Raw genomic sequence first — 72,089 nt, forward strand, 5'->3', positions numbered from 1 at the left:
TTCATGGAAAGGTTTGAATGGTATGATCATCCCATAACTTGTCAAATGAAATGGGTGATCTCATAGTTCTTGATCTATGAAGATACATTATTAGGTGCTCTATTTTCCACATCTAAGTTGACCTTCAACCTCTACTGTCACATTACTCCTTGAATTGTCATAGAGATCCCCACTGAATAGAAAATGCAAGCCTTTGTTGAATCCATGCAATCACCTTGACTCTAATAAATTGGATGTCATACTCTAATGTTGGTGGTATTTGTGATAGTGGTTCCCTAATTACTTTATTTGGTCGCCTAATTGGGAAAGTTGAATGCTAATTGATTTTATTCTATCAATCCTATACTTGAGTATTGATCAACTAACAAAGGAAATCAACACCAATTGATGTAACTGATGTAACCACCTATCATCTCGCTTCACCCAACCAATGATGATGTAGACCTGTGCTTTGATAAAAATTTCCAAAACATAAGCCATTGGTTCATCAATGAGTTGGATTAACACCAAGCCCTATTATTTCCATCCATGTAGAATATGATACCATAAATCAAGCAGAATATTTCAAGGGCATGGATTAATCTATCAATTCAATGGACTTTAGCCTAATCTCAGAGATCTCCAACAATGGATCTCCAAATCCTCAATGATGGACATCTGGGAAGAGGCATTCTTCTACCCATTTGCAAAATGTTTCTTCATAGTGGAGTTTGATGTAACAGAAGATAAGGATCTTATTCTAAACTTTTTTTATTGGTTCTAGGGAACCATGAGCATCTATATGAAACCATGGTTCCAAAATTTCGCTTATATTTCATAAATCCTTTCTATGGCTCCAAAATGGGTAAAAATCCAAAACCTTCTCCTCTAGTTTTGGGGTTTTGAATCTTTCAAGTTTCATTTTCAAAGAAAAGACATGAAAAAAAAGACATATCACCACATATGCTTGCATCTATGTTGAAATATAATTCAATAAAGTGTTCCTAGTAGAAACCAAGTTAGTGGCTAAAAATTATCCATGGACTCAACCCCTTGACCATAAGTAGGGGGATTTCAAGTATTCAACTTGCTTTAAAATTAGTCATATAGTAATGCATTGTCTAAAAAGAATTAAAGAAGGCTAGCACATAAGCAATCAAATGGTGAGTGGGAGTGTAACACCCTTTCTAACATTACAGTGTTATTAACTGATAAGTGGGTATATGTACTAAATTTTGTGCATTTATTTTGTATTTCTGGGCACCCACCAATTCCTTGAATTCATATATATATATATATATATATATATATATATATATATATATATGAATTCAAGGAATTGGTGGGTTCCTAGACATACTTAAAAGGAGGTCCATTAATACAAGTGTAAAACATGTAATTATTATGTATGTGTATGTGTGTGAGTGCATATGCACATGCTTAAGATCACTTCATCCTATTGATTTCCACATCCGATGGGTGTATACACTTGACATTTCGGTAAACCTAGAAGAAAATAAGCTAGAAATACAATTAAAAGTAATTTTCTTCTTTTCCCTACAAAAATATTTACCCCTGGGGATGAAATTATCATCATGAATTTTATTAGTTATTTTAAAGTTGATTTTATTAGTACATTTTTTGTTTTGAGTCTGATTTTTACCTCAAAATTCCACTCCTCGCTCCCCTGTGTGTGTGTGTGTGTCTATACATACATACATACATACATATGTATGTATGTATGTAGGTATAATTTCTCATTGACTCAATGATAACTTGTTTACATTAGCAACAATTTATAGTTCATTGTTCATTATGTTAAGGATATCAAGAATATAATGATTTTTGAAATCGATAACTGTAGAGTCTCCAAAATGTATTCAAAATATCATCCACTTTCACCTTTATCGCCACCATTTCACTCACATGTCGCAACTCCATGACCATACAAACATTCATTAGCCTCCACTTTCATAATTATATAGGTTCCATTTGTCTTTTCCAAAAGTTAATGATTTCTAGTATTATAAGTGAATTAAATGGTTAAAACTTAGAAAAATGACATATACTTGCTAATACTTAAAAGTGGCTTGAGTTTCATGACATGTGTAGGTCATTTGGAAGCTTCCAGGGCACCCTTATGTGGCCTCCAATGCTCAAATTCGAATTCCCTTCAAGATATGGAAGAAGATTTGGATAAACGTCAAAGAAGATATGTGTCTCATCATTACGTATTTGAGTTGTAACTCTATGATATTTTCTAGGGATCTAGGGAGAGAATAACGGACCTCCATTAATGAGGCAACTTCTTATGTTTTTGTATAAATATGAGAGGCTCCTCCTTTCAAAGGCATGTGTAAAGTTGGGGAAATGCTCATGTTTTGAGTATAGAATTTGGATTTGGCACCATGCTCATGAGTGATGTTCACTTTGATTTGGTTATGCTTGCATTTGGAGCCACTCAAATTTCCATCTCTCATGCTTTTTGATTGGCCACTTACAATGTGTGAGATTTATTTTTTTTAGATTTATTGTTCTTCATAGATTAAGATTTATTGTTTTCATAGATTAAGATTTATTTATTTTATATCTTTTCCTGTGTGAGAGGTTAAGAGTGATTGTTTTTATTTGCTTTCTACCTAGAAGTTAAGAGCAATTTTTTATTATTTACTTTCATATATTTTCATGTGTGAGAGGTTAAGAGTGATTGTTTTTATTTGCTCTCTACCTAGAGGTTAAGAGCGATTGTTTTTATTTGCGTTCTACCTAGAAGTTAAGAGAAATTATTTTTATTTGCTTTCATATATTTTCCTGTGTGAGAGGTTAAGAATGATTTTTTTTGCTTTCATTTCTGAAAGAGTGGTGTGCTTTTCAATTCCTGCAAGATTTAAAGATTAAGATTTCAATTCCGCGCACTGTACTATAATTTCTTTTGGATTGATTGTTGAATTAGAATAGGTGAATTTGGTTTGTCGTTATTTGGTTTAATAGTTAGGTTGATCTAAATTGGAAGTTAATTTCTAGCATATACAGTGCACACACACTTCGCAACTTTTACAAAACCCTCGGGTTGACAATTAAATGATAGGTAACTAATTTGCCTCAACAATAACCCGAGATATATTTTAATAAACTTATATCTTAAAATCTTAGGTCATATATTGTTACTATTCTAAATTTAAAATTCTAATCTTGTTTTAAGGAATCTTAATCCTCCTTTGATTAATCTATTGATTCAATGGACTTTCACTTATTCTCATTGATCTCCACCAATAGATCTCCAAACCCTCACTGATGGGCATCTAGGAAGAATATTTATTCTACCCATATGCAAAAGGTTTCCTCGCAATGGAGTTTGATTTAACAAAAAATGAAGATCTCATTTTGAACGTTGGTCATTGGTTCTAGGAAAACATAGGCCTCTATATGAAACTATGGCTCACAACATTTGATTAAGTTTCATAGACTCTAGCTATAGCTTCAGTATAGGTAAGATTCCCAAATCTTCCCCTCTAGTTTTGGGGTTTGAATCCCTATGAGACATTGAAAATGCATTAGGTGAGTTACATTTTTGAAGCAAAAAAATGAAAAAAAATATATATATCACTACAAATGCTTGCATCTACATTTAAATGGATTTCAATAAAGTGTTCCTAGTAGAAATCACGTTAGTGGCCAAAAATTATCCATGGATTCAACCCCTCGCCTAAAAGCAAGTGGCTTCCAAGTGCATATCTTCATTTGAAATTGGTTATATGGCAATTCATCATCCCAAAGAAGTAAAGAAGACAAGCCCCTAAATAATGACATGATGTGTGGAAGCAACAATAGATCATTGCCTCATTGGTAAAGAACCTCCAAAAGTAAATCCATAAGATCCAAAATCACCCTTAACATGATAGGGTGGAGAAAAATAGTAATGCGAATCACTCTAGGTAAACTAACAACCAAACACTCTAGAGGATTGAAACAAAACAAGATAGACCACAAGATGGCCTAGCTACCCCACCTAGAAGTCCACTAGTGGCAAGGCAAGAAGAGGGACATCCAAGATGGACCACATAGCCATCGACATCCCAATAGTCAAGGGAAGTAACACCATCAAATGAAAGGAAGAAGTGAGCAAGATACAATCATATCTCATACTTGTGGTTTTCCCTCGGTCATTGGGTTACAAGAGCAAAGGAATAGGATGAGAAAAAGATAATATTAAGTGCCCTGTAAGACCTCGAAGAAGATGAAATTGGAAGCAACCCAAGATTATAATAACGTGATCCACAAGAACCAAGAATACCCTTTCAAAATCAACAAGAGGATTGATACATGTCTCCAAGATAAAGAATGCTAAACCTCTTTTGAGGACATTAACATGCAAGATTAAGCACTACGACCAAAATTTATTTTGGTGTGTATTGTTGTTGTACCTTGCCTTGTAATTTGCACATCAAAATTTACATATGTAATCCCAAGAATGAAAAAACTCAAGCAAATTAAGAACCACTACATGGAAATCCCATTTTCCCTTTACTTTCCCCATACAAAGGGACTCACTATGTTACCTTTCCCTCTCTATACCCTCCCATTGGATAGGTCAAAATACAAATTTTTCACTCAATATATAACCTATTTCTTTAAAAGCAATAAGAATAGTGGATGAACTAAAACAAAGATTAGTTCCAATTGTGTTATGTTGAACTAAAAGTTGAATTGTCATAATGAATTTGACATGTTTCAACGAGTAATATTTAATGTTATATAGTGAATTGTGAAAGAAGAATCATTGTGTGTTTTTCATGTACATGTATTATTAAAGTTTGGAAACTTAACATGTAATGTCAAGAAAAATATTGAAACACTTTATTTTATGATGGTTTATTTCAAACATCTTTGCTTGCTTTTTCTTTTAGTCCCTGGTTACCTTGGATTGTCAAATTTGTATGATATTGGAACTTACAATTAGAGTCACTTGCATTTTTCTTCATTGTTAGGAGATTTTCCAAACAATAGGAGACATTCTTGCAGTTATAGCTAGAATGGTAACACAATCTAAAAATTAAATGTTTGTTGAACATGGTGATGGTTTGAAACTTTGGAAATTACCAATGACAACTTTGTCGATAGAAAGGGAAGTTGGAATAGGTGGAACATAAAATTGCAAAGCATACTAGTGGATATGAAGCAATTTTACAATGGGAACCTATGAATACAATCATCGTCAACTCATGATTACATCTAAGAATGGAATTCTTCTAGTTATGGATCTTCCTAAAGTTACTATGAGAGCACACATAAAACAATTCAAGTCTCTCAAGGAGCAATTGGTATCCTTTGAATTAACCATTTAGGAAAGATGTAGCAATGACTTTTCTAATTGGGTTTTTGACTTCATGTAAAGGGATCCTAGTTGCCTTAGGAGCCTAATTTAAGCTAAGTGTTGTAGAAGGTGAGTCCTCTCATTTCAAGAACTTCAATGGAATATTTTGATGTTACAATGAGGCCTAGAGTGACCTTGTTTTCTATCAGTGATATGAGACAATTTAAGAAAAATGTAGAAACTTCTTTGTAACATCAAAGGGAACCAAAATAGAGTCAAGGTACCAAGCAGAAGAAGGGAAAATGTTGGTAATGAAAAGGGAATTTCAACAAGGATTTTCCTAATCAGTTTGTGAATAAAATCAAAGAATAATATGAATGCCAATCACATATATTGGTATTATTTAATTGAAAGTTAAAAAAAAAAAAACTCTTTCTCAAAGTATAGGACTTATACAGTGGTGGACTACATGGAGATAGTACACTTAGATGTTTGCATATCCATGCAACTTTTTATGGGGAGCTGCCATGTATTTTGTTACATTCATTGATGACTTTTCTAAAAAAGGTTCCATGTTTTCTTTGAAACAAAGAGAGGATTATTTAAAAATTTTAAGAAGCTTAAGGCATTTGTGGAGACACAATGAGGAACGTTATTGAAAGATTGCATTGTGAAAATGACTAGAGAATATATTTTCTAAGACATTCAAAGACTATTGCACAAAAGTATGTTAATGGAAATTTTAATACTTTGAATAATGCATTGTTTTGAGGATTTTGCCATTTTGGACTATGTACAATATTTATCATTTGAAACTCTGCTTTTACTTTTTCATATTTATTAGAGATGAGAGAATATTGGTATGTATCATGTTTAATTATTAAAACTTATAACAAATGACTTCTTTTTTTTGGAAAAACAGAGTATATTTTGGATTACTTTTAAGAAATTTCAAAGCTTTTTAATGTCTTTTAGTATTAGTTTTACTTTTCGATATTAATAAAATAATGAAATGTCATTGGTATATATCATATTTAATTGATAAGGCTTATTAGTAACGTTTCTAGGGAAATTTGAATATTATTTTGAATATGCTTTAAGAAATATTAAAATTGTAAAATATATTTTTCCATTCCCTTGAAAATCAAGGAGAATCTTTACATTCCTCCTAGAGTTCATATCCCCATCCTCTGTTACATTTATGTCTTCCTTTCAAAAGAGCGTTGTTTGCAACAATACATTGATATTTTAAGTGAAAGACAGACCATAGATTTGACGAGATCATGGCTATTATTTAAACAAAACAAGTGGATGTACCTATTGTTAATAGGAAAGTTCAATTGAATTTCAAAGATTAGCTTATTGTGAATGATTTTAAATGATGTTATTAAGGAAATTATTGGCATGTTTGAATTACTTGTGAAACTTAACATTGAACAAATCAAAACATATGAATCATTATTTGTGTTAGTGCCACATACTAATGTATAAGTATTGAATGCAAAACAATACGACATATATAACTATATTTAGATAAATAATTTTAGATATTTCTAATTTATATACTCTATAAATGCATAAAAATAACCAACTTTCACTCTACAACTAGTTTTTGTTAAGACCTATCTATGTGTAATACAACTAACAACCAGAACATCCCTATAAACAATTCATTAAAAAACATATATAATTATATGTTTAGATTGATTGCTTTAAATACTTATAAACTATATTTATTTAAAGTTCCTTTTAATAATGTAAAATGATTAATTTCACTCGAGTAATTTGTTAAGAACTTTTTATATACAGTACAATTAAAAACCATAATAGTAACATCCCTACAAATAAATCATTAAAATAATAATAATACAAATAAATCATTATTATTATTATTATTAAAACAAACAACACATATAATTGTATTTGAATTAAAATTTTAAAATCTTTTAAAATATATTCTAATTTATATAATCTAAAAATTATTTAAAAGAAAAAAACTAGAATTTATCCTTCAATAGTTATTTAAGAACTTTTGATATAATAATAAAACTAACCATACTACCATTCTCATAAAATATCCCATATTTCATCACTTTACAAAAACATATATATGCTAAAATGCCCTCTCAAATCTTATTCACTCTAAACCTTGATAATACATCGTATTGGAATTCAAAATTTCAAACCAGGAATTAGAACACATACTAAACATCTCCATTAATGAGGATGGAAAGTTATGAATAGCAATGGAAATAAACATTAAACTTATCATAATTTAATATATAGATAAAATGCACATTATAGGTATATCAGCTTCAACATCAACTTCTTGAAAATCTCAAACTATTTACATGGTATGACAGTCGTAACCATTTCAATTTTCTTCATTGGCATTACGACCTGAGAAATATTTATTTGTTACGTTGAGATTTAAGATATTGAATCCGCTCCTCCGTACTCTTTATGGCTTCCCCAAAGATGTGGATCAGCTGAAAAATAGTACACATTTCAATAATATAAAACAATACTTACGAAAGCTGACATCAGTATGCAATCAGAAGCAAATGAGGAGGTGTCTACTTACTTGTTGAAAATTTTCAGGTTTCATGATGTATGGAGGGGACATCATGATGGTATCACCAGCAACGCGCACCAACATTCCCCGCTCTGCACATTGAGCTCCAAAGTATGCTCCTATGCCTGCACAAAGGGCAGAAGACAATATGGGTTAAGCCTGGAGATCTTTAAAAGTAAGGGTCTCCTAAATTTTAAACCAGAATTGCACTGAACTGGCACACCTGCACAAAGGGCAGAAGACACTATGGAGTGCCTGGAGGTCTTTAAAAATAAGGGTCTCCTAAATTTTAAACCAGAATTGCACTGAACTGGTACTTGTTTAGGCCCTGTATTTGAATGCACACGGAAATTTTCACATTGCACAACTGTTTTGAGAAATAGGCATTTCCTTTGTTAAAATTGGAAGCTTCAGTTATTTTTCATATCACATTACTAGCTCCTGCACCAGTTATAGCGAAACAAGGTTTGAAATACCACTCGCTGTGTGACTTTGGCTGTGATCCTATCTATATCCACAGGAAATTGATCACAAAGCCACCTAATTATAATCCAATTGTCAACTACTTCCAGGAAAGTTTTCAAACGGATAGACTAATGTTTAGGAAACCATTTTATGGTGACAATAAGTTATAACTAAGCCACCAAGTGATGCTGGGAGCTGCCAATCTCGTGGTGCAGCAGGGAACCTTAATTAAAAATGGAAGTAGGTGTGAACGAAATCTAAATCCTTTCAGGTGAACTGAGATTGACGAAGGATCTCTATTCCCAATATTTTAGGTTTAAGTTGGGAAACAACCATGTAAAATTGTTAGGCTATGCCAGATTTAACAAGCAAAGAAGCCCTGTTTAACTTGTTTAGAAAGTCATTAGCTAACAATGTCAATTCTACAGAGCCCTGACTATGAAAGCAGAGAAACTAAAGTGTTATTATATGCCCACCCTATTTCAGTGATTACTAGGTACAGGTCATAAGCAGTGTTCCACATGGATGCGTCCCCCAAGGTGGGGTGGGTTACCACACAATCTAGCAGGGCCCTAAGGAAGGGAAAACGTAAGGACAACTACTAGACTAAGTGACAACAACTGGACAATGACCCACTATCACCTTAGTCAAAGTCCCCTTCTCTTTGCGGACTTTCACTGATAGGAGGAGTACCGGTAGGAATGGAATCACTAAGAATGAATAGATCAATGATTTTGGTATAGCATGATTCTACAAGGCCCATTCAAGGAGACACACATCAATGGTTCAATGCTTCAAGGAAGCTAAATGCTCTCCATGAAACGCCTAGGAGGAGATGAAGACCTAGGGTTTTAGGTATGACAATAGTACTAGGTATTCCTAAGGTCAAGACTCTAAGAGATAAGGTAGGACCTCTCAAAGAAGCTCTATGTGATGATTTAACACTTCCCAAAGGCCTAGGGTTTTAGGTATGACAATAGTACTAGGTATTCCTAAGGTCAAGACTCTAAGAGATAAGGTAGGACCTCTCAAAGAAGCTCTATGTGATGATTTAACACTTCCCAAAGGCTCTTCGCTCTCTTTAAGGGACCTAAAAAAGACTTGTGCTAGATCTAGGGTTTTATGAATAATTGTGGGAAGAAATTCTCCCAAGCTATTCACTAGGTCAAGGCAAGGGAGAAGAAAGGGATTCTTATGATTTATTCCAATGAATACTAAGCCCATACAACTCTCAAAGAAGTCCCCAAGGTGTGAGAGAAAGACCTAGGTTTTCCCTCTTAGAGTAGCACCTAGGGTAAGAGATTTTATGGATGAAAGTCAAGCAGATGTCCACCAAATTTGGAGCATAGATAGCCTAGACCCTGAGCTTGATGTTTGGACCCTTGGATTCCCGAAAAATCAGGTCCCTAAAATTTCGCTGCAAGCCCTAGATTTCCTTGGTTTTCCCTCTTAGAGTAGCACCTAGGTCAAGAAATTTTATAGATGAAACTCGGGCAGATTCCCACCAAGCTTGGAGCATAGGTAGCCTAGACCCTGAGCATGATGATTGGATCCTCAAATTCCCGAAAAATCACCTCCCTAAAATTTCGCTGCAAGCCCTAGATTTCTGCCCTACCTTTCGGGGACTAAAATTTAGGAGAAAAGGAGGAAAGAGAAGTTGATCACCAAACCTCTTGGACCAGGGCCTAGTCCTTCGGGCTATGGAGTCCTAGATGTATTAGATTGGCCAAATTTGTCCTCAAGGAGGTCAAAAGTTGTCAAAAGTTGATGCCCTAGCTACCAACTTTCAACAGTTACCTATTATTAGAATATGGAGTTTCATGAATAAAAATAACATTTCATCACTAGGAACATTCAATGCATGTTATATCATGAGTAAAATATGCAAGAGCCAACCAAATAACTTCCAAAAAAAACTCTTCAATGGATTAGGGCACAACAACATTTACATTAGTTGTAGCAATTACATACATTAGACATTTTCCAAAGCAATATTTCATCAACAAAAGAACTTACAAGATAATCATGCAATATATCCATCCATATTCAAGAAGTAGCTCCAAGATAAGATCCAAAATCAACTCCAAATATCATAGTGCATCCAAGATACTCCAATAGCTTCCAAAGAAAAAGTGTGAGTTCTTTTACAAGAGAAGAATCCAAGTGATGATGATGATCCATTACAAATGAAGCTCTCCTTTGTTGAAAATTGACAGCTATGGGATGAATTTGCTTGAATAGAATTTCATTTTTGACCTTTCTAAAGTGACTTTCTGAAAATAGAAAGTTATGTCTATCTTTGCAACCATGACTTTCCAAAAATTGTAAATCACCTTCCATCAATTCGTAATCATATATACATGATGGAAATTCACTTAACTTGTCCTTAATCAATCCCAAGCACGAGACTCAATCATGTCATATGTAACTCCCCTCAATTAATGCATATGTTAGTCTCTCTCTCTCTCTCTCTCTTAATGGATTCATTCCTATCTCTCTTTAATGCTCTTACACACATCTACACTCTCTTACACACTTTAATGATTCCACCTCTTACACCTCTTTAACATATAAGTTACACTTCTCTCCTAAATGCATAAGTTACACTCCTCTCATTTATGGCATAAGTTACACTCTTATTTTGGCATATGTAACTCCTTCTCAAGGAATAGGAGTTACTCCCTCATGAATTTGACCTCCTTGCTCTGCTTATATATTTGTCCCTGTCATCATCACTTGACACACTTACTTGTGCTTGTGAAAGGAGAATTCAAACAATAGAAAGAGAAAGTTGGAGAGTCTAGAGGAAGATTGAGAGAAAGAGAGCCTTGAAGAGCAAGAACAAATATTGGAGATCCAAAGTGATTTAGTGTTTGTATCAACTACTGCTATCAAAGATCTTCTTCAAATTTGGGTGAACTTCTTCATTCTCTCATTGTACTTTGCATCTCTGTTGAACAATTGATTTCTGATAGAAGAAGAATCTGGTTGGGTTTTCCTCTTGTGGGTTTTGCCCTAATCATTGACCTAACTTCTTTGTGTCTCATTGAGTTCTTGATAGTCTTTCATTGTGCATATGGTTTATATAGTTTATGTTCTATCTACAATTACTTAACTTATTTTGCGGCATAAAGAAGTTCTGGATTTAAGTGATTGTAACAGCATACAACATCAAAATTTCAACATGGTAGCAGAGCTTTGGTGAAAACAAACTCCATTTCCAACTCTCTTTCTGCTAGAATATCTCGTGTCAACTCCATTTACAACTCTCTTTCTGCCGGAATATCTCTTGTTGTTCACTCCATTTGCAGCTATCTTTCTGCTGAAATATAGTTTGTTGTTCGCTCTATTTGCAGCTCTCTTTCTGCTGAAATATAACTTGTTGTCCGCCCCTTTTGCAGCTCTCTTTTCGCTGGAATATCTCTTGTTGTCCACTCCATTTTCAGCTCTCTTTCTGCTGAATAATAGTTTGTTGTCTGCTGCATTTGCAACTCTCTTTCTGCTGGAATATCTCTTGTTGTTTGCTCCATTTGCAACTCTCTTTCTGCTAAAATATATGTTGTTGTCCACTCCATTTAAAGCTCTCTTTTTGCTAAAATATAGCTTGTTGTTTGCTCCATTTACAACTCTCTTTTTGCTGAAATATCTATTGTTGTTCTTTCTACTTGCTGCTCATTTTCTGTTGAAATTTCTCTTCCCTTTTGCTATTGAAATATCTCATTTACAGCTGAAATATTTCTTGTTGTCCCTTTTTATTTGTTGTTGAAATTTTGAGCAGATCAAGATGTCTTCCTCTTACTTTAAGAATGAAGAGAAGTTGGCTGATGCTTCAAACTTCTTCCCTTGGAAAACCAGATTGGATATTACTCTTGAGGAACATGTTCTAGAGTATGTTGTAAAACAGTGCGAACAACGCATATGGATTTCCAATCAATTGATTAATCATGAGCAAGCTGAAGCTCAATAATAATACAGAGATATTTACAATAATAGAAACATCAAGTTTCTATGTAGAATATGGAAACAATCAGTTTCATCTAGGAAACAATAAGTTTCATCTAAGAAACTGCTAAAAGAATAAAAATAGCAATAGCTAAAAGAATGAGCATTAAATACTAAATAGGAATATTCTAATACCCTCCCTTAATGCTCAATCTATTTACAACACCAATAGACCCTCTGAATTTTACAAATTTATCAGGACCAAGAGGCTTGGTGAAAATGTCGGCAGGCTGCTCTGTTGTGGGAACATATTGGAACTGAACTGAGCCGTCTTCAACAAGCTGGCGAATGTAGTGGCAATGAGTTTCCACATGCTTTGTTCGTTCATGAAAGACTGGATTCTTGGCAAGTTTGAGCACTCCCTGATTATCACAAAACAAAGAAGTAGGCCCTGTCTGGGAAACATGCATATCTGCCAGCATACGTCGAAGCCAAACTGCCTCACAGGATGCCTTAACTGCTCCCCGATACTCTGCTTCTGTTGAGGAGAGAGCCACTGCCTGTTGCTTCTTACTAGTCCAAGTAACAGCACCGGATCCTAGATTAAACACATACCCAGCTGTAGATTTACGGTCATCAACCGAACCTTCCCAGTCAGAATCAGTGTAACCACTGAGTATAGGATTGGAACTTCGAGTGTATAGGAGGCCATAATCAGAAGTGCCACGCACATATCGTAGCACACGCTTTGCTGCTTGCCAATGATCAGCTTTAGGAGCTGACATGAAGCGAGAAATGTAGCTTACTGCAAAACTGATGTCAGGTCTGGTAGCAGTAAGATAGATGAGACTGCCCACTAATTGCCTGAATAAAGTTTCATCCACAAGTGGAGAGGATGACTGTGCTGAAAGTTTGAGCCATGGTTCCATAGGAGTCGTGGCCGGTTTGCAATCCTGCATTCTGAACCTGTCCACAAGATTTTTGGCATACTTGGACTGAGAGAGAAAGATCTGATTTTCAGTCTGCCAAACTTCAACCCCCAGACAGTAATGAAGAAGTCCCAAGTCTGTCATCTCAAAAGTTCTGCATAAATCTTGTTTGATCCCATGGATCAAATGTGCAGAGCTGCCAGTAATGATAAGGTCATCCACATAGACAACCACAAACAAGATATCATCACCAGTATGCTTGATGTACAGGTTTGCATCAGATGGGCTCCGCTGAAAACCCTAATCTGTCAGGTACTGATCAATTTTCATGTACCAAGCCCGAGGAGCTTGTTTCAATCCAGAGATTGCTTTAGCTAACCGACACAGTGTTTTTGAGCCTCAAACCTATTTAGAGGCTAAGGGTACATCTGAGTGGGAACAGGCTATGGAAGCCGAATTCCAGAGTCTTCAAAAGAATCACACATGGACAATTTCTGTTCTTGACCAGCAACCTTGAATCCTGGAGGCTGCGTCATGTAGACTTCTTCTTGGAGATCACCATTTAGGAAAGCACTTTTTACATCCCTCTGATGAACTTTCCAATTGAACTGAGCTGCTAGGGCAAGGACAAGCCTTATGGTACTCATCTTGGCTGTAGGAGCAAAAGTCTCCTCATAGTCGATGCCTTCCTTCTGTGAGAACCCTCGAGCCACAAGCCGAGCTTTATACTTGTCTATGGTTCCATCAGCTTTGTATTTCACTTTATACACCCATTTGCAACCTATGGGCTTTTTCCCTGCAGGAAGATCATTATCACAGTGAGCAAAGCCGAGGCTAAGACTCAGTGAAGGCTACCTGGCTTACAGAGGGCTCGACCTTAGAAAGGAATGAAAGAACTCAAGAGATTAGGATGCGAAGAGGAGCGCAGTTTCGAAATGAACTACTGAATTTTTCAAACTATGAAAAATTATTTCGAAAAAAAAAAAATCCCTGTGCTCTGATACCATAAAACAGTGCGAACAACGCATATGGATTTCCAATCAATTGATTAATCATGAGCAAGCTGAAGCTCAATAATAATACAGAGATATTTACAATAATAGAAACATCAAGTTTCTATGTAGAATATGGAAACAATCAGTTTCATCTAAGAAACTGCTAAAAGAATAAAAATAGCAATAGCTAAAAGAATGAGCATTAAATACTAAATAGGAATATTCTAATATGTTGAAGGAGAGGTAGCAGAACCAGCGGAAATATCCAAAGCTTCTATCAAGGGCAGATACAAGAAAAGAGAATTCAAGGCTAAAAATATTATTCTTGACTCTCTTGGAGGCCACCTCATCACTTATGTCTCCAATTTGAAGAAAGCCAAAGAAATGTATGACAAGCTAATTGGAATGTATCAAGCGAACAACTTGAGTGAAATTCTTGCTCTGAAGAATCAACTCAAGGATGTTAAGATGAACAGAGGAGAAACCATTCAAGCATACTTCATGAGGATATGAAAAATCAAAGATTAGCTGTTAACTTCTGATGAAGTTGTTTCCGATAAAGAACTAGTACTGATTTCGTTTTGAGGTCTTCCTTCTTCTTGGGAAACTTTTATTACTACCATCAGTAATAATGACAAGTTTCCCACATTTGATGAGCTCCTAGGAAAGTGTAGTCAAGAAGAAGCCATAACGATTTCCAGAGGGAGAATTCCAAAACATGAGGAGGGAGAACCTATTGCCTTTGTTGTACAAAAAAAAAGAAGAAAAGAAGAAGAGGAATGTGAAAATTCGAGAAGCCCCAAATCACTACTGCAGCAAACTGATATTACTTCTCCTACTTGTTAATCCATGCAAGTTATTCACTGTAAATATCGAAGTAAATACAACTGCAGCCTTCACAACTTTAAATAATATGCAGAAACAAGAATCTGAGCAAGAAAGAAATAACACATACAAGTGACACTGTTATTTTTGGACCAATGTCCTTGGAAAAATCCAATGTGGGAAAACCAGTGCAGCAGCTGAGGGTTTGTATTATTATGCAGTAGTTTCTGAACATAATCTTTCGATGCCTTACTAGCTATCTAATACAAAGAATCTCATTGCTAGAGAAATTAGTGAGAAATACCTCACACTATCACTAGCGAACCGACACTGATCCAGGCCCTAGATGGCTAGCCCCACGTTGGCTCTGCATTAGCCTCTCTGGGGTCTGCGTCACCTCTTCCACGGATCTTCTGTTGTCTGGAACTTCGTTTTTCTAGCCCTCCGGTCTCACACCCCGGCTTCTGGCTCTGAAACTTGACTTCCCAGCTGAATCTCAGACTCCCTCTGAAACTCTACGCTACCTCTTCTGGATCTCTCTCTGCTTTCTTTGCAACCATGTTACTTGGGAGCGGGAGCGGGAGCGAAAACGGGAGCGGGAGTGACCATTTTCAGAAGCTCCCGGTTTGGGAGTGAATCCGGGAGAGATTTTTTAAAAATATATATATTTTTTATATTTTTTAATTTTTGATACATATATGTCAACAAAAACATGTAGAATGATGAATTAGACATAAAAAACATAAAAAAAAACATAGATTGATCATTGAACCATATCACATCAATCATCTAGAAATTATAATCGTCATCAACCATGTCCACAAGTTAGTAAAATACATATTACAACTGCAACATATTGAGTCTTATAAATCATGATTCATCAAATTCAATATTAAAGTTTCAACTTCAAGCTTTCAGAATTGAAAATTCAATAACATTTATCATCATTGATCACCAAAGTTGTACTTGTAAGCTAAGTTTAACCATTACAAGAAGTAATATCGAAGATATTTCTAAGTCCTAACTTCTAACTGTTAACATGATATGAAATGTTAAAAATTTATAAAATGAAACATGAATAATGAGATGAAATGAAACAACTTTAGTCTTTCACAAAGCATCATACTCATAATTCACAATCATTACCAATGAGTTATAATTGCCAAGGCCCAACTTCAAACTTCAAATTTTCATTGTCACAGTGATATAATGTTTACAAAAAATATCATTATGATATGAAAGAGTCAAGAGTCAAGAGTCAAGGACTCAAAACTCAACAGTTATGAAAACTAAAGTCTAATAGAAACTAAAAAAGACAAGTAAACTGTAAATCTACATGTGGCCCTTGCCACGAGAGTCTCCAGGAGTATAAGCAGGTCGTGGTGGTCTTCTAGGAGTCTCCCGCACAGACCGACGACCAGAACTAGAACCTCCACGCGAGGGTGTAGATGGAGGTGGCGACAGCAAAGGAACAAGACTCGGACCTCGAGCACTGCTACTGGATGGTGGAGGTGGAGGTGGAGGTGGCATGGTTGCTGCTTCATTTTCATCCCTTACAAGTTCCTCTTCTAGTTCGTCAATATGTACAATGCCATCCTCCAAATTGTCATCCTCTGGGTGATTGTCCCAAATTTTATATGTGGGATCCTCATTAGCCCGATCACAGTAATGACTCAACAACCTCAAGTTGTAGTGCACATAAACCAAGCTTTCTGCTCGGTTTTCATTGAGTCTGTTTCTTTTCACATTATGTATATAGTTGTAGGTGCTCCAACACCTCTCTGCAGAAGAAGAATTTACAACCTGTGAAAGAACTTTTTTTGCCAATTTTGGCAAAAGTCCGTGGCCGCCATATGTTTCCCACCATGTGAGAGATTCAAATTTATCTTTGTCGTCCATTGCATGGAAGTTACCATACAAACCAGTGCCACTGAAGTATCTGCCTATTTCAAGGCGCACAGCTGCACATTCCTCCCTGTCAGGTACCAACTTTTCTAATGCTTCCAAATATCCTTTAGTTACCTCTTGATCTAAATGGGGTTTGGTCCTAACCCCACCCCCTGCTGCAGGTTGGCCCAACCAAGATGTAGAGTAGTATTTTGGCATACGGATATATGCCAAGCAATGTAGTGGAACGTTAAGCCTATTCCACCGTTCACACACACAATCATGAATCAGTTTGTACAAGTTGGGATCTCTATTATGAACAATGTCTTTTATTTCCCCCAACATGGTATCCATTTGCTCATACACCTCGCCAATCACTGGTTTGTCTGTATCTGCAAAACGAATCATGTGATAAATTGGCTTGGTGAAATCCAATACCTGCCTCACACTTGTCCAAAACTGCCCATCAAGAGTGGCCTCCTCCACCATTTCAAAACCTGCCATGTCAGCTACATTTGTAGCCCTTTCCTTTAACACCTGCCAATGTGGACTTGATACCATGCTAGCTAATGCCTCTCTTACCTTCAAAAGGCGCCTGAAGGTGAGGTAATAGCTACCAAATCTAGTCCTCGCAATCTTCAGCAACTCCAATCTCGAGTGACTGCGGAAAAGGCCATGGGTATTGCTATGATTTGTAATAAATTTTATCATTTGTTTGCCTTTCTTGTACAAATTACCAATCCATTGGTATTGTTCATTTTTGTTTTTGACAATATCATGCAACAGAAGGTTCAATTTGTGAACCAAACATCCAGACCAAAATATGTTCGGGTATTTATCCTCAATAATTGCTCCCGCTGCCTTACAATTAGGAGCATTATCAGTGATGACTTGGATGACATTGTATGGGCCAATACACTCAATTATTTCAAGTAATGCTTCTGCAATGTTGATGGCGGTCTTGAACTTGTCTGAGTAATCATGTGCAGCTAGAAAGATGGGACCACTAACAGACACAGCAAGAACACTTATCAATGGCTTGCCTTTTACATTTGTCCATCCATCAGATACAATGGACACCCCATGGTCAGTCCAAGAACTTGTCATTTTATTCAAAGAATGTGATATTTTTGCTTTTTCATGATCAAGGCCAACGGTTCTTGCCTTGTCATACCCAAGGCTCTTGTATCCTTTAGTGGCATCATTTATGGTAGAAACCATTTCGTGCCAATAAGGTGAGCGTAGAACATTGAATGGTATCCCACATGCATAGAGAAACCTGTAAACTTTTGAATCCACATCATTCCTACACCCCTCATCAAGGAAATCTGATATGGTTCTACGCCTTAAAGATGATGACCCTGTGCTTCCATGTCCATATCCACTGCCTTGGGAGGATGCTGAAGGAGTTCTTTGTGATTGTGAGCTTGGTTCAAAGAAACCCCTTTATTTTTTTGTTCTGTATTGGGCTTCCTCCTCTTCCCTTATGTATTTGGCTCTATCTGCTATTGACACCGCTGTACAAGTTTTGATTCCTATTTGTTTCTCTCCATCCCATGGCCTTTTCCCGCAGAGGTGTCTTCTAGCACGGGTGTATGAACCTGTGTAATCAGTGTTGCAATGGGGGCAATGAAATTTAGTGGTTCCACCCCCTCTCCCTGTTTCAGCCCTGTGAACATATTTCCACAATGGAGTTTGGTCTTGTTTAGTTTTTTGAGGGTCATGTTCACCCTCCTCCAGCTCCTCCTCACTGGGGTTTTCACCCATTTGACTTTCTCCGGCTTCTTCATCCCCCTCTTCAGTTTGGGGCCCCCTCCGTTTCCTACTCTCCAGCACCATAATAACCATAAAAGGGACCAGGAAGAGGAAAATGCCAATAAATATAGCCAGGTCCATGGTGTTTGATGTTTGTAGGGTTTTGATTCTTGAATCTGCAAATGTTGCATTCATGCTGCTACTGGCCCTGCCACTGCCAACACTACATCTACACTGCAACCCTCGCAAATGTTGCATTTGTGCTGCTGCTGGCCCTGCCACTGCCAACAATGGATCTACACTGCAATCCTCTCCCACTGCTGTTGCTGCTGCAACAATGGAAAAGCATCCAAAATACTGAACCAAGCGTGTTCAGCGTGATGCATCTGTTGCTGGAGTTCCGACTGCTACTAGTCTCTACGCTGTCACTGAAGCCACTTTGTTGCTCCTGACTTAGCTCTGTGCCAACTACACTGCTACCAACACTAGCTTTGCACTTCTCATATCTGGCGCTCCTAGCCACTGTCTTCGGGTGGAATTTCCCAAAACGATTTCTAGGTATTCTAGAATTAATGTGTCCTAGCCTCCCTGCATATTTTGAGGCTTAGAGCACATCTAATGCTACCAAAAGTCAACACTCCCTCTTAGCGAGGAGTGTGCTCTAGTAATGCAACCTGTTGAAGCATTACCCTTCTCTGTAACATCTCCCTCTGCGTCGCTAATGTCTGACATCACTGCCCACCAACTACTATGCAAATGCTGCATTCGTGCTGCTATTGGCCCTGCCACTGCCAACACTACATCTACACTGCAACCCTCGCAAATGTTGCATATGTGTTGTTGCTCGCCTTGCCACTACCAACAATGGATCTACACTGCAATCCTCTCCAACTGTTGTTGCTGCTGCAACAACGGAAAAACATCCAAAATACGGAACCAAGGGTGTTCAGCGCGATGCATCTACTGTTGGAGTTCTAACTGCTACTAGTCTTTGCGCTGCCACTGAAGCCACTGCGCTTCTCCGGACTCTGCTCTGTGCCAACTGCACTGCTGCCAACACTAGCTCTGCGCTGCTCATATTTTGGCGCTCCTAGCCACTGCAACTTTCACTCCGGCACTTTTCTGTACCAACTGACATGGTCCATCTTGCTACTTCTGATATGGTCTCCTGTAGCAAGGTATTGATCTAAGAGGTGGACTCCTCAAGGATCCTGCCCATCAGCAGTTCTTTCGAACTACAGTACTAGATCGCCTCACCTCTCCCTTGGAGGTATCTAGGAAATCATGGCAATCTCCTCTTCCTTGATCTTTCCGGTTGCAACCTACAAATCATGTTTCTCATCCTTATCCTTCTTCTTGAGAGGAGACTACGTAGCGTAGTGACCAAATTCACCACACCAGAAACATTTGATCTTTGAGACATCTTTCTTCTTCTTCCGTTGTTCCTGCTGCCCCTTTGATGCAAGGGCTACATTCTCTTCCCCCTCCTTGGGCTTCGTCCCACTGTCTTTGCTGCCATCAAGTTTGCACTTGACTAAGTCTCGCCTCATCTCTTCCTGTCGAAGAGCAGCCCATATTCCTTCCCAATCCAGCAACTTCTCTTTGCCCAGGATACTCTGGACAAATACTTGCCATTCTTTTGAGACTGAATTTAGGTCCAACCTCACCATCTCTGTAGGCTGAGGTGTTGATCCTATAGCTGCCAACTGATCTCGAACTTCCTGAAGCTTTGATAGGAACAAATCAATGTATTCCCCTTTCTCCATCCTTGTTGATCTCAGCTTCTCCTCCAAGTACATCTTCCACTGCTCGGAAGATCCTTGATACAACGTAGCCAAGGCATCCCACATCTCTTTGGTTGTCCCTTTGCCAGCAATGTGACATACAATGTGATCCCTCACTCCATCGAGGATCAACCACTTGGCCTTCGCCATCTCAGCCTTGTACTTTTTGAGTGGATCTGCATCACTGGGTACAACTACCACACTATCGACATACATCTTGAGATCATGCTCATCCAGAAGGCATGAGATCCTAGCCTTCCAAATCACATAGTTGGATGCTACATCCAACCGATCTTGATCTCTCAGCCCATTAGTTGCCATCTCTGCTAACAAAAATGTCAAACTACCTCCTTTCTCCTCTACGTTGCTGTTGGGCTGGCCTACGCACTCCCTGTTAGAGTTAGTAGTTTTTCTCCTCTCTACTGCTGCTCAATGAATGAGAAATCGAATTCATTGGCTAGGAATTCTTTGAGGAAGAAATTCCCTCAAATAGTGTCTCCTTCCTTCTTCTGACGTTTTTCTACCCCAACAACTACTGCAGAAAATTGCGTCTCACCAGAAACTGGTCTGCGTTGAATCTGTTGTTGCACTGCTCCCTTTTCTGTTGACAAATCTCAATCTGAAAATCTTACCTCTCTGTCGACTCACTCAAAGAGATCTTCCTTGAGAATCTTGCCCTCCTGGCTTGGATTGCGCAATCCCTCTGGGGATTCAATCCACTGCCTACGCAACACTTCGATCTTCCTTCTTCCCTTCAATGCTAGGCTCTTCCGGTCTGCTCTCTTGCTTGACCTACCCTTTGATACCATGTGAAAATTCGAGAAGCCCCGAATCACTACTGCAACAAACTAATATTACTTCTACTTGTTAATGCATGCAAGTTATTTACTATGTTCTACTGTAAATATCGCAGTAAATACAACTGCAGTCTTCACAACTTTAAATAATATGCGGAAACAAGAATATGAGCAAGAAAGAAATAACACACACAAGTGAAACCGTTATTTTTTGGATCAATGTCACTAGAAAAACCCAATGTGGGCACACTGATGCAGCGGTTGAGGATTTGTATTATTAAGCAATAATTTCTGAATACAATCTTTGGATGCCTTACTGGCTATCCAATATAGAGAATCTAACTAACAGAGAGATGAGTGAGATATACCTCACACTATCACTAGCGATCCAATACTGATCCAACCACTGAATGGCTAGCCCCTAGCTGCCTCTGTGCACTTTCCGCGCAATCACTGTGTTGTTCTGCGTCACAACTTCTGGGAACTGCATTACTCCTTAAGGATGATCAATTTGCCTCTAGAACTTTGACCTTCTAACCTTCCGGTCTCACACCCCAGCTTCTGGCTCTGGAACTCGATTCTCCAACAAATTTCAGATCTCCTCTCAGGCCCTGCGCTGCCTCAGCGTGGCCCTACGCTGCCCAACGTGGCTTTGTGCTGCCTCTTATGGATCTCTCTATGCCTCCTCTGCAATGTATCCCCGGATAAGGAAATCTTCCTCCGGAGACTATCCCTGCCCCTCACTGCAAGAAATCACCTCGATCACTTCTCCAGCAACTATTGCGCTACACTCTTGAGAAAATCGATCTTTGATCTCTCATTCAATGTGTTTTCCAAATGCCCATCAAGCCTCTTCTCATAATCCTCTCATTGATCAATCAACAACCCAGATTAGATTCTAATCAATGGCTCTGATCATTCTGGCTGGATCCTTGTCTTCTTCTAGAAGTTTCACCCCAGTTTAATTAATAACCTTTAATTATTTTAATTTCCTAAGTTTAGACTTAGGCCTCCATTAAAAATAATTAATTATTTTAATAAAACTATCTCCAGGTGGAATTTCCCAAAACGATTTCTAGGTATTCTGGAATACATGTGTCCTAGCCTCCCTGCAAATTTTGAGGCTTAGAGCATATCTGATGCTATCAGAAATCAACACCTTGAGTATTCATGGCAGATTCCAATGACTTTTCCTGGCTGACTCCTTCATCCTCCTCAGTTCACTGGTATGCCCTATTAATAGAGTTTGTATGCAATTATTAGAGTGTTTATTTGAGAGAATATTCTTCATCTTTCTTCTCTTCCATTTCAGGGAAAAGAGGGAACATATCAATTAGGGAGGAGTTATCTATTTAATACTAGTTCAATCATTGAAGGAGGGTTCCATCATTTTCCAAACTTTGTGACTTTTTCATTCTTCTCCATTCTCCACTTTGAATACATCTTTCTAGCACTTACTCTCCAACATTGAAGAGAACTTGTTTGCAGGTATAATATTCTTAATGGAAATATTAAGTAATAACAGCCATAAATTTCTTACATGCAACCAAAAATCAAAACATGCAAAATGTCAGCACATTAACAATTTACTCCCGAAGAAGTTGAGCCATTTTATTATATATCATGGTAGGAGTACAATAGGCAAGAACAAGTACACTTGGGCTTGCCAAAGGAAAGCTAGACAAATCCCAGGTGAGAAAACAAGCTTTCCCAGATGATGGGAAGTGACTTCTCTATGCTCTGCACTACCCTTGAAATTTGCACTGCTGGTCAGACAGACAAACCTGTTTGAGCCCTCTAGACTGCTCAAAAAATTATGCCAAATTAATCTTGGCCTCTCCTCAACAAACCCAAAAAATCCCAGAAAGGGTTTGTTGTAGTTTTTACGCTCCAAAATTGACCCCAAAATGCTTGGCCCTCCTCTACTGCTAGAAAATGTCACCTGTGATAGTTGGGGTGTTTCCTGCTCCTCAAAGACTAGGAACTATCCTACAATTCCCCTCCAATGGAATCCCAAACAATTCCAGCTCCTCAATGCCACTCACTGAGCCTCCCCTCAAATAGCTTCACAACCACCTACGCAGTCCCGGGGAAAAAGACGCAAGCCCAGCCACACCAATTCGTTCTGCTAATAAAAGAAACTCTGCTCTTGGAAATTTCCTCCTTCCGGAAAATATTTGTGTGAGAAAATAACCCAACAACAACAAATCTCTTCTCTCCAGCACAATACCTCTTCAAGCCCTGCGTAGCTCCCTTTTCTGTGTCGCATTGGTGCCAGAAATTCTTGCTATTGTGTGGTATCCACCCAACTACCAAAGAAGAGTAGAATTTGCCTCCCTAGGGTGGCACTCGTGGTCCATCGAAGAAAAGGGTGAGATTTCTCCTTGGAAACCTATGGTGCTAAACAACACCTGTGACTCAGCTGAATAGCTTGAACAACAATGTGTAAAGGGAAAATTATCAAAAGTGCTCCACATTGCCTTCAACCCCCTATTTATAATTGTTACCTCACCTTTCCTTGTGGGTCCCTTAGCCAACTATTTCGACCCCCTTCCCACACAATTGACTATTCCTCCAAGGGGCGCGTTTTCCATGAGGGGTGGCCCCCAAATTCCACTAAGGTTGGAATTTTCAATTTCTCCTGAGTCCCATGTACCCAAAATGTCTCCAATACCCAGATTACAAAACTGTTCTAGGCTTAGCACTTCCCCAACAAACTCCGTAAATCCTATTAAATGAAAAATCAGAATTGCGGATATTACAGTGATCCCCACCAAAAATTGCTTGTCCTCAAGCAATCCCTGAACAAGCATCCTCTCTAGCTGTTGATCCCCACTATCACTGCAAAATGTGCTAGGGTCCCAGATGTGCCACTTAATCGTCCCTGACTTCTGCACTATCCTAACATGAAGGAATCCCTCAATACCAAGATCTCAAGCCATCCTGCCCAACATGAAGCTTCCCTTGCTCCACTCACTATCCTGCCCGACATAAGTACCAGAAGCCCTATCCATACCATCAATGAGTAGGGGATCATGATAATGTGGCACTATGCCCAACTCCTCCTGAAGTTGCCTTATCACGTAGTCCATCCCATGCACTCCAAGAGTAGACTCTCTAAGATACCACCCAATCCCTATAGAGATAGCGTCTCATTCACATGAGCTTCTCTTGATATCATCTTGCTGACCAACCTGCTATGCTATGAAGTCCCCCACTCCATCAGTGACTCGCTAAAGCCCAATGGAAGATCTGCATGATCTCCCCCTGTAGTAGCCATCTCATCCCTAAAGGTTATTGAGTTATGAAGAGTTGTAATGCTTTGGTCCCCCACTAATCCCAAAGAGGTGCAACCATGCTAACACTGCGCTACTCTAATTATGACATACTCCCCATCATGCGTAGACTGTATCCTCCTCCCCTACGGCCTGGAGGTGAATAATTTGTGAAGGCCAAGCTCATCCTACCCAGACATCTCCATGATGCCAATGTCTACCCCTCCACTGCCAACCTCAAACCTGAGCAACAACAGGATAAGTTTTCCTCGCCATGCAGTGGAGTTCTCAGTGATCCCCCATGTGTCAAACCCAAGGTGAACTGGATCACCCTCTGCCATGACCCTTCTCATCACAAAGTGGAGGGATCCACCCGCCAATCGGATCCTTGGATCCCCCAACCATACTGGGAGCTCATAACTCCCACTCCTCATGGGATGTCACTGCGTAGCACTGCCACCTGCTGGAACCCATCCTTGGATCCCCCAACCATACTGGGAGCTCATAACTCCCACTCCTCACGGGATGTCACTGCGTAGCGCTGCCACCTGCTGGAACCCATCTGGACCTCATCTCTGACCCCTATATGTGTCCCATGGGTCGACCCCAAGTCTCAGGAGTCTGTCCCACGCATGCCAACCTGCCCTGCTCCTGCCATACCACGCAGTGAAATCCGCTATCCCAACTCCTGATGATACACCTGGACATTGCTCGGAGTTTGGGTACCCTCCTGTAGACGAAGTCTACCATCCACCATCCCTCAAGCTCTTGTGACACCTCAGACTGTCTCGCCAGAAGTGCATCATGTAGTGCCCTCGCAATTGACTCCCCACGTGTGAGCCCAGGAGTGGAACCTATGCTACCTCGGCCATAAACCACGTCATCCCTAAGCATGTATCCATCATCTCGTGCCTCCAGAGTCCACCAAATGTCTCAACTGGAGAGTCTCCTCCTCGCCCATGACACCCGGTGTCTCATCCAATTGCCTAGGGTGGTCCCCCCATGTCTCGCCGCCTGAACAAAGAGCATCAAGGGGCAACAACTGAATGCCCTACGACTGTAAGTAACACTGGATAGTGATGGGTGGGTAGGTCCCCAAGGGTATGATCAAGAGTCTGTAGGGGTACTGAAGAATAACCCTATGGATGCCCCCCTCTCTGCTCGAATCTGCTGATAAACCAGTTCAAGACCTATCTTTGTTGAACATGCATCCTCAGGAGCTCAATCGTGTCCTTGTCAATCCTGAGTGAGCTGCACCAAATGATACACCTAATGTCCCTGTCCACAAGTCTCATTGGAGGCAATGCTCCAAGGGCCTGCTGTGCCGCACCATATGCCACTGCATAGCACCAAGTACCACCACACTCCTCGGCATGCCACTGTATGCCGCAATCTGTCCCTGTACACCACAGGATATCCCCGGCTACGACTATACCATCCTGTACCGTCCCATGCCTTATCTGTGTCAAGGCACCAATCACTCCCCGCATGTACTCAATGCGATGTAAGACACTCCTACTCCACAACGCAATCCAACACACTACGACACACCACCATGCATCTCCATGCCCACCTATAGACCACTGCTCAACGCTAGATGCTCCCACACATCCCTGGATGTGATGGCCTAGAGTTGTGTCCCTATGTGTCGGCCCACACCCAATCGGTATCATCACCTCCATCGTCACATCACCATACCCTCCAATGAATGGATCTCCACTCCAAATCCTCCCTGAGGGGCCCAAGAAGTGAATCTCCCTATGTGTCAGTGGCGATGCCACCACTGCTCTGCTCCTCTGCGTCCTCTGTGCCCCACGTAAATGTGAAGAATCTCCAGCTCCATTCAAGGCACCGTTTGGTGGCCTGCCAATGCCACCTCCTCTGACAAACTCCTGCCAAAGATGTTGATCACTTTGTGATTCGATGTACAATTGTCATACCAAGACAACCCAAGGAGTCTATCCATAAATGGGTTGGCCACTGGTGCTAACCGAAACTCCCCTAGTGAATGTGCACGCTCGATTGCTAGGTCAACTGTACCATCCAGGTCGTAGTCAACCAGCATACCTGGGAAATGATAGGTAGTCCCACGAGGATCCCAATGCCAGTTTGGGCTTCCAATATCCCTAGTGCCTGGAAGTTCCTGCTGAGCTACACCCGGGTCCACCACCATCTCCATAGCCCACTCCACCGAGTACAAACTCAGAATCTCTCGCCATCCAACCCCAAGATAGGGATTGAATGCACGAACTCCCGCACATAGAACAACCTCAACATGCGGATGTTGCACCCTATGTAACTCAGGGCGTCTCATCTCGCTATCCAAGTCAACACATGAGATCTGACTAGGTAGCTTCGTCTCTCTCTCTCTAATGGGCAAAAGTGACCCAACAGTGTTGCTAGCCCCGTCTATGTATGCCTAAAGAGGGTTGCTTCGACTCTCCAATGTGCCCTTTAACTGTACCATCAGGGAATCCAATCATTCCCCAATGTGATCCAGCTTGGCCGTTGGCTCGGCACAAACCACTCGCATGCCCTCCACCTCCTCGTTCTATAGCAGAATAGCCTCTTGTGCTAACGTGGCCTTCCTTTTCAATGCTAGAAGGTCGGCCTGAAACTGATGACACTACTATGTGCGACCATCGTCCAATACCTCTATATCTCCTAGTGCCTCATCAAGAGTGGATACGTCTCCTGGCACCTCACCCATCTATTGTGTGTTGCTATCACCCAAAAACTCAGACACAACCTCGGTCACCACCTCAACGGGTGGCACTACTAGGGTATGCTCCACTCTCTCCACTAAGATGTCAACCTACACGGTTAAGGGAGTCTCCAACACGGGTGACCCCTACTTCACACTGGGTGTATCTACTTGGTCCCCACAATCCTATGTAGATGGTTGCACCCCCACGGCTTGTGCAACTCTAGTCTCTTATGTAAGGAAGAGGATAGATCTGGTCTGACACCTTCATCAACTGGGTCAAGAATTCGCGCATATTAAATCCCCCTTGAGCCATGGGTCGTCTATGGTTTAACCCGTCACTGTGTATACATGCACAAATCTTTCCTGATCTAGTTGGCTGCCCCATAGCTGGCCAATATCATGGATTTGATACAACTGTAATATTCCTAATAGAAATATTAAGTAATAATAGCCATAAATTTCTTACATGCAACCAAAAATCAAAACACCACAAAATGTCAGCAGATTAACAATTTACTCCATAGTTTTAAAAATCGGTCGGCTTGAACTAGAAACCGGTCAAACTGGCCGGTTCATTGGGTGATTGGGTCACACCGGCCAAACAACCCGATTGAAGGGCCCATTTCGCCCATATTTCACAAAAATCGGTCCTAACCGACTGGTTCATTGCCAAGGCCACAGCGGACCCACACGACGTGGTTTAGGAAGCTTCCGGGCTGTTTTGGAGGGAAAATAAGGGTTGTTTCCTTCCAAAAACACCCCTCCAAGCCTTTAAAAGGAGCCCACCCATCTCCTTTGTCTCACACATCTCATTTGAAATTTTTGTGAGTTTGATTGGGAGCTTGTCTTTGTGCAATGCAACCTTCGACTAAGGCAGAACCAAATGATGAACATAACACTTGATCTAGATCCCATTGTGTTGGACGATATTGATCCAACATCAGAATGGGTGGAGGAGATTGAAGATCCTGTGTTTCATGCTAATTTTGATATTGACATAGCATTAGGGGGGGATGAAGCAAATTTGGTAGCGCCATCAGAACCAGGATTAGTAGCTGCATCAAGCAAATGAAAACAACCAATGGAAGGCACTAGTCGTGCAACTAGACGAACTCGTACTTCCATTAGATCCACTTCTATTGTTATTGATGGCAGTGTTACTACTGAGGTTGCAGATGAGGCTGAGGCATCCTCACACTCTGAACCAGATGATGTCTATGTAGCTCCTGTTGATGATCTTGTGTCTAGTAGTGGTGATAAATTTGTTGATTGATCATGTGTAGACTTGTAGTCTTGTAATAGGCCAATGGCCTCATAGCTTGTAGCATTGTTTTTGGACTTTATAGGCCATTTAGAGCCTCATTGCTTATGTATTTTGTCGATGATATGCATTGTACTTGGTGCCATTTTGATATATTCGAATTTACATGGTATATAGTAGAGCAAACTTTGCATATTTTGTCTCTATTGGCTTGGAATCATGGTCTTAAATTTTAAAAACAATTTTTTCATTAAAAATTAATTATTTAATGTATTTTTTTAAAAACCGGTTAACTGAGATCTGACCAGTCCCGGTTTAAAACCCCGTATATTAGGTGGACTGGGCCGGTCACTGGTTCCGGTTTTTAAAACTATGAAATTTTACTCCCAAAAAAGCTGAGCCATTTTATTACATATGATGGTAGGAGTACAATAGGCAAGAACAAGTGCACCTGGGCTTGCCAAAGGCAAGCTAAACAAATCCCAGGTGAGAAAATGTTGATTTGGGGTAGCATTGAATGTGCTCTAGCCACGAAAACTGGTGGAGAGGCTAAGGCACATGAGATCTCCAATACTCAGAAAGGGTTTGGGCAGATTCTAATTAGTTTGGGAGATATTAAAATAATTAACATTTTTAATGGAGTCCCTAAGTCTAAACTTAGGGAAAATAAAATATTAATGTGAAATAATATGAAACTGTGTTAGAATGGTCCAAAAGTCATCGATCAAGCCAGATCTAATCTTAGCTGTTGATTAGGGCCTTAATCTCGGCCATAGATTTGTCAACGAGAAAAGTATAAGAGGCGGCTTGAGGGTCACTTGGAGAACACACCAAGAGATCAAGATTTCGACTTTCTGGGACTGGGTTTGCTAAGAAAGTTGAGAGAGTGATCTGGAGTTGCAGCTGAGGGGTAGTGAATACAGAAGCAGCGAGGCAGAGATAGTGCTTGGAGGATCAGCGCAGCAGCGGGGAAAGTTGTCGCAAAGGGCAAAAGCCGGAACTGCCGGGAACTACCGAAACTGTCGGGAAAGCTGACACAGAGGGCAGAAGCCAGAACCGCCGGGAATTGTCGGAATTGCCAGGAAAGCTGATGCACAGGGCAGAATCCGGAACTGTCGGGAACAACTTGAATTGTCTGGAAAGCTGACGCAGAGGGCAGAAGCCGGAACTGTCGAGAACAGCCGGAACTACTGGAACTGCGAGAATGCTGACGCAGAGGGCAGAAGCTGGAACCGCCGAGAACATCCGGAACTGTCGGGAACTGCCGAAACTGTCGGGAAAGCTGACGTAGAGGGCAAAGAAGCTGACACAGTCCCTAGAGGCTGACGCTACGTTTTTTCATGGGGCAGATTGGAGCCGAGGAGCTGCCGGACTGTTTATCTGGGGTTTCAGCTGGAGCATCTGTCTTCGAAGGAGAGGTACTACTGCTGAGATTTTTCTCTGTTGGGTGAGCCGGATTTGGCACCCAGATTGTATTCTAAAGTTGCTTAATAAATCAAACCCTCAGATAGCTGCACCGGTTTTCCCGCATTGGGTGTTTTCGGGGACATTAGTCCAAAAATAACGGTGTCATTTGTGTGCTTGTTTTTGTTTCCTTCAGTTGATGATCTGTAATGTGTTGAGCATGTACTTGTGTTTATTTTCAGTATTTACATGGTAAATAACTTGTTAATTAATCAGAACATGTAGGAAGGAATAAATCAGAAAGTACATGGAGTGTTTCTAACTGTTAGACTTAGAAACTCCAACATGGTATCAGAGTGTGGTTACAGATCACAGGAGCACTGAGGACATCAGTCGAGCAGAGCAACAACAATAGAAAACAGTTGTCCCGAGCGACAAAAGTTGTTCCTAGCAAAGAAGCAACAAGGAAGGGGTGACGCAGTGCCTGCGTCATCAAGTTCGAGCCAAGAAGAGGCAGCGCAAAGGCTAAGGGAGGCAAAGACAGGCTCACGCAAAGCCACGCAGAGGCCAGGAGGGTTGACGCAGTTGATTGAGGAAGTTGATTTGCTGGTGTCGGGATTGCGCAGAGCCTAGGAGCTCTATCCTTTAGGTTGCTGGGGTTTAGGATGCTGGGGTAAGTTGCAGAGTGGAATTGGTGGGGAACTGTAATCAGAACAGTACCTAACAGGACAAGGCCAAGGTAGAGGGAGTTGTTGCCGAGGCGGATTTCTAGCCAAGGAATCCGGATCAGTGTTGCTGTTTCACAGACGATCGGAGAGGGGCAACTTGACGTTGGCAGAAGGATTTCCAAGTGGGAAATCGGGACTCAGAGGGAGTCCAGAAGAGAACTTCCAGACAGGAAGTAGAGAGACTCACAAGAGTCGAACCGAGAACTTCCAGACGGGAAGTGGAGAGACTCAACAGGAGTCGAACCGAGAATTTCCAGACGGGAAGTAGAGAGACTTAGCAAGAGTCGAACCGAGAACTTCCAGATGGGAAGTGGAGAGACTCAGTAGGAGTCGAACTAAGAACTTCCAGATGGGAAGTAGAGAGACTCAGCAGGAGTCGAACCGAGAACTTTCAGACGGGAAGTAGAGAGACTTGGAGGAGTCAACAAGAAGAGCAAAGAGATGGCCATGAATGGGCTGAGGGATCAGGATAGGTTGGATGAGGCATCCAACTTTGTCATCTGGAAGGCCAAGATCCTTTTTGTTCTGTGTGCCATGAGTACACACACACCACTTGAGCGGAAGTGGGGAGACATCGAGCTGTAGTCAGACGGACTACAGGCGATGAGGGGCAGGATCCTCGAGGTACCCAGCCTCTTGGATTAGACCTTGCTACGGGAGCCCCGAAGAAGAGTAGCAGTACTGGCGATGTCAGTAGAGACGGATGCGGATGGACCGACAGAGGGAGCTGCAGTGCAGGATTCCCAGGACAGTGTGAGTGTTAAAATTGGCAACTAGGGCCAAACTCCATGTGGGTCATCTTATTCATGGTTGATAATATTTTTATTAGATTCCTCTCGTCGAGAGGTGTAGGATTTATCTAAAGATCATCCGATTCCGATAAGTATTTATGGATATATGAATTTATTTTGATTATGGAATAATTATCAAGCCGACCAGCAATTCATGTAGGCTCAGAAGCCCAACAGACACATCTATTCATCATCAACATTTGTGTATAAATACAAGAGGCCTTTTCCTCATTTGCACACTCTCATCTCATCACATCTCTCTCTCTCTCTCTGGTGCTTCTTGCACTGGTGCGCGGCGAAATCTTGCACTAGTGTGCGGCGAAATCTTGGACTGATGTGCGGTGAAATCTTGCGCTGGTGCATGGCGAAATCTTGGATTGGTGCGCGGCGAAATATTGGACTAGTGCGCGGCGAATCTTGGACTGGTGCGCGGCAAAGTCTCGGATTGGTGCACGGTGAACGACTCACCGGTGGAGACTTGACAAGTTCGATCTAGGGTTTGCTGCCCTAGTTTAGTGCTGATCTGGGGTTTGTTGTTGCTGATATAAATCAGATCCTTGTACTATTTCTCTCTGCTGAATTATTGAAGATAAAAGAAGATTTTATCAAAGGGTTTCGCCATATTGGGGTTTGTCCCTGGCTAGCCGCCACATCTTGTGTCTCTTGTCTTGGCTTGTTTTCTGTCGATCGTTTAATGTTCTATTTGCACTTTACTTAATATACATGTGATTGCTAATCTATGGATAATAATAAGAAAAAGAAGTAAACTGCTCTAAGCATAGAACATACCATAACTTAACATGGTATCGGAGCTGAGGTGAAGATAAAGCCCAAGCAAGAGCAAGAGCAATCACCAAAGAGAAGATTGGCAAGCTATCCAAAAAGAATTCATGGGGTCCTCAACACACTTCCCTGCCGAAGACAAGCTCCGTGAGAAGTCTGACTACCACTGATGGAAGATGTCTCTCGATCTAACATTGGAAGAACAGGAAGTGTTGGACCATGTGAAAGGCGGAATTGCTGAGCCTCCATCAAATGCATCTACTGCTGCTAGGAACAAATGGACCTAAGGGTGGAAGAAAAGGACGATGTTACATTTGCAATAAAGCAGGTCACTATGCAAGGGAGTGCCCTGATAGAAGGGACTCACACCAGGACGATGATCAAAATCCCTCTCATGGCAATCAAAGGAATGGCAAATCTGATAGCAGAGGTAAAAGGAGTGCTGGAAATCAAGGAAGAGGACAACCATTCAAGAAGGCTAGAAATTCTAGGTATGAATCTAACACTGTTGACAATAAGCAGGATGAATATTATCTATCAGCTACTCTATCTACCTCTGCTCCTTCGGACTCGCTGGGAATTTGGCTTATTGATAGTGGTGCCTCAAGGCACTTCACTGGTTACAAAGAAGTTCTCCATAATCTGATAGAGAAAGAAACTAACCAGGAAATTGTCCTTGGAGATAATATGAAATATCCCGTGAATGGTATAGGCAATGTCTCTCTTAAATTGAATCAAGGTAATACAATCCACTTACAGGATGTATTATATGTACCTAACCTCAAGAAGAACCTGGTGTCCATCTCGGCAATGGAAGACAAAGGCTACAAGGTGGCTTTCATCGATGGCAAGGTACGTGCATGGAAAAACAATATTAAAGATGCCTTCACTCTTGGGTTTCGAATTAATTCATTATATCAGGTCGAAGGAAGTCTGCTAGGTGTCATGTCTTGTGACACATCTCAAGCCTTGATCGTGAAATCTGAAAAGAAGATCAAGATCTTAAGGACTGATAATGGGACTGAATATTAATCTAACGAGTTTCATGACTTTTGTAAAGAGGCTGGCATTAAGAGGGAGACTACTACACCATATACTCCTTAACAGAATGGTGTGGTGGAAAGGAAGAACCGTACGATTGTGGAAGCCATCCGTGCCATGTTCCATGATCAAAGACTTCCAAAGCTTCTATGGGCCGAAGCTGCAAACACCGTCGTATATGTACAAAACTGATGCCCTCATCAAGCATTGGGTTCCAAGACTCCTGAAGAAATGTTCACCAGTAAGAAACCTGACGTATCTCATTTTAGAATTTTTGGAAGCCCTGTATATTTTCATGTGCCGAAAGAGAAAAGGAATAAATTGGGTGCATCTGGAAAGAAAGGAATCTTCGTGGGCTATGGTGAAAATACTAAGGGCTATAAAATCTATGTAGCCGGTCAAAGGGAAGTCGTGATTAGTCATGATGTCACCTTTGACAAAGATATGGCTCTCAGCAAGGTGGACAATCTTCCTACTTTAAGGAGCTCTCAAGAAGTTGACACCAGGGAACCGAAAGAAAAAGATGATGTAACAATGCCCGATGTGGATGAACCCATGGATCCTATTGATCCACCTGAGCCTTCCTCTTCTAGGAAGAGGCCCTCTTGGCTTAGGGGGCTACTCGATGATGCTGAAGGACACACTGCACCCCGAGGAACCTTCCGTGAAAATAAGAAACCTAACAGGTATCAGGGATACCTGACCATCATGAGCACGATCATACAAAATGAGCCCTCATCATTCTCAGATGCCGTCAAGCATCAAGTATGGAAGGATGCTATGACCGAAGAATATGAGTCTATTGTGAAGAATGATGTCTGGGAAGTAGTTCCCAGACCTCAGGACAAGACAGTTGTCACTTCTAAATGGCTTTACAAGATAAAGCATGCAACAGATGGAAGTACAGAAAAGTATAAGGCTTGTTTTGTCGCTCGTGGCTTCTCCCAGAAGTAAGGTATAGACCATGACGAGATATTTGCACCAGTTGCCAGATATACCACCATCCGCTTGATCATAGCCCTTGTAGCTTCGCAAGGATGGAACCTACATCAGATGGATGTCAAGACTGCGTTCTTGCATGGTTCGATCAAAGAAGAGGTCTACGTGGAGCAACCCGAAGGATTTGAGATTTATGATCGGAAATCTCATGTATGCAGGTTGAAGAAGGCTTTCTATGGGCTAAAGCAAGCACCCCGAGCATGGTATGAAAGGATCGATAGCTACTTGATGAAGCTGGGATTCACTAGGAGTGAAGCTGATCCTAACCTTTACTTTAAGGTTGAAGATGACAAACCTCTCATACTGGTGTTGTATGTGGATGACCTCTTTCTAACAGGTGCAGACCCTCTCATTCACAAATGTAAGAGGGAGTTGGCTTTTGAATTTGAAATGAAGGACCTAGGACTGATGCACTATTTCCTAGGACTTGAAGTCTGGCAGAAGTCAAGGGAAATTTTCCTATCTCAAGGAAAATATGTGGTGAAGATATTGGAAAGATTCGGTATGGTGGACTGCAAGCCTGTTACTACCCCGATGGAGCTTGACTTTAAGAAGTTAAGCGGTAGCGCTGCTGGACCTGTTTTACGAAATGCCACCGAGTATCGTCAACTCGTCGGAGCATTAATGTTCTTAGTGAACTCCCGTCCAGATATATGCTTTGCAGTCAACACGTTGAGTCAACATATGGTTGAACCTCACCACATACATTGGATTGGTGCCAAGAATCTGTTAAGATATCTTCGTGGCACAATTACTTATGGGTTAAGATACACTGCCAGAGATGTGAGACTACTTGGATACACTGATGCTGATTGGGCTGGCAATGTGGTGGACCGTAAGAGCACTTTCGGGTGTTGTTTCTCCTTGGGATCTACTTCGATATCCTAGATGAGCAGGAAGCAAAAGTCGGTGGCTTTGAGCACCGCCGAAGCAGAGTATATTGCTACTAGCATGGCCTCCTGTGAGGCAGTCTGGTTGCGAAAGTTGTTCAGTGAGTTGTTCGGATTTACATTGGATACCACCATGATCCTATGTGACAACCAGAGTGGGATTCGTTTGTCAGAGAATCCCGTATTTCATGATCGCTCCAAGCATATCGATATCAGGTACCACTATATTCGAGATATGGTGCAGCAAGGAGCAATAAGGCTCCAACATATCGGTACAGATGAACAGGTCACCGACATTCTGACAAAGCCCCTAGGGAAGGTCAAATTCCTAACTTTCTGAGAACGACTTGGTGTCGTTCAAAGACCCTCTAATGAGGGTCTTGTACGATGTATTGAGCTCTGGGAGCTCCGAGGGGGCGCGGGGTACTTCTTGGAGCGACATATGACCACAGGGTGACTCACCATCCCTTGGTGGTGTACGTGTACAGGGTAAAAGAATCAAAACTTTCCCTGTGACACCCCATGGCGACTATGTAGCAGGATGATTAGTTCTCCTGTGAGGTCTGGATGATGTGTTCTCCATGACAATTATGTAGCAGGATGATTAGTTCTCCTGTGAGGTCTGGATGATGTGTTCTCCATGACGATTATGTAGCAGGATGATTAGTTCTCCTGTGAGGTTTGGATGATGTGTTCTCCATGACGATTATGTAGTAGGATGATTAGTTCTCCTGTGAGGTCTGGATGATGTGTTCTCCATGACGATTGTGTAGCAGGATGATTAGTTCTCCTGTGAGGCCTAGATGATGTGTTCTCCATGGCGATTGTGGAACAAGATGATTCGCTCTCCTGTGGACAAGATGATTCGCTCTCCTGTGGACAAGATGATTCGCTCTCTTGTGGGACAGGATGATTCGCTCTCCTGTGGACAGGATTGATTAGTTCTCCTGTCGAGGCATCCTACCCATGCAGTCTGGGACTCATGGGAAGTACCTCTCATCTGATCAATGAGCAGGGAAATGAGGATAGGGACCATAGTAGAACCAATGGAGTCATGGACGCATCGCTGTATCTACCGTACTCCCTATGCTAGGATGACCTTCATTGATCTGGGATCAATGATACTGGTCTGGGACCAGTGGTAGGAGTTGTACCCACTATGACACTGACTTCGGGTCGGTTGAGGACTGGTCTGGGACTAGTGGTACACACTCTGAGACTGACTTTGAGTCAGTGAAGGATGATACTGGTCTGGGACCAGTGGTAGGAGTTGTACCCACTATGACACTGACTTCGGGTTGGTTGAGGACTGGTCTGGGACTAGTGGTACACACTCTGAGACTGACTTTGAGTCAGTGAAGGATGATACTGGTCTGGGACCAGTGGTAGGAGTTGTACCCACTATGACACTGACTTCGGGTTGGTTGAGGACTAGTCTGGGACCAGTGGTACACACTCTGAGACTGACTTTGAGTCAGTGGAGGATGGTATGATACATCCTCGATCATTTCTTCCTCTTCATAATTCGGACAAAGCAGAGCAGAGCAAAACAGAGCAGATCAGAACAGGGCAGAACAGAACAGAGCAGAGCAGGCAGAATAGAGTAGAGCAGAGCAGGGGTCAAGCTGTACAGGGCAGTGCATTTGATGGATGAATAGTAGCGACCGACAGACGAATTGCAGATGGAGTTCTCCCTAGTTGAGAGGGAGTGTTAAAATTGGCAACTAGGGCCAAACTCCATGTGGGTCATCTTATTCATGGCTGATAATATTTTTATTAGATTCCTCTCGTCGAGAGGTGTAGGATTGATCTAAAGATCATCTGATTCCGATAAGTATTTATGGAGATATGAATTTATTTTGATTATGGAATAATTATCAAGCCGACCAGCAACTCATGTAGGCTCAGAAGCCCAACAGACGCATCTATTCATCATCAACATTTGTGTATAAATACAGGAGGTCTTTTCCTCATTTGCACACTCTCATCTCATCACATCTCTCTCTCTTTGGTGCGCGGCGAAATCTTGCACTGGTGCGCGGCGAAATCTTGCACTAGTGCGCGGCAAAATCTTGCACTGGTGTGTGGCGAAATCTTGCACTGGTGCACGGCGAAATCTTGGACTGGTGCGCGGCGAATCTTGGACTGGTGCACGGCGAAGTCTCGGACTGGTGCATGGTGAACGACTCACCGGTGGAGACTTGACAAGTTCGATCTAGGGTTTGCTGCCCTAGTTTAGGGCTGATCTGGGGTTTGCTGCTGCTGATATAAATCAGATCCTTGTACTATTTCTCTCTGCTGAATTATTGAAGATAAAAGAAGATTTGATCAAAGGGTTTCCCCATATTGGGGTTTGTCCCTAGCTAGCCGCCACATCTTGTGTCTCTTGTCTTGGCTTGTTTTCTGTCGATCGTTTAATGTTCTATCTGCACTTTACTTAATATACATGTGATTGCTAATCTGTGGATAATAATAAGAAAAAGAAGTAAACTTCTCTAAGCATAGAACATACCATAACTTAACAGTGAGGCTAGCAGGCTGCAACAGTGCGAGAGGCACAGGAGTGTTGCACCAGTGCAGGATGGAACAGAGAGGTGTGCAACGGTGCGAGATGCATGGAGTTGTTGCAGTAGCGCAGAGGTCAAAGAGGGAGCACTTGTCAGTGACAGAGGGAGCTTCAACATCAGGAGTGTTTCTAGCCTGACAGAGATGTCAGAGTTGGAAGATTAGTTACTTACTTCTCAGTAACTGAGTTGCAGTGCAGCAGTTAGCAGTGGTAGTGCCATGGGCAGCACGATGCAGCATGATGAGAGGGGTTGCAGTGCAGATGCAGCAGTGGCAGTGGCAGGGCCATGGGCAGTAGCACGGATGCAGAGGGAGTTGCAATATGCAGCAGTGGCAGTGGCAGGGCCATGGGTAGCAGTACAGGATGCAGCCGTGCAGAGGATGTTGGGTAGCAGGCTTAGCATCAGCACAAGGACCGATGCCGGATGATTAGAGTGATGCTCACTGAGGAGTATTACTAGAGCACAGTCCTCGCTAAGAGGGAGTGTTGAATATACCAGAATACCAAATATGCGAAGAAATATACCCAGAACACAGAACAATAAGAAATAACAGCATGTATTTTATTATTCGGAAAGGAAAGCAATGTTCACTTGCCTCTTCGAGGGGGCAACCTCCAATAGAGCTAGGCTCAATTACAAAATAAGACACGATGCTCCTCGAGGGGAGTCTCTATCCTTTATATAAGATTCATACATGCAATACCATGGGTCAATACCATGGTTCTTATTAATACCATCTAATATCATGGCCCATTTGCAACTAACTATGGTCCCTTCATTAAATGCGGGTCAACCACTTACAATTATTAATATGGGCTTTATTGACTCTTTACTTAACTATAACTATGACTCGACCCTATTACATAAATAAGGGGGTTAGGGTTGGACCCTAACATGCCCTCCCCCATAAAAATAGCCTTGTCCTCAAGGCTGAAGCTGCGGAAACTGCTGAAGGACAGTGGCTGGTTCCCAGGTCGCATCTTCTGGAGAGGTGTCTTTCCACTTGACGAGGACTTCCTTGATCGTGCGGCCGCGCAGGTGCCGTTCTCGCGTGTCAAGAACCTGTTCAGGTTGGAGCCAGATTGAACCTTCTTCATCCAATTCCGGTAGACTGGTTTGAATTCGGCAATGGTTCCCAATCACTTTCTTGAGGCATGAGACATGGAAGACTGGATGGATTTTTGCCGTGGGTGGCAAAGCTAGCTTGTAGGCTACTTCTCCGATGCGCTGAAGTACTTGATACGATCCGTAGAATTTTGGAGATAATTTCTGACAACCCTTGTCTTTGAGTGATGTTTGCTTATATGGTTGCAGCCTCAAAAATACCTGATCCCCTTCTTGAAATTTGTGTTCTGAACGATGTTGATCTGCCTGTTGCTTCATGCGGTTTTGAGCTTGATGGAGATTCTCTCTGAGGTGGGCCAGCATGGTTGTGCGATTCTATAGGAGTTGATCCACTGCTTGTACCTTCGAGCATCCCTAGATATAAGAAGTAGGTGAAGGAGGGAGTTGACCATAAACTGCTTCATATGGAGTCATTTTGGTGGTGGCATGATAGTTAGTGTTATACCACCATTCGGCTAGAGGTAACCACTGTACCCATAGATGTTGCTTTTCTGAAGTGAAACACCTAAGGTAGGTCTCTAGACATTTGTTGACTGCTTCAGTTTGACCATCAGTTTGGGGATGATAGGAAGTACTGAGTTGTAGTTGGGTACCTTGTAGCCTGAAGAGTTCCTGCCAAAAGTTACTGGTGAAGATTGGGTCACGATCAGACACAATAGAAGTGGGCATGCCATGCAATTTGAAGATCTAGTCCATGAAAGATTGAGCCACCAAAGCCGGTGTAAAAGGGTGGGGTAGGGCGCAAAAATGAGCATACTTAGAAAGTCTGTCCACAACCACCATGATGACTGACTTGTTGCCTGACTTTGGAAGACCCGTAATGAAGTCCATAGAAACCTCCGTCCAGATTGAGGTCGGGATGGGCAATGGCTGTAATGTGCCTGGGGATTTGACTGTTTCTCCTTTGTGGCGCTGACATACGTCACACTCAGCTACAAAAGTAAGAATGTCCTTTTTCGTGCTTGTCCAAAAGAATGAACGTCGAGTGCGAGCATAAGTCTTCCGAAAACTTGAATGGCCTGCAGTGGGAGATGAGTGCAACTCTGCCAAAATGCGACTTTTGAGGGTGGATGTTGGTGATATCACGACTCTGTCCTTGTAGCGAAGAATCTCATCCTGCCAAGAGTAGCCCGCTATGAAATTTGGATCTGCCTGCAATTTATTAATGAGTTGGGAGAGCAAAGGATGTGAAAACCATTCCTTGTGAGCCTCTTCAATGGGAAGGGAGATTGCGAGCAGGGTGCTTTCCTCAAATTGGTGTGATAAAGCATCTGCTACGACATTTTCGTGCCCTTTCTAGTAAATTATCTCATAATCATATCCCAACATTTTGGCGAGCCATTTATTTTGTTGTGGCGAGGATAGGTGTTGCTCCAAAAAATATTTAAGGCTTTGATGGTTTGTGCGGATTTGGAAACACCGCCCCAATAAGTATGGTCGCCAGGTATTGATTGCATGTAATATGGCCATCATCTCCTTCTCATAGGTAGATTGTCCTAGATTTGTTCCACTTAATTGTTGGCTAGTGAAGGCCAAGGGTCGACCTTCCTGCATTAAGACCGCCCCAATACCCGTACCTGAAGCATCACATTCAATCACAAAAGATTTGGTGAAGTCAGGTAGTGCTAATACGGGAGTGGAACACATGGCATGTTTGAGAGCTATAAATGCCTGTTGTGCTTCATCATTCCAGAGAAATGAATTTTTCTTGAGAAGGTGAGTGAGGGGTCTAGCAATGCGACCATAATTGCAGACAAATTTGCGATAGTAGCCTGTGAGACCCAAAAATCCTCTCAAGCTCTTCAAGGTCTTTGGTTGAGGCCAATCCTGCATTGCCTGGATCTTTTTGGGGTCCACCCTGACACCTTCACGCCCCACAATGTGGCCCAAATACTCAACTTCTTCCATGCCAAAAGAGCACTTGGACATCTTGACAAATAATTTATGCTTTTGGAGCAATTGCAAGAGCAGATCTACATGCTGAAGATGTGTGGCCCAGGTGCGGCTGTAGATGAGGATGTCATCAAAGAAAACAAGGACAAATTTTCTGAGATATGGTTTGAGCAGGTGGTTCATGAGGCTTTGAAAAGTGGATGGTGCATTACAAAGACCAAATGGCATGACTAGGAATTCATAATTGCCTTCATGAGTTCAGAAAGCAGTCTTTGGAATGTCTACTTCTTTCATGCGAATTTGGTGATAGCCCGAGTGAAGGTCGAGATTAGTAAAGAATTGAGCCCCATTTAGTTCATCCAGCAAATCATCGACAACCGGGATGGGAAATTTATCTTTGACTGTCAGCTTGTTGAGGGCCCTGAAGTCTGGACACATACGCCATTCCCCATCTTACTTGAGCACCATGACCACAAGTGATGAATAAGGACTAATGCTACGAATGACGCCTGCTTCCAGGAGTTCCTTTGGGCAAACGGATATCTATATGGACACACATTTGGTGGTTGGGCCCCTAGGACCAAAGTAATGCTATGATCATGTTCCCCTCTCAAGGGTGGAAGCTCATGAGGCTTGTCAAAGAATAGCAGATGGTTGTTTAAGATCTGTTGCATCTCAGGATGAATATGAAGAGAAGTGGATTCAAAGGCCTGGATGGCATTAAATTGGGCTATAACTCCATGGTGGCCCTTTTTTAACAATTTTTCCATCCTATGCAAGCTAATGATAGAGGGAGCACCCGCCTGGAGTCCGCAGAGGGTATGTGTGTGGTTGTTCTGCTTAAAGCTCATATATAACTCCTGGAAATTCATTGTGATTGGGCCGAGTGTGCGGAGCCATTCAGCACCGAAGACAATGTCACACCCTCCCATGTGTATGGCAAACATGTGGGTCTTTAGCTGATAATCCCCCATTTGAAGTTTGACATTTTCATAGTGGCCTTCACATTTCATTGTCTCCCCATCAGCAATTTGGACCTAGAAGTGAGAGACTGCTCTGACAAAACAATGCACTGCTTCCGCGACTCTTTAATGGATAAAGTTATGCGTACTGCCACTATCAATCAAGACTACTACAGGGCGATGCTTAATAAAACCTCTGATTTTGAGAGTTTGGGGAGAAGAAATCCTTGCCAAGGCATGAAGCGAGATAACTGGTTCTTTAGGTACATTGTTCGGTTGGTTGTCCTCATCTTCCTCCTCTGGTTCGTCAAGTGTGGGGCTTCCTTCGATGAACTGTGATCAGTAGCATCAATTTGAAAGAATTTGGGCTCCTTGCATTTATGCCTCGGGGAGTATTTCTCATCACAGTAGTAACATAATCCTTGCTTTCTTCTTTCCGCCATTTCCGCAGGTGACACCTTTTGAACCTTGAGTGTTTGGGTAGTGCTTTGAGCTTGGGTGGGGCGACCTTTAGCTATGAAATTTGGGCGATTGGATTGGGCCGCTAACGTACGTTCTACTTCACGAGCTATCTTGCAAGCATCCAGCCATGAGGTTGGGTGTTGCAGTCGGACGTGGGCTTGTATGGCTTCTTTGAGACCACTGACAAAACATTCCAAGTAGAACTAATCGTGTAGACCTCCTGTGCGGAAGGCTAAGGCTTCAAAGGCTGTAATATATTCGTTCATGGTTCCTATCTGTCGGAGCTTAGTAAGATGACCCAAGAAGTTAGATTCACGGTCAAAGCGATCCGTCAGGGCTTTTGAGAATGTCTGCCAAGTCACGGGCCTTCCATAGCAACATTGATGCCACTGCCACCATTGCCACCTTTCATGGTCCAAGTACATGCTACCCACACTTAGCTGAGTCGCATCATCTCTGATGTGATTCAATGTGAAATATTGCTCCATTTGTGCTAGCCATGTGGCCGGATGAGAGCCATCAAATTTATACATGTCCAGCTTGGGTGGTCACGGCTGGGACTGTTGGTGGTCTCCAAAGAGGTGAAGAGAATGGCTAGACTCACCCTCAATGTTTTCATTAAAAGCATATGCCTCCGAGTGTTCCCCCGACTTGCCCTTTGTCATTGTGTCAGCTAAGGTCTGGATCGTCTTCAGTAATGTGTCCAACTTTTGTTCAAGGGTGTCAATCTTCTCATTGGCCATAGCTTGAGCTCTGGTTTGTACCATGCACCGATCCGGTGCACTTGTCGGTACTGCGAGAAAAATAAAATTTGGGACCACCCGAAATTTTTACGCTAACAAGTGAATGGTACCACCTTGCTCAGCCCGTCGACCTGATTCTTATGGGCTAAGTCTCCTATAAGCATCCCGAGAGGGTCTCAGACTTTTGAAAGGAGTTTTACTCCTCGCTTAGGAATACTGCAGTAGCCGAATCCCAGAAAAGTAAATTCTGCCCAATGTCCTGCGAGAATCACACCCAGGTATAGGGGCCCACACAAATAGTCAGATCTGTCGGCTAACCCTCAACTGCAGAGTATGAGTAGGAATGTGGTAGTGATCGAACCCTTGCTGCTAGATCTGAATGGCGGAGTTGATTGTGGCGACTGCTACGACGCCCAAGCAACTAGATTTGAATGGCAGATCTGATAGATCTGATTGGCGGATCTGATAGATCTGAATGGCGGAACTGATTGTTGCGGCTGCGACAGAACCCCACCTGCTAGATCTGATCTAGCAAAGATGATGCGTGATCTAGAGAGAGACAAGGGAACTATGGTCTCAAGGAGTGTCAGGTGCTACAGATCGCAATATACATAAGGGTCTGACAGTAGTACTCGGCCCAATCTTTCAGGGCACTAACCAAGGAGGATCAACCGTACCCTTAGCCGTACAACCCGACTACCCTATTGTATGCGCGAGTAATCTCCCCGAGTGCTGTTCTCGGTGTACTGTAGCAGCAAGACAGCCGACGGTTTATCTATGGCGAGGTTTCAAGAGAGCCTAGGGGGCTTCCAATATACCCAGAGGGTACTTGGAAGACAATCCGTGTGTGGTTCTGTCTAATGTGCTACTACTCGAAGGGGTACCCACAGGGGTTACAAGGGAGTCCAACAAGCGTGACCACCTCTTGTATTTCCTGCGTGCCCAAATCCGCAGGTTTATGTGCTCAATGACAGATCCCGTGGTTTAAAGACGCCAGAACACGTCTCTAGCCAAAAAAAAATTGCTAAAAATGGAGATCCCACCGGCCCTGGAAAGTGCTCTGATACCACTTGTTATGCTCTTGACCTGTGAGAAGATACCAGAATACCAAATATGCGAAGAAATATACCCATAACACAGAACAATAAGAAATAACAGCATGTATTTTATTATTCAGAAAGGAAAGCAATGTTCACTTGCCTCTTCGAGGGGGCAACCTCCAATAGAGCTGGGCTCAATTACAAAATAAGACATGATGCTCCTCGAGGGGAGTCTCTATCCTTTATATAGGATTCATACATGCAATACCATGGTTCTTATTAATACCATCTATCTAATACCATGGCCCATTTGCAACTAACTATGGTCCCTTCATTAAATGCGGGTTAACCACTTACAGTTATTAATATGGGCTTTATTAACACTTTACTTAACTATAACTATGACTCGACCCTATTACATAAATAATGGGGTTAGGGTTGGACCCTAACATGATTTGGGGTAGCATCGGATGTGCTCTAGCCAAGAAAATTGGTGGAGAGGCTAAGGAACGTGAGATCTCCAATACCCAGAAAGGGTTTGGGCAGATTCTAAACAGTTTGGAAGATATTAAAATAATTAATATTTTTAATGGAGTCCCTAAGTCTAAACTTAGGGAAAATAAAATATTAATGTGAATTAATATAAAATTGTGTTAGAATGGTCCAAAAGTCATGGATCAAGCCAGATCTAATCTTAGCCGTTGATTAGGGACTTAATCTCGGCTATTGATTTGTCAATGAGAAAAATATAAGAGGAGGCTTGACAGTCACTTGGAGAACACACCAAGAGATCAAGATTTCGACTTTCTGGGGCTGGATTTGCTGAGAAAGTTGACAGAGTGATGTAGAGTTACAGCTGAGGGGCAGTGAATACAGAAGCAGAGAGGCAGAGATAGTGCTGGGAGGATCGGCGTAGTAGCCGAGAAAGCTGACGCAGAGGGTAGAAGCCAGAACTGCCAGGAACTACCGAGAATGCTGATGCAGAGGGCAGAAGCCAGAACTGCCGAGAAAGCTGACGTAGAGGGCAGAAGTTGGAACTGCCAGGAACAGCCGGAACTACTGGGAACTATCGGAACTGTCAGGAAAGCTGACGCAGAGGGCAGACACTGGAACTGCCAGGAACAACCGGAATTGCCAGGAACTACCGGAACTGCCGGGAAAGCTGACGTTGAGGGCAGAAGAGGCTGACGCTGGGGTTTTTTGTGGGGCAGATTGAAGCTGAGGAGCTGCCGGAGTGTTTATCTGGGGTTTCAGCCGGAGCCTCTGTCTTCGAAGGAGAGGTACTACTATCGAGATTTTTCTCTGTTGGGTGAGCTGGATTTGGCACCCAGATTGTATCCTGAAACTACTTAATAAATCAAACCCTCAGATAGCTACACCGGTTTTCCCGCATTGGGTTTTTCCGGGGACATTAGTCCAAAAATAACGGTGTCATTTGTGTGCTTGTTTTTGTTTCCTTTAGTTGATGATCTGTAATGTGTTTAGCATGTACTTGTGTTTATTTTCAGTATTTACATGGCAAATAACTTGTTAATTAATCAGAACAAGTAGGAAGGAATAAATCAGAAAGTACATGGAGGGCTTCTAACTGTTAGACTTAGAAACTCCAACAGAAAACAAGGTTTCCCCGATGATGGGAAGTGACTTCTCCTCTATTCTCTGCACTGCCCTTGAAATCTGCACTGCTAGTCGGAAAGACACACCTATTTGATTCGTCTAGACTGCTAAGAAAATTCTGCCAAATTAATCTTGGCCTCTCCTCAACAAACCTAGAAAAACGCAAAAAGGGTTTGTCCTTGTTTTGACGCTCCAAAATTGACCCCAAAATGCTTGGCCCTCCTCTACTGTTGGAAAATGTCACCTGTGATAGTTGTGGTGTTTCTTGCTCCTCAAATACTAGGAACTCTCCTCCAATTCCCCTCCATGGAATCCCAAACAATTCCAGCTCCTCAATCCCACTCACTGAGCCTCCCCTCAAATAGCTCCACAACCACCTGCGCAATCTTGGGGAAAAAGATGCAGGCCCAACCACACCAATTTGTTCCACTAAGAAAAGCACCTCTACTCCTGGAAATTTCCTCCTTCCGACAAATATTTGTGTGAAAAGTAACCCAATAACAACAAATCTCCTCTCTAGCACAATACCTGTCCAAGCCCTGTGTAGTTCCCTTTTCTGTGTCCCACTAGTGCCTGAAATTCATGCTACTGCATGGTATCCTCCCAGCTACCAAAGAAGAGTAGAATTTCCCCCCCTAGGGTGGCACTTGTAGTCTACCAAAGAAGAGGGTGAGATTTCCCCTTGGAAACCTCTAGTGCCAAACAACTCTTGTGACTCAGTTGAACAGCGAGAACAATAATGTGTAAATGGCAAATTATCAAAAGTGCTCCATGCTGCCTTCAACCCCCTATTTATAATTGTTACCTCACCTTTCCTTGTGGGTCCCTTAGCAAACTATTTCGACCCCCTTCCCACACAATTGACTTTTCTTCCAGGGGTGTGTATTCCATGAGGGGTGGCCCCCACATTCCACTAAGGTTGGAATTTTCGATTTCTCCTAAGTCCCCTGTACCCAAAATGTCTCCAGTACCCAGATTACAAAATTGTGCTAGGCTCAGCACTTCCCCAACAAACTCCGTAAATCCTATTAAATGAAAAATCAAAATTGGGGATATTACAGCAGGGTACAATCAAGATCTATTAGCTATTGCATGGCAGCGTCCTGCAATTGTTGTCGGATCTAGTTTCTAAGAACATGTTTGTAACTCTTGTTTTCTTCAGAGAAAATTTGATTTTCTCCTGTTTTTTAATGAAACTTCCAGTAGCATATTCATCCAGGATATATGGAGTCAAATCCAATCGCAGTGGAATCTTGTGTTTATCATTATGTTTATGGAATTTAGACTTTGATTGCTTTCATTAGTTTTATAGTGATCTGTTGTTTGAATCAGTGAGATTCAACATATTTGCCTCACTGCTTTTCCTTCTTTCTCGACTTCAATTCCACAAACAAGGGACTGTATTGGTTGCACAAATAATGGTACTGAAAATTCATTTGTACTCGCTATCACTGATTTAAAAGTGAATATTTGCCACTTATAGGTGACAAATCTGACAGTTCTGCAACTTTTATTGCAAAAACAAGGGAAGACTATCATGTATTTGTATCAGTTTTGCACTTTGATTTTGCTGATTTTAAGGTTCTAGCTATACATTTGATGTTTTCAGTGAAGTATATTACATTGATGCATTTTCATGTAAGTACTAAATACTTATACTTAGTATTCAAATCCTTCAAGGAAACCCCCCTAAGGTCCACATGAACCACTTCAGAAGTGAGAGTGTGGCTGGTGACAGGGACACACCCCCTAATTGTTATCCTGACACTTTGGATTGCATTCTAATAGCTTTTCCATGCAATAACATTACCTCATGCTCAAAATTATTATGTTTGATGCCATATTACATCACCAATCTTTTATATATATATATGACAATGTTCTGGCTAACAGTAATTATGGGCCTCCAGAGAACGTAGGCTACTCGAGAATGTCCATATAATCTCATAGCTGCATTTCTTTTCTGCAACTTAATCAGAGCCAATGAGATAGCAAATACTTATATCAAAGGTTTCAAATATTTCATGCATTTTTGTAGGGGTAAATAGAATCTTGAATTTAATTATATCCCTCTTATAAATCTCTTTCAGAATTTTACCATGTTCTTCAATGCAAGAGAGTAAAGGAAACTCACCCCATTCAGGTGGGAAGACATCATTAGGTGACTTGTTATCTGTAAATTCTACTCCCATGATCAGTCCTGTTCCACGCATCTGCATTTTAAAACAAAAAATTAAAGCTAGCCATTCTAAAGGGCATCTGGCAAAAGTTTGCTAGTATCTCTTAATATTAAGGTACAGTCCTCGAACAATCTTTTTTAGCAAAACCCATCATGTCACTACTTACAAACTACTCTAGTATCTAGTAACTAGTATCAGAATACCCAAAACAAGTATGTCAGAAACATGCATTTTTTAATATACCTCTCCAATAATGGGGCTCTTGGCCAATTCCCTCATGCCATCTTGGAATAGTGGGGAAATGTTCTGAACATGCTCAACAAGATTTCTTTCCCTACAATCATTTCAAGAAATGAACACATTAAAAACATTTTCCCTAATCTCAAAGTTATAAAGCAAATGGTAATAAAAAAAATCCTTTATAGAAAATTTATTCAATTACCTCTCTTCATTACCAATGCATAAAACCAGCTAGTTCAAATGCATAAAAGAAAAACATAATGCTATATTACCTTTTTGAGAAGTTTGCTGAGGCAAAAATGATGCCATAGTGGTATCTATGTTGCACTGGTTTTTGGGAAAGGGGAATGGCTGATATGGGGGGATGTGTCCACGAGATGGCTAAAGCACGCCCCCAAATTTTCCAAGGGACAACAGTAATATATATAGATATATGGGGGGATGTGTCCACGAGATGGCTAAAGCACACTCCCAAATTTTCCAAGGGACAACAGTAATATATATATATATATATACATAGTTGCTTCAAGGTTGTTGATGTGTCCATGAGATGGCTAAAGCACACTCCCATATTTTCCAAGGGACAACAGTAATATATATATATATAGTTGCTTCAAGGTTGTAAGCATAACAAGCTATATCATATATATACCAATGTTGCGAACATCGGCATCAGGATAAAATCGGCAAGGATCCAGAAAACCAAAAAATCGGGAAAATATCGGTAAAAATTCGGCAAACAACGGCAAAATTAAGATACCATAAAAATAACTTTAAAAATTGGCAAACATCGGCTAGGCTAAAAAATTGTGATTTCGAAATAAAATCAGGATGTTATCGAGATGTTCGCAACACTGTATTATATACTACCTACTTAATGATCGAGGGAGGATTCCCAATGGTAACCCTAACTAACTCCAAGACTGGTGCCTTAAATGGGGTTGAGTGGTGGAGTTAATGCATGGAGCTGTCCCATTGTTTCTATGTATGATTTAGTAATGTAAAACTAAACATCATACAAAATGGCATCGAATGACAGAAAATATATCATGTAACCAGTCAAAATTGGTGTACATAAATTATCCTCACCAAACATGATCTTACATTTCAATTTGGATTGTTGGTTAAGCACTTATGGGTCAAAACAGCTTGATGTCATGTTATAACAGACTATAAAGTCTGCTAAAATGACGGACAACAACCTATTAGGCCCAGATTAGCCACCCAATGAATACCAAAACACTCTTAGATGTTAGACCTTGGGATGGGAAGGTTGGAGGATAAAAGATAAGGCTTATGAACCTTTCCTCAACCTATGACAGCTAAAAAAGACAATTTCAAGCAAGCTCGAAATTGTTTTTAATAGAAATGAGATGAAATCCTTCTAGGCAAAGTGCTCAAAAAATTTTGAATTAAAAAATATTATTTATGGCTGGAAATTGAATAAATTGGACTCTAAATAGTAGAGTAAACAAGTATAAGTGGAGTCGCTAAAAAGATTTCTTACAGATAACTTGTAGAATGCCAGAAATATTTGAATCTGGTGCAGATTTTGTGTGCTACAGCCATTTGAAGCTCGGATTTGCATGCAATTTGACAACATACAAGTGTAATATATGCTTAAGAAAACAATGTATCCATGCTTGGTTTAGATCTAGCATTTAATTCAATTTCTCCAAGGTAGAACTTGTTAATATGATATAACTAATGACAAACCAACAAGTAAATAATCCTAATCTAATGTTAAAAATACAAATTTTAGAATTTTATGGAAGAGAAGTGTTTGTTGGAATTATACCATGTACCAAGAATACCTCACATTGCTGGGATGTAAAACTTGTACCTCCTTAAATTGATCTTGTAAATGATCAAGGGAGTGGGTTTTGTCTACTAAGAGAATTTGCCTCCACTATTGCCATAATAAACTCTCTAGCTTTCAAACCCAAGTAGCAACAACCCCCTTGTGTGGGGTTCTCCAGTCTTCAAATTGAATGAGAGATGAATACGAACTCCTTCCCAAATTGAAGCTCCCATTTGAAATGGTACAATAGATTGAAGAGATCTGCCTACAAAACATAAGAACAAAGTGGGCTCTCCACCTAGTTTTCCCTCTCTGTGTGACTAGCAGCCCCTCAGTGACTCAACCTCTTAACTTTGTGTAATTTTATTTCTTAGAGAGATTATTAGATTATAACCAGGGTTGCAGGGTAGCGCTTCCCCCACCCCCCAAGTCTGCTCCCGAAGGTGATATTAATGACAAAGACCCCAAGATAGGCAATGTTTTTGATGATATGTAGGTATTTGTTGTAGCATGATTTTTTTGGACGCTAGAAACCATCTAGAGTCTGTTTGTTGATGTATTTTCAGTTCAGAGATGGATTGCACTCGATGCTATTTTGGTGATGTGCACCCTTATACGCTATATAAATCAAAACTTGTAATTTGTGGATGTTAGCTCCCTATAATTGTATCCCCCTTATTATTATTGTTAGTGTAGCCCCCTATTGTTATTATTGTGCCCATGTATCCCCCATATTGTTATTGTTGTGCGCCATAGAAGCCCACTATTGTTATTATTGTGCCCTTATATTATTATCGTTATGTAGGCTCTGATTATATTGTGACCCCTTAGACTCCTATATATACCAATGTAGGCTTTCAGGCCAAATTCATCTAGAAGGAAGGACATCCTAGCCTTCCAAATGACATAGTTGGAAGCTCCATCCAACCTATCCTGATCACCAAGCTCAGCAATGGCCATCTCAACGAATTGTTGAAGACTCCCTCTTTCCATCTGCTTGGTAGTTGCTCAGCTACTCGCACTCTTTCCTGGAGTGAGAAGATCTACTCACAACTATTGCCAATCTGCAAGGAAAAACAAACATATTGAGACTAGAAGTTTCCGAAGCAAAATTTTCCCTCTATGTGTGCTTTTCTCTCTGCCACCCCGATGCTAGCTCTGCTATAGCGAATTGTTGTAAAGGTTCAAAACCCCCTGCGTCCAACTAGAGATCTGCCCAATGAAAATATGAGTTGCTCCCTCTGCCTTTGCAATCAGTGGATCTTGAAGGATCAAATTTTTCTACCCCTCTCATAAAAATCGAACTTCCTAAAGCAATTCGGCCTTCTGGCAAAAAGACTGTGCTGCCCTTGGGAATTTTGGCCTGCTGCCCTTACTAAGCAGTGAAAATTCCTTCTCTTCGCTTTTGAGCTCTTCGACTGATCAACTGTGCTCTAATACCATGTGAAAATTCCAATATGGAATTCTATTGCAGCAACTGGTATTATTTCTCCTAATCGATAAATTAATTATTCAATTTATTTCTACGGCAACATCGAAATAAACACATTGCAACCTTCACAAATAAAATTGCAGAAAATAAATAGCGCTGAAAGCTAAGAAATGCTAGCACACACATAAAATATGAGACAACTATTTTTGGACAAATGTCCTTGGAAAAACCCAACTTGGGAAAACTGGTGCAGCAGTGAGTGTTTTTATTATTATGCAGCAGTGAAAATTTGAGTACCATCTTGATGCCTGAAACTGGCAATCCACAGCAAGAAAATCTGGGCAAAATTATTGAAGGGAAATTACTCTTCCTCCACAAGCAATCCGACACAACCTGCCTATAGAAAACTCAACCTCCTGAAGCTTCTGCGTCCCCCTCTACGCTGGACTGCGCAATCACTATGACGTCTAGCCTCTGGTCCCTATTAATGTCGTTTTGCCTTCTGTTGCTGAGAAATTCGTCTCTCCGACCCTCTAGAACCTCTGTCAGCCTCTCGATCTAAGAACGATTTTCTCTCAAGCAAATTGAGCTACTACGTAGAGCTCTGCGCTGCCTCACTGGGATAACTTGGCCCTCTTATTGCTGCCTCTCCGGATCTGGAAATCTTCCTCCGGATCATTGTCCCTGCGCTTCACTCACTACTCTGATCTTTGGCTCCCTCCGGCAACTGATTGCTGCTACTCAGGAAATCGATCTGCCAAGAAATCGAACTGCTCAAGTGTCTTCTCCATCACCACATCGACCTCCTCTTATAATCCACTGTTGGAGCACCAACGGCCAAGATTAAAACATAATTGATGGCTAGGATAATCTTAGGATCATTCTGTGTGAGTTTCTAGACTATTCTCATCTTATCTCAATTAATACTGATTAATTAACCATATTCCTTAAGTTTAGACTTAAGAAATATTTTAAAAACGGTTAATAATCTAATTGAGACGCTTCTGGGAGGAATTTCCAGAAACAATTTCTGGGTTTTGGAGATCTCATGTATTCTAGCCTCTCCACCAAATTTCGTGGCTAAAACACATCTGATGCTACAAAAATTAACACATGGGAGTTTTGAACGATGGTTTAAAAGCAGAGATGGAAGCAATGATGAATGTCAAGATAGAAGGGTTGAAGGAAGGTTTGGAAACGTTGCTAGAAGAAAGACTTCCCAGTGGTGACAAGGTAATCCATGAAAATCATGATAAGGACAAAAGGAATACAAATTATGATTTTAGAGACTCTAATGTTGGGTTTAAGAACCACCACATGCCAAAGAAAGATATGAGGAAGTTTGATGGCAAGGATCCAGTAACATGGATACTACAGATGGAACAATATTTTGATCTCCATGATGTGCAACACACACAAAAGGTACACATTACATCTTTATATTTAGAACCCAATCAGTTTGTATGGTATCGATGGCTTTGTTCTCGTAAACCACTTGTCACTTGGTCAATTTTTACAGAGGAAATGATAGCAAATTATGAGGATACAAAGAGCAACACCTTCTTTAGCCAATTGATAAATCTCAAACAAAAGGGTTCAATGGTGGAGCACATTGAGGACTTCCAAAAATTGAATATTAGGGTAACTAATATTCCAGAGGAGCATAGGATTGATGTATTCATAGGGACTTTAAAGGATAACATCCAACATGAGATTCACCTTTGGGAAACTGATTCATTGGAGAAAGCATTCAAGGTGGCAAGAAAAGTTGAAAGAAAAATTATGGCAACAAGGAAGTCTACCACTCACAACTATAAAGATGGAAGTGTTGTTGCTCATAGCCTTCTGCAACCTACAAGGTTGACACCACAACAACTAGAGGAAAAAAGAGCAAAAGGGCTTTGTTATAGTTGTCATAACAAATACACTAAAGGTCATAGGTATGCTGAGAAGAAATTATTCTACATAGATTGTGAAGAGGAGGAAGAAAAGAAGCAATAAACATCAAAAGAGGAGGATATACACAAGGAACAAACCCCAGAGAAAGAAGAAATGAATCTAACCATATCTTGTAATTCATTCGCAGGAATTACCACTCCTCAAACTCTCAAGATAGAAGGATATATCAAGAAAAAAAAAGTAATAGTGCTGATTGATTCAGGTAGTACCCATAATTTTATTCATTGTAAGATAGCCAAGGAATTGAATTGCTTCCTACATCCAGCACCAAAGTGTCAAGTGATGGTTGCAAATGGAGGAATTATAAATTGCTTTGGAAAGTGCCATAATATCAAGGTAATCATGGGGGAATATGTATTGAATATTCCAATGTTTTCCATTCCAATCGGTGATGTTGATGTTGTACTAGGAGTCCAATGGTTACAATCTTTGGGGACGATAGCTTTTAATTTTCAAGAACATTTCTTGAAATTTTCTTGGGAAGGAAAGGAAGCTAAAATAAGGGGTATCGCGAGGAAACCAGGAAAGGTAATTAGCTCTAATGGCATGACAAAGCTTCTAAAGAAAGAACAATAGGGCGTAATTGCACAATTATGCTCACTAGAGGTTCAAACATCAAAATCATCTATTTCTCTATATCTCCAAAAAGCCTCGAACAATCATTCCAAGGTATTTGAGACTCCCAAAGGCCTCCCACCTATTTGTGATCATGATCATGTTATTCATTTGATTCCAGGAAGTGTTCCTCCAAACATCAGACCTTACAGATATCCCTATGCCCCAAAGAGTGAAATTGAACATATGGTTGCAAAAATGCTAGAGGCTGGTATAATTCAGCCTAGTCAAAGTTCTTTCTTTGCTCCAGTAGTATTGGTGCACAAGAAGGATGGATCATGGCGTATGTGCTCGGATTATAGGGAGCTCAACAAGCTCACTATTAAAAATAAATTTCCCATTTCTATCATTGATGAATTGTTGGATGAATTACATGCAGCAATTTACTTCACCAAACTGGATCTTCGTTCAGTATATCATCAAATTAGAATGAAGACTAAAGACATTCCCAAAACTCATGAGGGTCATTATGAATTTCTGGTCATGCTTTTTGGTCTTACTAATGCACCTTTCACATTTCAAGGTTTGATGAATTACATTTTCAAACCCTTCCTTTGAAAATTTGTGTTAGTATTTTTTGACGATATACTAATCTACAGCAAGTCCTGAAAGGATCATGTTCAACATGTTGACAGGGTGCTCAAACTATTGGAGGAGAAACAATTATATGTGAAAACCTCCAAATGTTTCTTTGGAGTACAACAGGTGGAATATTTGGGTCATATTGTATCTCATGAGGATTTTAAGGTAGACCCTAACAAAATTAAACCCATTAAGGAATAGAAAATCCCCACAACCATAAAGCATCTTCGAGGATTCTCTCGGGTTGACACTGTATTATCACAAGTTTGTTAAGAATTATGGGGGAACAAGACTAACAACAACACCTCTAACAACATTACTGAAGAAAGATGCATTTTCTTAGACTCCAGAAGCAACTAAGGCTTTTTGACATCTTAAAGAGGCAATGTGCCAATCATTAGGCTTAATGTTGGGCCTCGAATATGCCCATTTTTCCATCATACAAAACAGCCATTTATAACCTAAATTTCGACACCAGTATATATTAGAATAATATTAATTAGTGTTTAATGCTCATTCTTATCAGTGGTTGCTATTTTTATCTTTTTAGCAGTTTCTTAGATGAAACTGGTTGTTTCTATTTCCTAATAGAAACTTGATGTTTCTATTACTATAAATATCTCTGTATTATTATTGAGCTTCATTTTGCTCATTAATTCAATTCATTCATTGGAAATCCATATGCGTGTTTCGCACTGTTTTATGGTATCAGAGCACAGGGATCTTTCGAAATAATTTTTCATTACTTGAAAAATTCTGTAGTTCATTTCGAAATTGCTCTTGGAATCTGAATTTTTTTTTTGGCATCACCAATTTGCTGCTGCGGGTATAGCCTGTGGATCTGTCTGCACGCCGAGCGGCTGCATTCTATGCTGCGTGCTTAGGTTTCTTAAGCGCATCGCTGTTCTCTGCGTAAAACTTTTCTCTACGGCTGGGAGTCAACGTGGCAGCGAAAGCTGTTCCGGCTATCTTCAGTTCAGGCACGGAGGACATCACTGCGACTTTTCTCACTAGATCCGCACTCGTCAATTTTTCTTCCCTGTCCATTTAATTTGAAAATACTCAGGTAATAAAATATTATTACACAGTTGCATCTTTTAATCAGTTTGATGAGAGACGCAGGGAAGCGCTATTAAAGAAAGGCATTTTTTCATCGATTTCGTGTGAACCGATGTATCCAGCGGATTTTTTTTATATATACAGCGGCAAGGGTGCTGGGTAACAGAAATTTTATTTGCATATGTTTTTAAAAACACGAGTGTTGTCGCTGTACCAAGGTTCCGTCTGATTCAAATTTTGGTAGTGAGGAAATCAGTGGTGCGGGTGTCGAGAGATCACGCGTTCGAGCCATCGAAAGAAGTTTGACGCTTCTCCGGGACGGTTAACGGTGTATCACACGTCGATATTCTCTATCCCGTGGACGTTACTATATTTTCCAGAGGTGTGCTCCACTTTGTCCTCCATTTTGGCAGCGTGGAAGCTGAATATTTGTCTGCACTTAACAGTGAAAATCCGGGCCGACGCTTCTTCTTCTCGTTCTTATTATTTCATTTGAAGAGGTCAACAGCAGAATTGCAGAACGCAGACATCCATTCCTATGTGTGATAGAGACTACTGCGTGGTAAAGCTCTTACGGCAGATGACGTAACAGGTATCACATATCAAGTTTGAGTATATTCGTTTGTTGTGGGTACTGCTGAAAGCCTGTAAGGATTTTTTTTTGCCGAGTAAGTTTTTGGTAAAAGATCGTGCTATATATAATTTCTTGAACCCGCTTCTTAGACCGACTTATGGTTATATTCTCTATTACACCAGCGCCTGTCAGTTTTTTTTGTTGGTCAAAGATCAGCCGGCATCTGCATTAAAATCCGTGCCAGATTTCTTTGGTATTTTTTGTGTCTTGGGAAACGTGCAGATGGCTTCGCTAACCAATCTAATGTTGGAAGGCAGTCAACACTTTAATGGCACAAATTATAACATCTGGAAACATAGAATGTTGACCATTTTTGAGTATAGGCGTCTTGATCAGCCTGTTTTGGCCAAAGAGCTCCGTCCTGTTACAGCGGGTACCGATCAAGATAAGTTTGATGATCGAAATCGAGAGGCTGTTATGCTTCTCAAACTTTCTGTCACTGATGATCAGTTACCACAGATTCCTTCTGGCAAAACAGCTGCTGAAATTTGGCAACATCTTAAGGAATTGCACGAGACATCCGACAAGAGCAGAGCTTTCTTTCTCAAGAATCAGTTGTTCTCCATCATGATGGACGAACATATGTCTTTACAGGAACATCTTAACAGGATTAAAGACATTCGAGATCAGCTCGAAGCCATTGGTCAGACCATGGAGGAAGAAGATATGGTAGTCATCACTCTGAAAAGTCTACCGAAATCTTATGAACACTTCATAGAAACACTCAACATTACCACCACAAATGTTGATCTGAAGTTTCCAGAGTTATGCACCAAACTCCTGCAGCAGGATCGTTGGAAACAGCAGTTTGGTAGTAGTGCTTCATCAGTGTCCTCAGAAAATGCTTTTACAGCCAAATATCAGTCCTCTCAGTCCTTTCAGCAGAAAGGTTCGTCTCAGCCTTTTGATCCGGCTAGGAAGAAAAGTGTGCAGTGTAATTACTGTCACAAGTTCGGCCACATGAAGAAAGATTGCCGACAGAGGATTGCCTCTGAACAGAAGAAACAGGGAGGGCCCCATCAGACAGCGAATGTTGCAGAACATTCCGAGCAGTCAGAATCTGCCTTTTATGCCTTTATGGCTAAAAGGTCTTCAGATCATGTCCTGTCTTCTGCCTGGTACATTGACTCTGGTGCATCACGCCATTTCTCTCATAGGCGTGACTGGTTTATTGACTTCTCACCTTTCAGTGATTCTGTGGTATTTGGCGGAGGTGAAAAGTACACAGTGGTTGGCAGAGGTACAGTTCAGATCCAGTCTGGTGGGCGCACACTCATCTTCTTGAATGTGTACTATGTTCCTGGTATGGAAATTAATCTGTTGTCTGTCAGCCAGATTATGAGGAACTCTCCTCAGCTTGATGTAATGTTTAGTGCGCACAAGTGCTCCATTATCGACAGGGAGACTAGTCTTACAGTTGTTGTTGGCCTAGAGGATCATGGTCTATACAGGCTTCTTGACACTGGTGATTCTCCAGAAGTGGCTCTAGCAGCGCGTGTTTCTCCCATCAGCACTCTGTGGCATCAGCGATATGGGCATCTAAACATGCAGTATCTCTCTCAGCTCTCTCGGGAGGGACTTGTGTCAGGGTTACCTGATATTCAGACTCAGCAGTTGGCGTATGCGACGCTTGTCAAGCTAGCAAGCAACATCGGTCTTCATTCAAGGATGGAGAATCTTGGCGCGCATCTAAGGTACTCCAGTTAATTCATGCTGATATTTGTGGTCCTATGAATACATCTTCTATTACTGCTTGCAAATATTTTTTGCTTATTGTAGATGATTTCAGTAGAAAGATGTGGGTGTATTTTCTAAAAAATAAATCTGATGCATTTAGTACCTTTCAGAAGTTTAAAGCCTTAGTTGAAAAAGAATCTGGCTGTAATATCATGACTCTTAGGACAGATAACGGGGGGGAATTTTGTTCTTCTGCTTTTTCCAACTTCTGTGATGCTCATGGCATCAAACGCCAGTTAACTACACCCTACACTCCTCAGCAGAACAGTGTTGTCGAACGCTGCAACCGCACGATTGTTGAAATGGCTCGCTCCATGTTACAACACAGGAGTGTTCCGAACAAATTCTGGGCTGAAGCAGTATTTACTGCTGTCTATCTTCTTAACCGATCACCCACTCAGGCTGTTAAGGGGAAGACTCTCGAAGAGGTTTGGTCTGGCCGTAAGCCTAAGATCAGTCACCTCAAAGTATTTGGCTCGGTTGCATATGTTTGGATTCCAACTGCTAAGCGCTCTAAGTTGGATTCCAAAAGCCAGAAACTCATGATGACAGGTTACAGTGATCATCACAAGGCCTATAGGCTGATAGATATAGCCACTGGTCGTCTTAGCTTCAGTCAGGATGTAGTATTTGATGAAGACAGAGGATTCTTTCAGTCTTCTCCTTCTGAGCAGTGTTCTGAAGATCAGTCTCACAGTGTTCTTCTTCCAGTAGGTCCACCTAAGGGGAGGGATGATGCAGCATCAGTGTTTGATAATACACTACCTGAGCTTCCTCCGAAAAATAACCCTCCTCTTGCTGCTCCTATTGTTCTTGAGCCTTCTCCACCTCCTCCTGATATTGGTTCCTCTACTCTTCAGCCAAAATGGTGGGCTAAAACCATTGGTGATCTCCGGGATGATGAGCTCCTTGAAGGTAGAACTTCTAGACATAAGAGCAAACAACAGTCTACAGTAAATTTTGCTCTTATGGCTAACCTCCACAGTATTTTTGAGCCTCAAACCTATTTAGAGGCTAAAGGTACATCTGAGTGGGAACAGGCTATGGAAGCTGAATTCCAGAGTCTTCAGAAGAATCACACGTGGACCCTTTCTGATCTTCTTGCAGGAAAAAAGCCCATCAGCTGCAAATGGGTGTATAGAGTGAAATACAAAGCTAACGGAACCCTAGATAAGTATAAAGCTCGTCTTGTGGTTCAAGGGTTCTCACAAAAGGAAGGCATCGACTATGAGGAGACTTTTGCTCCTATAGCCAAGATAAGTACCATATGGCTTGTCCTTGCCCTAGCAGCTCAGTTCAATTGGCAAGTTCATCAGATGGATGTAAAGAGTGCTTTCCTAAATGGTGACTTACAGGAAGAAGTCTACATGACGCAGCCTCCAGGATTCAAGGTTGTCGGTCAAGAACAGAAAGTGTGTAGATTAGCTAAAGCACTCTATGGATTGAAACAAGCTCCTCGGGCTTGGTACATGAAAATTGATCAGTACCTGACAGATCATGGCTTTCAGCGGAGCCCATCTGATGCAAACCTGTATATCAAGCATACTGGTGATGATATTTTGTTTGTGGTTGTCTATGTGGATGACCTTATCATTACTGGCAGCTCTGCACACTTGATCCATGGGATCAAACAAGACTTATGCAGCACCTTTGATATGACAGACTTGGGACTTCTTCATTACTATCTGGGGGTTGAAGTCTGGCAGACTGAGAACAACAACTTTCTCTCTCAGTCCAAGTATGCCAAAAATCTTGTGGACAGGTTCAGAATGCAGGATTGCAAACCGGCCACGACTCCTATGGAACCAGGGCTCAAACTTTCAGCTCAGTCATCCTCCCCCCTTGTGGATGAAACTTTATTCAGGCAATTCGTGGGCAGCCTCATCTACCTTACTGCCACTAGACCTGACATCAATTTTGCAGTGAGTTACATTTCCCGCTTCATGTCAGCTCCTAAGGTTGATCATTGGAGAGCAGCAAAGCGTGTGCTACGATATGTGTGTGGCACTCCTGATTATGGACTCCTCTACACTCGAAGTTCCGATCCTATACTTAGTGGTTACACAGATTCTGACTGGGCCGGTTCGGTTGATGACCGTAAATCTACAGCGGGGTATGTGTTTAGTCTAGGATCCGGTGTTGTCACCTGGACTAGTAAGAAGCAGCAGGCAGTGGCCCTCTCCTCAACAGAAGCAGAGTATCGGGGAGCAGTTAAGGCATCCTGTGAGGCAGTTTGGCTTCGACGTATGCTTGCGGATATGCATGTTTCCCAGACAGGTCCTACTCCCTTGTTTTGTGATAATCAAGGAGTGCTCAAACTTGCCAAGAATCCAGTCTTTCATGAACGAACAAAGCATGTGGAAACCCATTGCCACTACATTCGCCAGCTTGTTGAAGACGGATCCGTTCAGTTGCGATATGTTCCCACAACGGAGCAGCCCGCAGACATCTTCACCAAACCTCTTGGTCCTGATAAGTTTGTAAAATTCAGAGGGTCTATTGGTGTTGTAAATAGATTGAGCATTAAGGGAGGGTGTTAGAATAATATTAATTAGTGTTTAATGCTCATTCTTATTAGTTGTTGCTATTTTTATCTTTTTAGCAGTTTCTTAGATGAAACTGGTTGTTTCTATTTCCTAATAGAAACTTGATGTTTCTATTACTGTAAATATCTCTGTATTATTATTGAGCTTCATTTTGCTCATTAATTCAATGCATTCATTGGAAATCCATATGCGTGTTTCGCACTGTTTTAGTATACTCATTTCACGTCATAATTCCATCATTTATCGCCAAATCACATCCTATGCCTCGTGGTTGATTATCATTAATATTATTATCTTTTCGATGATTAGAGATGATTTAGTCGTGATTTACTAATGATGATTTCGCCAAGTTCATTTGTCGAAGCATTCTATTGCAGGAAGTCTCCACAAGTCAATTTTAACTAGTTATTGGGTAGTTGAATACGAAATTGTTGTAGGTGAAAAAATGAAGTTTGTGATTAAATGGTCAGGAATATTGAAATTCCGACGCATAGGTTTTGTTCAGAGCACCCTCATTCAGGTAACCCAGAAACAGTTTGGCAAAATTCGACATTATGAGGAAGTTAAGGTCGAAAAAATTCTTAAGTACAGAATTGTTGAATGTGAACGGTTTTGGTTCTGAATGGTTGTGCAGCCACGTGGAGGATGGGGGTTGAAGATCTAGAAGGACAGCTCATCTAGTCAACCACCCACCTCAACCAACCAAGCAATCAAGGATTGTGTTCTCCAAGATTGCCAAGAATCTGTTGTGCGGATTGGGTAAATTAGCCATCGAGAATCTCTTTGGCTTCACCGGACAAATTACATAGATCCTCTGAATTACTTAGATAGACAATTGTTGTTATATTTTAGAGGGTCATGCTCTTTATAAAAGATTATGCTCTCTACATGTACACTGGTGGTGGTAAAGCAAGAGGGAAGCAATAGGAGCAACAACAGTAGAACTGTGATGTAATTATGTTTACATTGGAAGCTTTGATGTATTTTCTCTGAACCATTAATACATAAGGTTGATTAAGCATTTAAATCCTCTCTGAGTATTATGGTTTTTTTTAGTTTTTAACAGTATTGAATTAATTTAAACTTGTTCCAGGACTGCAAGGGCCCACCACCACCTGGAAACAAGTTCTTTAACTTATTTAGATTGTAGGATTTGTATTCAAAGTGTAGATTTGTATTTTGTGCTTAGAACTCTGTTTTGTAAATCTGAATATTAAATACCCCAGAACTCACTCTTCAAACGTTCAGGATTGATGATAAATTATGCTAAGATCATGATGCTTGAAATATGAATGATTTCCTTCAGAAGTATAGGCTATTGGAAAATAATTTAAGCTGGAAGTGACTCAAGAGTAATTGCCATAAGTCGAGAACGAAAAAGATTAATACTCTGTCCATTTTATCCGAAGTCCATAATGTTACACTGTTGTGGGGAATGTTTTAGGATGAAAAACTGAATGCAATTAAATGTAATTGGTTTTGGAGTTAATTTGTTTGAGAGCAAGACTAAGTTAAAGATTTCCTGAAGGTTTGATTGATATCGTTCCGAGTTAGAACAGATTTAGATTTTGGATTATATATTTGATGCTGTCATTGTGTAAAATGATTGCAAATGGTGTGAAGTCCTTTTGAAATGATTGTAAAACAAAACATTTTTAACTCGGGATTTAGTTCAGCAAATATACCTCTTTTGATTAAAATCCTTCTTGTTTTTCATAGCGTAAGCATTTCTCTGTAGAGTAAATCTGGGTGTGAATTTAATTGTGTAGTAGAGACATCAATTTAGGATAGTTTGATCTGGTTTTCATTTAATTCTAAATTTTGATTATGAGTTTCATGATTCTAAAGAATGAGTTTTCTTTCGAGTGATTTATTTCTTCTAGATTAGGAGTTTCGAATTGAAGGTTTTCACAGATTAGTTGTAATGAGTTTCTTTTAATGAATATGACCTTTTAATCATAGGGTTAGAATTGCTATCATAGCGCAGATAGGTGCTCTTTTATAACAAGTGAATGGTGTGTTCTTTCATAAGAGTGATTAAGTGTGATCTGAACTGTAGGATTTGGAATAGTGTGTAGAACAGTTTCTTGTATCAATTAGTTGTTTGCTTTGCTTATGAGTGTGTTCTTAAAATAGGTCAATTTATTTAAAGTTTTAAGAAATAGAAATTAGATTTAATAGGTTTCTTCATTATGTATTTCATGATGTTAGTTTAGGCTAGATGCTCTGATCCTGCGTTACCTGCGCTTGTGCCTCGAAGCTTACGAGTCCCGGATTGATAATTTAATGTTGGAATTATAACACATATAATTTCCCCAACATTTTTGGCACCGTTGCCGGGGAGGTGCTAAAGGGATCAGAGCATAGTTTCTTTCACAAGTTTTTGTGTGATCTTAGTTGCAGGGCACTCAGAGGGTGGAGATGACGGTAAGACGTGAGTGAAGAGCCATGCATCCGCTTTTGTTTGGGTCGCTCCAAAGTCTGGCTGTCCAAGTAAGCGAGGAGTTCAAGTTTGGTGAGTTTTATTGCAATCAGTTTTTATTCATTTAGATTAAAAATTTCAAGCTCTTAAACGACAAAACATTTTTGGGGTGCTGTAAGAACCCCCAAGTACTAATCCGTGTGTGGAGACAAGGATTTCTAAACTAGAAAGCATGATTCAAGGATGATTAAGAATTTGAAGGAGTTATCTCAAATCCTAGCAGTAGCTGGGGTCTCTGCCTCTTAGGAAGAGCAGATCTTGACAGCAATCAAGAACCTTTCTACCTCTCCAGAAGTGATCGAAGAACCTGATTTCCATGAGCCACAACCACATGAAGAGCTAGAATCCTCCAATAATCATGTTTTCCAATCTTTAGAGGAAACTGAGGACTTATGGACAACATCTATTGGAGAGAAGCCCCTAAAACCAGAGATCAAAGAGGCCAAAGAAGAGGACATGCAACATTGTCCAAATGAAGAAATGGACCAAGACCACTATGATTACATCGAGCATTGGTTCCAAACGAGTACTCCAGCAAGGCATCATTCTCTTCTTCACACTTTCTTAGCATCATATAATTTGCAGCTGCTAGTTTCACATGCTCATGTACACTGTAAATTTTATATGTTAAATCTGAGCATGAATGTATCCTTGTACCTGATCCGCACATGGCTTCACTGGAAGTTCTCTTTCACTTGAAGGAGGACATCTTTTCTCCAGTATAGTAGGAAAGTTAGTAAATAAATAAATGAAAATAGTAAAGAGAAAAAATAAGTCCTTTTGTGAAAACCAGATTGTCTGGCGCAACTAGACAGGGAGTTTGCTTGAAAACCAGGTAACTGGCAGGCAAGGTTCCCAATAAAGTTTGTAAATTTGTATGAGTTCTTCAAATCATGTATTTCATTATGTCTTGTACTCATGTTGGTTGATGTGGGATCCTTAAGGCCCACCTGCCAACAAGCCTTATCCCATCAACATCAGCACATTATCTAGGATTAGGGTTAGGGATAGATAAGGTACCTGGGAACCTGCATGCCTTAATGGCAGGTATCCTTGTCCTCTACCAAGGAAATACATCAATGTTTCTTAGTGGATGAATTATGCAATCCACTCGACTTCAACAAATTCATTCATGGCTAGTAGAATGTACCTAGCGCCTTGATTCCCATTAACATCAAAGGTGGGATATCTCGCATTGGTTAACAATCTCCTCAATGGTCGGTAATCCAATGATTCTTGCTTATGTTTGACATCGACACCATTTATTCACATAAGAAAGATTGCACATGGGTGTGTAGCGGTTGAAGACTATATGGTTTTGAGATCTCGACACAAATTTGTAGCAGTTTGGATTTTTGTATTAGCATTTCCATTATCATTTGCAATAGCAGTCACCTTTCCTCAATTGTTTGGGGACATACAACTCCTCAGGCATGGGGGAGAAGGGGACCTTCAATTCATCCTTCATCTTTTCTATCCATCCTTCAGGTCTTCAGCTTCCTTCAGCAGATCCAAATCAACCTCCATTGCAGCTCTAGCTCTTCTTCAGCAGATCAGATTAGCGGTCACATCAGCTCCAGCCATTCCATCCTCCACTTCATCTTGCAGCACCGGGCACATCAATGATAAAGGTAAAACTTGAGGTAAATTTGGCTTATGATTCTCTAATTCATTAGAAGGTTAAAGAAACTTAATGATTCACCACTTCTCATTCCATGCATTTCATCTTTCATAAACCATCATCCTTTTATTATCCTTCCATTCACTCTGCATATACTCTGATTACAAGACCATGTTAAAAGCAAAAACCTTATGGTGCATTGATAAAGCAACCTCTATTATGTCTTCTCCTTCCATGATGAAAAACATTAGGATGAAGTCATTACTACCATGAAATGATAAAGGAAACCGCTTATAGACATTGGTCTTACGAAGACAGAGTATCAATCGCCCATTCACCATCTCCATCACTCATCTCTCCTTCACTCGTCCCTTTCTTGTCCTCAATTTGTATTTCTCAGTAAATTAGTGTGACCTATTAAGTATGAAGAGTGTTGCACCACAAGAACCAACACCTCCAAACATTCAAGTGCGTGCTGCTCCACAAGAACCAACGCCTTCAAATATCCAAGTAATGTCGTCCCACAAGAACCTATCAAAGAGAAAGAGATTTGTTTGCATGAGGACACACAAACCCTCAGGCATGGGGGGATGTTGGGCCTCGAATATGCCCATTTTTCCATCATACAAAGCAGCCATTTATAACCTAAATTCTGACACCAGTATACTCATTTCACGTCATAATTCCATCATTTATCGCCAAAGCACATCCTATGCCTCGTGGTTGATTATCATTAGTTTTATTATCTTTTCGATGATTAGAGATGATTTAGTCGTGATTTACTAATAATGGTGAAACAGTTCATTTGTCGAAGCATTCTATTGCAAGAAGTCTCCACAAGTCAATTTTAACTAATTACTGGGTAGTTGAGTATGAAATTGTTGTAGGTGAAAAAATGAAGTTTGTGATTAAGTGATGATGAATATTGAAATTCCGACACATGGGTTTTGTTTAGAGCACCCTCATTCAGGTAACCCAGATACGGTTTGGAAAAATTCGACATTATGAGGAATTTAAGGTCAAAACAATTCTTAAGTACATAATTGTTTAAGGTGAATGGTTTCAGTTCTTAACGGTTTTGGTTCTGAACGGTTTTGAAGCCACGTGGAGGATGGGGTTTGAAGATCTAAGGACAACTCATCTAGTCAGCCACCCACCTCAACCAAGCAAGCAGTCAAGGATTGCGTTCTCCAGGATTGCCAAGAATCTGTTGTGCAGATTGGGTAAATTAGCCATCGAGAATCTCTCTAGCTTCACTGGGCAGATCACACAGATCCTCTGAATTACTTAGATAGACAATTGTTGTTATATTTTAGAGGGCCATGATCTTTATAAAATCTTATGCTCTCTACATGTACGCTGGTGGTGGTAAAGCAGGAGGGCAACAATAGGAGCAACAACAGTAGAACTGTGATGTAATTCCTGTTTACATTGGAAGCTTTGATGTATTTGCTCTAAACAATTAATACATAAGGTTGATTCAACATTTAAATCCTCTGTCAGGATTATGTTTTTTTTTAGTTTTTAACAGTATTGAATTAATTTAAACTTGTTCCAGGAGTGGCAAGGGCCCACCACCACCTGGAAACAAGTTCTTTAACTTATTCAGATTGTAGGATTTGTATTCAAAGTGTAGATTTGTATTATGTGCTTAGAACTCTATTTTGTAAATCTGAATATTAAATACCCCAGAACTCACTCTTCAAACAATCAAGATTGATGAGAAATTATGCTAAGATCATGATGCTTGAAATATGAATGATTTCCTTTAGAAAGCTATTGGAAAATAATTTAAGCTGGAAATGACTCGGGAGTAATTGCCATAAGTCGAGAACGAAAAAGATTAATACTCTGTCCATTTTATCCGAAGTGCATAATGTTACATTGTTGTGGGGAATGTTTTAGGATGAAAAACTGAATGCAATTAAATCTAATTGGTTTTGAAGTTAATTTGTTTGAGAGCAAGACTAAGTTAAAGATTTCCTAAAGGTTTGATTGATATTGTTCTGAGTTAGAACAGAACTTAGATTTTGGATTGTATATTTGATGTTGTCATTGTGTAAAATGATTGCGAATGGTGTGAAGTCCTTTTGAAATGATTGTAAAAAAACATTTTTAACCCGGGATTTAGTTCAACAAATATATCTCTTTTGATTAAAAGCCTTCTTGTTTTTCATAGTGTAAGCATTTCTCTATAGAGTAAATTTGGGTGTGAATTTAATTGTGCAGTAGAGACATCAATTTAGTATAGTTTGATCTGGTTTTCATTTAATTCTGAATTTTGATTATGAGTTTCATGATTCTAAAGAATGAGTTTTCTTTCAAGTGATTTATTTCATCTAGATTAGGAGTTTCGAATTGAAGGTTTTCACAGATTAGTTGTAATGAGTTTCTTTTAATGAATAGGACCTTTTAGTCATAGGGTTAGAATTGCTATCATAGCGCAGATAGGTGCTATTTTATAACAAGTGAATGGTATGTTCTTTTGTAAGAGTGATTAAGTGTGATTTAAACTGTAGTAGGATTTGGAATAGTGTGTAGAACAATTTTTTGTACCAATTAGTTGTTTGGTTTGTTTATGAGTGTGTTCTTAAAATAGGTCAATTTATTTAAAGTTTTAAGAAATAGAAATTACATTTAATAGGTTTCTTCATTTTCTATTTCATGATGTTAGATTAGGCTAGACGCTCTGATTCTGCATTACCTGCGCTTGTGCCTCGAAGCTTACGAGTCCCGGATTGATAATTTAATGATGGAATTATAACACATAATTTTCCCAACACTTAGCTATGCCAAACTTCACAAAAACCTTTATTGTGGAATGTGATGCCTTAGGAAATGGAATTGGTGCTATTTTAGTGCAAGAAGGAAGACCCATTTCTTTTGAAAGTCGTCAAATCAAAGGAAAGTATTTACACGGACCTATTTATGAAAAGGAAATGTTGGCAATACTACATGCACTAAAGCAATGACGACCTTACCTAATGGGAAGACACTTCGAGGAAAAAACAAATCATGATAGTCTTAAATACTTTTTGGAACAAAGATTATCTTCAGAAGAGCAGCAAAATGGGTCACAAAGATGTTGGATTATGAATTTGAAATCATCTACAAAAGAGGGAAGCAAAATGTTGTTGCAGATGCACTCTCAAGAAAGGATGAGGATGTGGAAGCATTGTTTTGTGCCATTTCTATTATCCAACCCTAATAGATAACCGAAGCAAGGTATGAATGGAAGAATGATGAAGAGGTGTGGACACTCATTCAAAAGTTGCAGCAAGATCCCAGTACATCTGATACATTTAGCTGGAAAAATGATTCATTATGCTGAAAAGATCGCTTATATCTTTGTAAGAATTCACAACTCAAGCAAAAGATTCTTTTTGAATTGCACAGCTCCCCTTAGAAGGGCACTCGGGATTTTTAGAAACATACCACAGGGCTAGGAAGGAAATTTTCGGGATGGCCTTAAATCTGATATTCAGAAGTTTGTGGCAAAATGCTTTGTTTGCCAACAAAATAAAGCTGAGACAATTAAGACCCAGGATCTATTACAACCTTTAGTCATTCTAAGTCAGCGTTGGGAAGAGTTCTCAATGGATTTTATCACAGGTTTACCCAAGTCTGAAGGAAAGAGTGTCATCATGGTGTTAATTGATAGACTTACGAAATATGCACACTTTTGTGCATTATCTCATCCTTTTAAAGTTAGTACAGTTGCTACTACATTTATGGAAACAATTCAAAAGCTACATGGAAACCCAAAGATTATTGTAAGTGACAAAGATCCCATTTTCATTGGAAATTTTTGGACAAAATTATTTTCTTGTCTTGGTACTCAATTAGCTCATAGTTCATCTTATCATCCTCAATTCAACAGGCAAACTGAGATAGTGAACAAATGTTTGGAAGGATATCTTCATTGCTTTGTATCTAATAAACAAACACAATGCGTCAAGTGGTTACCTCTAGCTGAATGGTGGTATAACACTTTCTTCCATATTGCAGCAAAAATGACTCCATTCATGGCACTTTATGGATATCATCCACTATCCATCACATCATCTTTAAAAGAAAATTCTAAGGTTCAAACAGTGGAAGATCACATCGAGCATCACAACAAGTTCTCCAACTCTTAAAGGATAACTTCACTCTGGCACAAAATCGAATGAAATAATAGGTAGATCAGCATCAAAGTGAAAGAAGTTTTGACGTAGGCGACTGGGTATTTTTACAACTACAACCATACAAACAAATGTCCCTCAAGCAAGCTAAGAAGGATAATAAATTATCACCCAAGTACTATGGTCCTTACAAGGTGTTGCAAAAGATTGGTACTATGGCATACAAATTGGAGTTGCTTGCATCTTCCCAAGTACACCCAGTTTTCCATGTTTCATGCTTAAATAAGGTTATTGGTGACAAGCTCCTAGTTCAAACAGTGTTGCCAGAACTTGACGAAGAAGGAAAAATCATATTTGAGCCTGAAGCAGTCATGGAAACAAGAATCTGACAGCTACAAAATCGATTAATTTCAGAGTATCTCATTAAGTGGAAGAACTTACCACTGAAGATTCCACATGGGAGGATGAAAATTTTATACAAAAGCATCCAGAACTACTCAAGCATTGAGGACAACATTTTTTTGAAGGAGAGGGACATGTTAGGTCCCTATAATACTAGTGTATCCCCCTTATTGTTATTGTTAGTGTAGCCCCCTATTGTTATTGTTGTGCCCACGTATCTCCCGTGTTGTTATTGGTGTGTCCCATAGAATCCACTATTGTTATTGTTGTGCCCTTATATTATTATTGTTATGTATGCTCCGATTACATTGTGACCCCTTAGACTCTGATATACCAAGGAGGTCTTATCATTTGTATCATTTATGTAATGTAAAAGAGGTTTCCCCCTCAAAGAAGATAATTTTTAAGTCATTGATTTATCTTTTCTTCTGTTTTGTGAATTCGTTGCCTAACAGTGGACCTCCAATTGATGAAAATTGTAACTACTAGATGATTGATGTTATATGGTTTAAACCATGTTTTTATGCTTTTTTATAACTAATTCATCATTCTACATGCTTTTGTTGACATATATGCATCAAAACATATAAAAATATATATTATATAAAATTCGATCCTGACTCGAGAGCTTTTGAAAAATTCGCTCCTTGCTCCTGCTCCCAAGCAACCTTGAATATAACATGATAACAAAATTAATCAAGAAAAAAAATACAAATAAAAAGCATCCCACACAATGAACAAGAAAATATTGAATAAAGGTTTGCAAAAATGAAGTTATTTTATTAGACAACACATATCTCATATGACAACAACAACTATTACAAGAGGGGAGGCTAGCCTTTTATAAGATATTTTTAACAGCTAGCTAATGTGGGTAGTTGGGCTCCTCCAAAAGTAATTTCTTACTAGCCATCCACAAGTTGGAGACTTGGTATATTTTCTTAAAATATTACATTAATCAATTTGTTTTCCCACTAGAGGGTCGACTTAGCTCACAATTCCCAATTTAGTGCATAATTCCCTTTGCTAATGGCCCGGAATGTTCAACAATGACGAATAGTAGACTTCCATAGTTCAACATCCCACTCATTGGTCGTTAGAAGAGTTTGACTTGACTAGGAAGTTTGACTTGGTCCTTAGGAAGAATATTTGGCTTTGTAACAACTACTTTCTTGGTCTGTGAAGTAACTTCTTGGTCCATTGAGGCCCCAAGAGCTAGATATGCCACCCAACAGTTAATTGACTTCTCTAATGGCTAGCTTGACTTGACTTTTCTCCCTTTACTAGCTTGACTTCGCCACCTACTCACTGGATCTCCAATGCCATTGACTTTTTGACAATTATGGCATGCGGATATATCAAAATCAGCCATGATATGAATTGAATCTCTCATAATTTTTATATCTTGCCTAGTGTTGCCACATCATCTTATCCCTACCACGTCATTTGCCCCCTGTGTTGGTTCCATAACACCTTGAGGAATTTGGGAAATTTGCCACTTGGGTATTGATCCTCTCATTTGGCTGATCATTTTTTATGTAATGCATGCATCATTCTACCCAATGTTGTGTTGAATTTTGTAGCTCGGGCAGGTACTTCTACATAGGCCTTGTATCTAGGCATGCAAAAGTCACCCACATCTCCTTAGAACACTTGCTCTAGGTTGAGCAAGTTGTTGATGTAACTTAGCCTAAATTTAACTTAGGAAAATCACATATTTATATGTTGGCTTATTGAACTAAACTAAAACTTAGGAAAAGTAAAGTAATTTACTTTAGTGAATACGTTTTTAATCTTAGCCATCGATCTCAAGTGAGGCGAGATTTAATTTCGGTCGTGAATCACTTTGAGATTAGGGTTAGGGTTAGGGTTTTGAATCAATGTAAAGTTATAAAGGCAAGGCTAAGGTGAGGAGAAGACACACAACAACAACACAAGGTTGAAAGCGATATCTCAGTGATCATGCGTCGGGTCTGAGAGAGAGTAGAGGGGCTAGAGATCTAGATCTGCAAGAGAGAGAAGATCTACTAGATCATATTCCGCATATTGTAATAGGTATTAACTCAGTTGGGCCATTATCCTGGGATGGGAGTCCAAGTTAGTTCTGAGTTTTATTAAAAATGAATTGATTTGTTGGGCATAAATCTATTTGTGATTCGTGTGATTCAGATTGTAATGTGCTTCCTTAATATTATTTGTTATGAATCTATTTGTGTGTTTATTCAGTAATTTATTACTTGGAATTAATTGTCAAGTGTTGGCTTCTATAAAATCTAACATGGTATCAGAGCTCAAACTCTGAATCGACCTTGGAATTGCAGGTGTCGGGTTCGTAGTAGATCATCGGAGCCAAGTTCAACTACGAACATATGAACCAATTTTTTTTAAGTGGTTGAAGTAAATCGACCAGCCGAGAGGAAATATTTTCCACATGTTGAAACTTTTTTAAGGCAAAAAAAAAGAAAAAAAGGGGGGGAGGGGTCGTGGGTGGCCAACAGGACTGACACCCCACGCAGTTGCCACACCAGCATAGGGAGCCAAGGAAACAAAGCCAGCGATAGTTAAGTCACTAGCTACCAACCCATCCATCCAACTAGCCGTAAGAAAAACAATAGTCGAAATAGTTTTGTTGGTCGTGGAGAAGACATCATCAATGGGCGCAGGTGACAGTGGCATCGTGTAGGTGAAGTTGGGCACATAAAGTGACCAAGAAATTGGGGACGAGTAGGAACCGACCAACATAGTCACCAACCACACCGACGAATGAGAAAGTTTGCAGATCCAGTTGAGAATATTGATGTTGTAGCTAACAGGAACCAACAAAGGGAAGAAATGGTCGAGGACTTCATCAAGATAGTCCGACAAGGGTGTCTAACAATAGAGTGACTTGGACAAGAAGAAAATGCATGGGCAGAGGTAGAGGCAAAGGCTCGAACGAGCAATCAAGGAAGAAAAAAGCATCAACATGTGGCAGGGCACGATTTGGGGTATTGGGTTACAGCAAGGCCTACACAGCACAATCACCACATCCATCGACGACTAGCCATAATGCAAACAGGGAAGCTGGGCCAAGACGCTGTGCATGCAGAGGTGGATCACATGAGATTTGCTTGTTGGGCGTGGGCAATAGCCAACATAAC

General features: G+C 40.6%; 1 protein-coding gene across 1 annotated transcript; it reads right to left on the minus strand.

The window, feature by feature from the left end:
• Nucleotides 1–7,404: 7,404 nt before the first annotated feature.
• On the minus strand, nucleotides 7,405–48,049 carry LOC149238286 (gamma aminobutyrate transaminase 1, mitochondrial-like). The gene is made up of 4 exons (XM_089366946.1): nucleotides 47,959–48,049; nucleotides 47,670–47,748; nucleotides 7,878–7,993; nucleotides 7,405–7,782 (listed from the first exon to the last, which is right to left on the minus strand). The coding sequence occupies exons 1-4, from the start codon at nucleotides 47,992–47,994 to the stop codon at nucleotides 7,705–7,707; spliced, it is 309 nt and encodes a 102-aa protein (XP_089223072.1). The 5' UTR covers nucleotides 47,995–48,049; the 3' UTR covers nucleotides 7,405–7,704.
• Nucleotides 48,050–72,089: the final 24,040 nt, after the last annotated feature.

This window comes from Pinus tabuliformis, chromosome 8 (genome assembly GCF_031772625.1).
Source record: "Pinus tabuliformis cultivar Carrire ecotype Pingquan chromosome 8, CPIR1, whole genome shotgun sequence".
Taxonomy (NCBI): Eukaryota; Viridiplantae; Streptophyta; class Pinopsida; order Pinales; family Pinaceae; genus Pinus; species Pinus tabuliformis.

Bases quoted from the DNA above. Each gene is read 5' to 3' on its own strand.
- LOC149238286 (XM_089366946.1), bottom strand. From the start codon at position 47,994: ATGAGGGAATTGGCCAAGAGCCCCATTATTGGAGAG. The intron at 47,749-47,958 runs GTATATTAAAAA...TTTAAAATGCAG, and splicing joins AGAGCCCCATTATTGGAGAG to ATGCGTGGAACAGGACTGAT. The intron at 7,783-7,877 runs GTAAGTAGACAC...ACTATTTTTCAG, and splicing joins AACCTGAAAATTTTCAACAA to CTGATCCACATCTTTGGGGA.